General features: G+C 56.6%; 2 protein-coding genes across 2 annotated transcripts in view; both read right to left on the reverse strand.

Annotated features, from left to right (window-relative positions):
- LOC147093004 (phosphofurin acidic cluster sorting protein 1-like) overlaps window positions 1-21,373 on the reverse strand; it is a 28,504-nt gene extending 7,131 nt beyond the window's left edge. Inside the window, exons 1-5 of the mRNA XM_085975767.1 lie at window positions 21,185-21,373; window positions 6,218-6,305; window positions 5,168-5,257; window positions 1,960-2,085; window positions 62-206 (exon numbers count right to left, since the gene is read on the reverse strand). Of these exons, the coding sequence (XP_085831893.1) occupies window positions 62-206; window positions 1,960-2,085; window positions 5,168-5,257; window positions 6,218-6,305; window positions 21,185-21,294 (559 nt within the window). The 5' untranslated portion in view covers window positions 21,295-21,373. The remainder of the gene's footprint in view (window positions 1-61; window positions 207-1,959; window positions 2,086-5,167; window positions 5,258-6,217; window positions 6,306-21,184) is intronic.
- A 6,910-nt stretch (window positions 21,374-28,283) lies between these two features.
- On the reverse strand, window positions 28,284-59,459 carry sf3b2 (splicing factor 3b, subunit 2). Its single transcript, XM_085976337.1, has 10 exons — window positions 59,213-59,459; window positions 58,528-58,677; window positions 48,046-48,135; window positions 37,992-38,099; window positions 37,596-37,703; window positions 36,286-36,431; window positions 33,804-33,905; window positions 33,272-33,371; window positions 29,586-29,771; window positions 28,284-28,440 (listed from the first exon to the last, which is right to left on the reverse strand). Exons 1-10 carry the CDS (start codon window positions 59,411-59,413, stop codon window positions 28,369-28,371), a joined length of 1,263 nt encoding a protein of 420 aa, XP_085832463.1. The 5' UTR covers window positions 59,414-59,459; the 3' UTR covers window positions 28,284-28,368.
- Between the last annotated feature and the right edge of the window lie 2,944 nt (window positions 59,460-62,403).

Genomic DNA, 62,403 nt, shown 5'->3' on the forward strand with positions numbered 1-62,403 from the left:
CGTGGGACCTCAGGAGGAGGAGGAGGAGGAGAGGGGGGGGTGAGGGAACAGATATTCTTACCGGACATCTTCACTTTGGGGCCTTCGTGGTCGATGGGCTGACTGGACAAGGAGTCAATCCTCACTTCAGCAACAAGCACCGAGGCTTCCTTGACGTTGCTGTGGAGACCAAGTACCTGTCCTCCCTCGCTAGGATGCTGCATCACCTGGAAACAGTGGAACGGTCAGTCGGGAGAGACCTTGGACCTGAAGCAGCAACAACGCATTTATACAGCATTTATGCAGCGCCTTTAACGAAGTAAAACGCTTCACAGGAGCGTAAATCAGACCCCGAGCCAAATACGGAGATATTAGGACAGGCGACCAAAAGCTGGGTCAAAGAGGTCGGTTTTAAGGAGCGTCTTAAAGGAGGAGAGAGAGGCGGAGAGGTTTAGGGAGGGAATTCCAGAGCTCGGGGCCCAGGCGGCTGAAGGCACGGCCGCCAATGGTGGAGCGATGGAAATTGGGGGATGCTCAAGAGGCCAGAATTGGAGGAGCGCAGAGATCACGGAGGGTTGTAGGGGCTGGAGGAGGTTACAGAGATAGGGAGGGGTGTAGGGCTGGAGGAGGTTACAGAGATAGGGAGGGTTGTAGGGGCTGGAGGAGGTTACAGAGATAGGGAGGGTTGTGGGGCTGGAGGAGGTTACAGAGATAGGGAGGGTTGTAGGGCTGGAGGAGGTTACAGAGATAGGGAGGGTTGTAGGGCTGGAGGAGGTTACAGAGATAGGGAGGGTTGTAGGGCTGGAGGAGGTTACAGAGATAGGGAGATTTGTAGGGCTGGAGGAGGTTACAGAGATAGGGAGGGGTGTAGAGCTGGAGGAGGTTACAGAGATAGGGAGGGGGGGCGAGGAGGCCATGGAGGGATTTGAACACCAGGATGAGAATTTTAAAATCGAGGCGTTGCCGGACCGGGAGCCAATGTACGTCAGCGAGCACAGGGGGTGATGGGTGAACGGGACTGGGTGTGAGTTAGGACACGGGGCAGTGAGCACAGGGGATGATGGGTGAACGGGACTGGGTGTGAGTTAGGACACGGGGCAGTGAGCACAGGGGGTGATGGGTGAACGGGACTGGGTGCGAGTTAGGACACGGGGCAGTGAGCACAGGGGGTGATGGGTGAACGGGACTGGGTGCGAGTTAGGACACGGGGCAGTGAGCACAGGGGGTGATGGGTGAACGGGACTGGGTGCGAGTTAGGACACGGGGCAGTGAGCACAGGGGGTGATGGGTGAACGGGACTGGGTGTGAGTTAGGACACGGGGCAGTGAGCACAGGGGGTGATGGGTGAACGGGACTGGGTGTGAGTTAGGACACGGGGCAGTGAGCACAGGGGGTGATGTGTGAACGGGACTGGGTGCGAGTTAGGACACGGGGCAGTGAGCACAGGGGGTGATGGGTGAACGGGACTGGGTGTGAGTTAGGACACGGGGCAGTGAGCACAGGGGGTGATGGGTGAACGGGACTGGGTGTGAGTTAGGACACGGGGCAGTGAGCACAGGGGGTGATGTGTGAACGGGACTGGGTGTGAGTTAGGACACGGGGCAGCAGGGTTTCGGATGAGCTGGAGTTTACGGAGGGCGGGAGGCCGGGCCAGAAAAGCGATGGAAGTGTCGAGTCTGGAATGGCATGGATGAGGGAATCACTTCCAATTCACCAATCAGCATCTTGCCAGGCTGATTTCCTCTAAGGATTGTGGTTATCGAACACAACCCAATGGCCTTGTGATAAATGCCCAGCCCGTTGTGGGACTGATCCCCACGGTCAGAGCAGGAAAGGCCCAGGCTCCATCCCCGGCCTATGCTGAGTTAGCCTGATCTCGCCCGGTGTGGGACTGAGTCAGCGCCGACGGAGCCCGCACCATTTACACCGAGCCGGGGCAGCAGAGAGCGATGTCGGGAGGTCCTGGTCCTTGGTACTTGCCTCGGCCATGTTGATGAGCCCCACTGCCAGGGTTTTGTAGCCAAGGATGGTGCGATTCTTGTACCTCTTCCTCCTCTGCAACATTATCTGCAGTTTGTTGGCGTCTCTCTTCAGGAAATGAGGATACTGGAGGCGAAGCAGAGAGAAAGCAGCCATCAGCATGGATACAATACCCCCTCTCACCCACCTCCCTCCAGCCCACCTTCTCCCCAACCCCACCCACCCACTCCCCATATCCCCAACCCCACCCACCCACTCCCCATATCGCCAACCTCACCCACCCACTCCCCATATCGCCAACCCCACCCACCCACTCCCCATATCGCCAACCCCACCCACCCACTCCCCATATCGCCAACCCCACCCACCCACTCCCCATATCCCCAACCCCACCCACCCACTCCCCATATCCCCAACCCCACCCACCCACTCCCCATATCCCCAACCCCACCCACCCACTCCCCCTATCCCCAACCCCACCCACCCACTCCCCATATCGCCAACCCCACCCACCCACTCCCCCTATCCCCAACCCCACCCACTCCCCATATCGCCAACCCCACCCACCCACCCACTCCCCATATCGCCAACCCCACCCACCCACCCACTCCCCATATCGCCAACCCCACCCACCCACTCCCCATATCGCCAACCCCACCCACCCACCCACTCCCCATATCGCCAACCCCACCCACCCACTCCCCATATCGCCAACCCCACCCACCCACTCCCCATATCGCCAACCCCACCCACCCACTCCCCATATCGCCAACCCCACCCACCCACTCCCCATATCGCCAACCCCACCCACCCACCCACTCCCCATATCCCCAACCCCACCCACCCACTCCCCATATCCCCAACCCCACCCACCCACTCCCCATATCGCCAACCCCACCCACCCACCCACTCCCCATATCGCCAACCCCACCCACCCACTCCCCATATCGCCAACCCCACCCACCCACCCACTCCCCATATCGCCAACCCCACCCACCCACTCCCCCTATCCCCAACCCCACCCACCCACTCCCCCTATCCCCAACCCCACCCACTCCCCATATCCCCAACCCCACCCACCCACTCCCCCTATCCCCAACCCCACCCACCCACTCCCCATATCCCCAACCCCACCCACTCCCCATATCCCCAACCCCACCCACCCACTCCCCATATCCCCAACCCCACCCACCCACTCCCCCATCCCCAACCCCACCCACTCCCCCTATCCCCAACCCCACCCACCCACTCCCCATATCCCCAACCCCACCCACCCACTCCCCATATCGCCAACCCCACCCACCCACTCCCCATATCCCCAACCCCACCCACCCACTCCCCATATCCCCAACCACCCACTCCCCCTATCCCCAACCCCACCCACTCCCCATATCCCCAACCCCACCCACCCACTCCCCCATCCCCACCCACTCCCCATATCACCAACCCCACCCACGCACTCCCCATACCCCAACCCCACCTTCTCCACATATCGCCAACCCCACCCACGCACTCCCCATATCCCCAACCCCACCCACCCACTCCCCATATCCCCAACCCCACCCACGCACTCCCCATACCCCAACCCCACCTTCTCCACATATCGCCAACCCCACCCACGCACTCCCCATATCCCCAACCCCACCCACCCACTCCCCATATCCCCAACCCCACCCACGCACTCCCCATACCCCAACCCCACCTTCTCCACATATCGCCAACCCCACCCACCCACTCCCCATATCCCCAACCCCACCCACCCACTCCCCATATCCCCAACCCCACCCACGCACTCCCCATACCCCAACCCCACCTTCTCCACATATCGCCAACCCCACCCACGCACTCCCCATATCCCCAACCCCACCCACCCACTCCCCATATCCCCAACCCCCTCCCCATACCCCCAACCCCACCCACCCACTCCCCATACCCCAACCCCACCCACTCCCCATATCGCCAAGCCCACCCACCCACTCCCCATATCCCCAACCCCACCCACCTTCTCCCCATATCGCCAACCCCACCCACCCACTCCCCATTCGCCAACCCCACCCACTCCCCATACCCCAACCCCACCTTCTCCCCCTATCCCCAACCCCACCCACCTTCTCCCCATATCGCCAACCCCACCCACCCACTCCCCATACCCCAACCCCACCCACTCCCCATACCCCAACCCCACCTTCTCCCCATATCCCCCAACCCCACCCACCCACCTTCTCCCCGTATCCCTCAACCCCACCCACCCACCTTCTCCCCGTATCCCTCAACCCCACCGACCCACCTTCTCCCCGTATCCCCCAATCCCACCTTCTCCCCGTATCCTTCAACCCCACCGACCCACCTTCTCCTATATCCCCCAACGCCACCTAACCACCTTCTCCCATGTCCCCCAACCCCACTGACCCACCTTCTCCCCATTATCCCTCCACCCCACCTGAGAGTTTGAGCGCATCCATGCATGCAAGTCAGAGCACGTGCATGCGTGAGAGTCTTGTTTTGGTCTCTTTATCTAAGGAAGAATATACTGGCCTTGGAGGCGGTGCAACGAAGGTTCACTAGACTGATCCCCGGGATGAGAGGGCTGTCCTATGAGGAGAGATTGTGTAGAATGGGCCGATACTCTCTGGAGTTTGGAAGAATGAGAGGTGATCTCATTGAAACATACAAGATTCTGAGGGGGATTGACAGGGTAGATGCAGGAGGGTGATTTCCCCTGGCTGGAGAGTCTGGAACCAGGGGTCACAGTCTCAGGATAAGGGGTCGGCCATTTAGGACTGGGATGAGGAGGAATTTCTTCACTCAGAGGGTGGTGAATCTTTGGAATTCTCTGCCCCAGAGGGCTGTGGAGGCTCAGTCGTTGAGTATATTCAAGACAGAGATCGATAGATTGTTTGGAAACTAAGGGAATCGAGGGATATGGGGATCCAGCGGGAAAGTGCAGTTGAGGTCAAAGATCAGCCATGATCTTATTGAATGGCGGACTCCTGCTCCTATTTCTTTCATTCTTATGCATGTGCGTACGTGTTTGCGTGTGCAGTGCGGACAGGATGGGGCTCAGCTGTGATGCCCCCACAGTTGAATAGCCGGAAACTTGGTGCCTGGGCTCACAGATGAAGGCAGCGGCCCATGGGCGAGGGACCCGAGACTGCCCAGTGCGGTGGAACCAGTCCCTTGGGAGAGGAGAGAAATGTCAGAGAGGTACCTGCAAGGAAAAGGTCAGCTGCAGATCAGTCTCCATCAGGCTGCTGGTCGGGAGAGGAATCTCGTTGGATCGCAGCACGCGTTTCGACCCCTGCATTTCGAGGGAAAGATGTTAGAAAATTCACCCCTTACACCGCACGCCCCGTCCGGCCCCCCGCACGTCCCGTCCCCACGCCCCGCCCCCCACTCCCCGCACGTCCCATCCCCACGCACGCCTCGGACCCCGCACGCCCCGCCCCCCGCACGCCCCGCCTCCCGCACATCCCATCCCGTCCCCCGCACGCCCCGTCCCCCGCACGCCCCGCCCCCCAAACGCCCCGCACGTCCCGTCCCGTCCCCCGCACGCCCCGCCTCCCGCAAGCCCCGCCCCCCAAACGCCCCGCCCCCCAAACGCCCCGCCCCGTCCCCCGCACCCCGCACGCCCCGCCCCCTCACGCCCCGCCCCCGTCCCCCCTCATGACTCGCCCCCGCACGCCCGTCCCCCCGCACGTCTCATCCCCACGCACGACCCGCCCTGTACGCCCCGCCAGCCGCACGCCCCGCCCCCGCACGCCTGTCCCCCTGCATGCCCGATCCCCACGCACGCCCCGTCCCGTCCCCTGCACGCCCCGCCCCCTCACGCCCCGCACCCCTGCACGTCCCATCCCCCCGCACGCCCCGTTCCGTCTCCTGCACGCCCCGTACCCCGCACGCCCCGTCACCCGCTCACCCCACCCCCCCCACATGCCGTCCCCACGCACGCCCCGCCCCGTACCCCGCACGCCCCTCCCCCGCACGCCCGTCCCCCCGCACGTCCCGTCCCCCGCCCCCGTACGTCCCATCCCCACGCACGCCCCTTTCCGTACCCCACACGCCCCGCCAGCTCCCAGGAGAGACTCCAGCCCAATCCCCACAGCCAACTGGAGACAGGGTCTGAGACACCGGGAGGCCTCACCACGAGTCCCCAGCCCAAACCCCATCACTGAGAAACGGGGAAACCGGGAGTGGGGGGTGAGGTGGCGGCGTGGGGGAGTGAGCCCCTCCCACGGTCGATTGACCCCCCAATTCTCACCTGCAGTTTGACCGCAATCACCACGGAGCTGAGGTCCTTGTCCAACTCCTTCAACACCAGAAGCTTCTTCAACGTTAGACTGAATAACCTGCCGGGGGGAGAGAGAGCGAGAGGGTGAGGCCAGTGGCCAGAGAGAGACTCCCATTTATACAGCACCTTTCACCACATCAGGACGTCACAAAGCATTTTACTTTTTGAAGTGTTGCAATGTGGGAAACGTAGCAGGCAGTTTGCGCTCAGCAAGCTCCCACAAGCAGCAATGTGATAATAATCAGATCATCTGTTCTGTTCATGTTGGTTGAGGGATAAATATTGGCCCTAGGACACCGGGGAGAACTCCCCTGCTCTTCTTCAAAATAGTGGCCGTGGGATCTTTTACATCCACCTGAGGGGGCAGACGGGGCCTCGGTTTAACGTCTCATCTGAAAGACGGCACCTCCGACAGTGCGGCGCTCCCTCAGTACTGCCCCTCCGACGGTGCGGCGCTCCCTCAGTACTGCTCCTCCGACGGTGCGGCGCTCCCTCAGTACTGCTCCTCCGACGGTGCGGCGCTCCCTCAGTACTGCCCCTCCGACAGTGCGGCGCTCCCACAGTACTGCCCCTCTGACAGTGCGGCGCTCCCTCAGTACTGCCCCTCCGACAGTGCAGCGCTCCCTCAGTACTGCCCCTCCGACAATGCGGCGCTCCCTCAGTAATGCCCCTCCGACAGTGCGGCACTCCCTCACCCTCAGTACTGCCCCTCTGACAGTGCGGCGCTCCCTCAGCACTGCCCCTCCGACAATGCAGCGTTCCCTCAGCACTGCCCCTCCGACAGTGCGGCGCTCCCTCAGTACTGCGCTCCCTCAGTACTGCCCCTCCGACGGTGCGACGCTCCCTCTGTACTGCCCCTCCGACAGTGCGGCGCTACCTCAGTACTGCCTCTCCGACAGTGCGGCGCTCCCTCAGTACTGCCCCTCCGACAGTGCGGCGCTCCCTCAGTACTGCCTCTCCGACAGTGCGGCGCTCCCTCAGTACTGCCCCTCCAACTGTGCAGCGTTCCCTCAGTACTGCCCCTCCGACAGTGAGGGAGCACTGCACTACTGCCCCTCCGACAGTGCGGCGCTCCCTCAGTACTGCCCCTCCGACAGTGCGGCGCTCCCTCAGTACTGCCCCTCCGACAGTGCAGCACTCCCTCAGATCTACCCCTCCGACAATGCAGCGTTCCCTCAGCACTGCCCCTCCGACAGTGCGGCACTCCCTCAGTACTGCCCCTGCGACAGTGCGACACTCCCTCTGTACTGCCCCTCCGACAGTGCGGCGCTCCCTCAGTACTGCCTCTCCGACAGTGCGGCGCTCCCTCAGTACTGCCCCTCCAACTGTGCAGCGTTCCCTCAGTACTGCCCCTCCGACAGTGAGGGAGCACTGCACTACTGCCCCTCCGACAGTGCGGCGCTCCCTCAGTACTGCCCCTCCGACAGTGCGGCGCTCCCTCAGTACTGCCCCTCCGACAATGCAGTGTTCCCTCAGCACTGCCCCTCCGACACTCCCTCAGTACTGCCCCTCCGACAGTGCGACACTCCCTCTGTACTGCCCCTCCGACAGTGCGACGCTCCCTCAGTACTGCCCCTCCGACAGTGAGGGAGCGCTGCACTACTGCCCCTCCAACAGTGCGGTGCGCCCTCAGTACCGCCCCTCCGACAGTGCGGCGCTCCCTCAGTACTGCCCCTCCGACAGTGCGGCGCTCCCTCAGTACTGCCCCTCCGACAGTGTGGCGCTCCCTCAGTACTGCCCCTCCGACAGTGCGGCGCTCCCTCAGTACTGCCCCTCCGACAGTGCGGCGCTCCCTCTGTACTGCCCCTCCGACAGTGCGGCGCTCCCTCAGTACTGCCCCTCCGACAGTGCGGCGCTCCCTCAGTACTGCCCCTCCGACAGTGTGGCGCTCCCTCAGTACTGCCCCTCCGACAGTGCGGCACTCCCTCACCCTCAGTACTGCCCCTCTGACAGAGCGGCGCTCCCTCAGCATTGCGCCTCCGACAATGCAGCGTTCCCTCAGTACTGCCCCTCCGACGTTGCTGCGCTCCCTCAGTACTGCCCCTCCGACAGTGCGGCGCTCCCTCAGTACTGGCCCTCCGACAGTGAGGCGCTCCCTCAGTACTGCCCCTCCGACAGTGCGGCGCTCCCTCAGTACTGCCCCTCCGACAGTGCGGCGCTCCCTCAGTACTGCCCCTCCGACAGTGCGGCGCTCCCTCAGCACTGCCCCTCCGACAGTGCAGCGTTCCCTCAGTACTGCCACTCCGACAGTGCGGCGCTCCCTCAGTACTGCCCCTCCGACAGTGCGGTGCTCCCTCAGTACTGCCCCTCCGACAGTGCGGCGCTCCCTCAATACTGCCCCTCTGACAGTGCGGCGCTCCCTCAGTACTGCCCCTCCGACAGTGCGGCGCTCCCTCAGTACTGCCCCTCCGACAGTGCGGCGCTCCCTCAGTACTGCCCCTCCGACAGTGAGGGAGCGCTGCACTACTGCCCCTCCAACAGTGCGGTGCGCCCTCAGTACCGCCCCTCCGACAGTGCAGCGCTCCCTCAGTACTGCCCCTCCGACAGTGCGACGCTCCCTCTGTACTGCCCCTCCGACAGTGCGGCGCTCCCTCAGTACTGCCCCTCCGACAGTGCGGCGCTCCCTCAGTACTGCCCCTCCGACAGTGCAGCGTTCCCTCAGTACTGCCACTCCGACAGTGCGGCGCTCCCTCAGTACTGCCCCTCCGACAGTGCGGTGCTCCCTCAGTACTGCCCCTCCGACAGTGCGGCGCTCCCTCAGTACTGCCCCTCCGACAGTGCGGCGCTCCCTCAGTACTGCCCCTCCAACAGTGCGGCGCTCCCTCAATACTGCCCCTCGGACAGTGCGGCGCTCCCTCAGTACTGCCCCTCCGACAGTGCGGCGCTCCCTCAGTACTGCCCCTCCGACAGTGCGGCGCTCCCTCAGTACTGCCCCTCCGACAGTGCGGCGCTCCCTCAGTACTGCCCCTCCGACAGTGCGGCGCTCCCTCAGTACTGCCCCTCCGACAGTGCGGTGCTCCCTCAGTACTGCCCCTCCGACAGTGCGGCGCTCCCTCAGTACTGCCCCTCCGACAGTGAGGGAGCGCTGCACTACTGCCCCTCCAACAGTGCGGTGCGCCCTCAGTACCGCCCCTCCGACAGTGCAGCGCTCCCTCAGTACTGCCCCCCCCTCAGTACTGCCCCTCCGACAGTGCGGCGCTCCCTCTGTACTGCCCCTCCGACAGTGCGGCGCTCCCTCAGTACTGCCCCTCCGACAGTGCGGCGCTCCCTCAGTACTGCCCCTCCGACAGTGTGGCGCTCCCTCAGTACTGCCCCTCCGACAGTGCGGCGCTCCCTCAGTACTGCCCCTCCGACAGTGCGGCGCTCCCTCAGTACTGCCCCTCCGACAGTGCGGCGCTCCCTCAGTACTGCCCCTCCGACAGTGAGGGAGCGCTGTACTACTGCCCCTCCAACAGTGCGGTGCACCCTCAGTACTGCCCCTCCGACAGTGCAGCGCTCCCTCAGTACTGCTCCTCCGACAGTGCGGCGCTCCCTCAGTACTGCCCTTCCGACAGTGCGGCACTCCCTCACCCTCAGTACTGCCCCTCCGACAGTGCGGCGCTCCCTCAGTACTGCCCCTCCGACAGTGCGGCGCTCCCTCAGTACTGCCCCTCCAACTGTGCAGCGTTCCCTCAGTACTGCCCCTCCGACAGTGAGGGAGCGCTGCACTACTGCCCCTCTGACAGTGCGGCGCTCCCTCAGTACTGGCACTGGGAGCGTCAGCCTGGATTATGGAGCTCGAGTCCCGGGAGTGGAGCCATGGCTGATACCACCAGTGGATGGGGAGTAAACTTGGTCAAAACAAGTGAAGAATCTGGTGTGAAGACATCTTGTAGGCGACACCAACCCCTTGCTGCTCCCCATAACCTCCAGGGGGAGTTGGGGGTGGGGGGGGGTGGGGAGAGATAGAGAGCGAGCGACAGAGAGCGAGCGACAGAGAGAGAGCGAGCGAGAGAGAGCGAGCGAGAGAGAGCGAGCGAGAGAGAGCGAGCGAGAGAGAGCGAGCGACAGAGAGCGAGCGACAGAGAGCGAGCGACAGAGCGACACAGAGAGAGAGAGAGAGAGCGACAGAGAGAGAGAGAGAGAGAGCGAGCGAGCGACAGAGAGAGAGCGAGCGACAGAGAGAGAGCGAGCGAGCGACAGAGAGAGAGCGAGCGAGCGACAGAGAGAGAGCGAGCGACAGAGAGAGAGCGAGCGAGCGACAGAGAGAGAGCGAGCGACAGAGAGAGAGCGAGCGACAGAGAGAGAGAGAGCGAGCGACAGAGTGAGAGTGAGCGACAGAGAGAGCGAGCGACAGAGAGAGAGAGAGAGCGAGCGACAGAGAGAGAGAGAGAGCGAGCGACAGAGAGCGAGCGAGCGACAGAGAGCGCGAGCGAGGGGGCGGCGAGCGAAGGGGGCGGCGAGCGAGGGGGCGGCGAGCGAGGGACGGAGAGACAGAGAGCGAGCGAGCGACAGAGAGCGAGCGAGCGACAGAGAGCGAGCGAGCGAGAGACAGAGAGCGAGCGAGCGAGAGACAGAGAGCGAGCGAGCGAGAGACAGAGAGCGAGCGAGCGAGAGACAGAGAGCGAGCGAGCGAGAGACAGAGAGCGAGCGAGCGAGAGACAGAGAGCGAGCGAGCGAGAGACAGAGCGAGCGAGAGTGTGCGTGAGAGAGAGAGCGAGGGAGAGAGAGGCAGAGAGTGTGAGACAGAGGGAGAGAGACTCATGCTTTCTGTTGGCGGAAGGATGGTGATGTGTATAGATGCAGCTGCAATGTCTGCCTTTTTACAGTTTGATAGTTACCAGTGTGAGGGAAAGTATTATCTCTCCCCTGCTGTGCGATGTGATTATCGGTAGTGGGAGGGGAGGAAGGAGCTGGGGAGGGCCAGTGACTTCAGGAGGAAGTGGTTCAACAGCTGAGAGTTATTGCACCACATCCAGCATCGACCAGCAAAGAGCAGCCTGGGCCTTCTCTCTCTCTCCCCCTCCCCCCCTCTCCCTCCCCCTCCCTCCCTCCCTCTCTCTCCGTCCCTCCCCCTCCCCCTCCGTCTCCCTCTCCCTCCGTCTCCCTCGCTCCCTCTCTCCGTCTCTCTCTCCCTCCGTCTCCCTCGCTCCCTCTCTCCGTCTCTCACTCCGTCTCTCCCTCCCTCCCTCTCGCTCCGTCTCCCTCTCCGTCTCCCTCTCTCCCTCTCTCCTCCGTCTCCTCTCTCCTCCGTCTCCCTCTCTCCTCCGTCTCCCTCTCTCCCCGTCTCCCTCTCTCCCCCTCTCCCCGTCTCCCTCTCTCCCCCTCTCCCCGTCTCCCTCTCTCTGTCTCCCTCTCTCTGTCTCCCTCTCCCTCCTTCGCTCCGTCTCCCTCGCTCCCTCTCTCTCTGTCTCTCTCTCTCTGTCTCTCTCTCTCTGTCTCTCCCTCTCTGTCTCTCCCTCTCTGTCTCTCCCTCTCTCCGTCTCCTTCGCTCCGTCTCCCTCTCTCCCTCCCTCTCCGTCTCCGTCTCTCCCTCTCCCTCTGTCTCTCTCTCTCATCCCTCCCTCTCCTCCGTCTCCCTCTCTGTCTCCCTCTCCCTCTGTCTCCCTCTCCCTCTCTCTGTCTCCCTCTCCCTCTCTGTCTGTCTCCCTCTCCCTCTCTGTCTCCCTCTCCCTCTCTCTGTCTCCCTCTCTCTGTCTCCCTCTCTCTGTCTCCCTCTCTCTGTCTCTGTCTCCCTCTCCCTCTCTGTCTCCCTCTCTCTGTCTCTGTCTCCCTCTCTCTGTCTCTGTCTCCCTCTCCCTCTCTCTGTCTCTGTCTCCGTCTCCCTCTCTCTGTCTCCCTCTCCCTCTCTCTGTCTCCCTCTCCCTCTCTCTGTCTCTGTCTCTCTCTCCCTCTCTCTGTCTCCCTCTGTCTCCCTCTCCTTCTATCTGTCTCCCTCTCCCTCTATCTGTCTCCCTCTCCCTCTCTGTCTCCCTCTCTCTGTCTCCCTCTCCCTCTCTCTGTCTCCCTCTCCCTCTCTGTCTCCCTCTCCCTCTCTGTCTCCCTCTCCCTCTATCTGTCTCCCTCTCCCTCTCTCTGTCTCTGTCTCTCTCTCCCTCTCTCTGTCTCCCTCTCCTTCTATCTGTCTCCCTCTCCCTCTATCTGTCTCCCTCCCTTCTATCTGTCTCCCTCTCCCTCTATCTGTCTCCCTCTCCCTCTATCTGTCTCCCTCTCCCTCTCTCTGTCTCCTCTCCCTCTATCTGTCTCCCTCTCCTCTATCTGTCTCCCTCTCCCTCTCTGTCTCCCCTCTCCCTCTCTGTCTCCCTCTCCTCTCTCTGTCTCCTCTCCTCTCTCTGTCTCCCTCTCCCTCTCTCTGTCTCCCTCTCCCTCTCTCTGTCTCCCTCTCCCTCTCTCTGTCTCCCTCTCCCTCTCATCTGTCTCCCTCTCCCTCTATCTGTCTCCCTCTCCTCTATCTGTCTCCCTCTCCCTCTCTGTCCCCTCCCCTCTCTGTCTCCCTCTCCCCTCTCTCTGTCTCCCTCTCCCTCTCTGTCTCCCTCTCTCTGTCCTCCCTCTCTCTGTCTCCCTCTCCCTCTCCCCGTCTCCCTCTCCCCGTCTCCCTCTCCCCGTCTCCCTGTCTCCCTCTCCCTCTCCGTCTCCCTCTCTCTGTCTCCCTCTCCCTCTCTCTGTCTCCCTCTCCCTCTCTCTGTCTCCCTCTCCCTGTCTCCCTCTCCTCTCTCTGTCTCCCTCTCTCTCTCTGGTCTCCCTCCGTCTCTCTCCCTCCGTCTCCCTCTCCTCCGTCTCCCGCTCCCTCCGTCTCCCTCTCCCCTCCCTCTCCCTCCGTCTCCCTCACCCTCCCTCTCCCTCTCCCTCTCCCTCTCCCCCGTCTCCCTCCCTCCCCTCTCCCTCTCCCTCTCCCTCTCCTCCTCCCTCTCCCTCTCCCTCCCTCTCCCTCTCCCTCCTTCGCTCCGTCTCCCTCGCTCCTCTCTCTCTGTCTCTCTCTCTCTGTCTCTCTCTCTCTGTCTCTCCCTCTCTGTCTCTCCTCTCTGTCTCTCCCTCTCTCCGTCTCCCTCTCTCCCTCCCTCCGTCTCCGTCTCTCCCTCTCCCTCTGTCTCTCTCTCTCATCCCTCCCTCTCCTCCGTCTCCCTCTCTTCTCCCTCTCCCCTCTGTCTCCTCTCCCTCTCTCTGTCTCCCTCTCCCTCTCTGTCTGTCTCCCTCTCCCTCTCTGTCTCCCTCTCCCTCTCTCTGTCTCCCTCTCTCTGTCTCCTCTCTCTGTCTCTGTCTCCCTCTCCTCTCTGTCTCCCTCTCTCTGTCTCTGTCTCCCTCTCTCTGTCTCTGTCTCCCTCTCCCTCTCTCTGTCTCTGTCTCCGTCTCCCTCTCTCTGTCTCCCTCTCCCTCTCTCTGTCTCCCTCTCCCTCTCTCTGTCTCTGTCTCTCTCTCCCTCTCTCTGTCTCCCTCTGTCTCCCTCTCCTTCTATCTGTCTCCCTCTCCCTCTATCCGTCTCCCTCTCCCTCTCTGTCTCCCTCTCTGTCTCCCTCTCCCTCTCTCTGTCTCCCTCTCCCTCTCTGTCTCCCTCTCCCTCTATCTGTCTCCCTCTCCCTCTCTCTGTCTCTGTCTCTCTCTCCCTCTCTCTGTCTCCCTCTGTCTCCCTCTGTCTCCCTCTCCTTCTATCTGTCTCCCTCTCCCTCTATCTGTCTCCCTCTCCCTCTCTGTCTCCCTCTCCCTCTCTCTGTCTCCCTCTCCCTCTATCTGTCTCCCTCTCCCTCTATCTGTCTCCCTCTCCCTCTCTGTCTCCCTCTCCCTCTCTCTGTCTCCCTCTCCCTCTCTCTGTCTCCCTCTCCCTCTCTCTGTCTCCCTCTCCCTCTCTCTGTCTCCCTCTCCCTCTATCTGTCTCCCTCTCCCTCTATCTGTCTCCCTCTCCCTCTATCTGTCTCCCTCTCCCTCTCTGTCTCCCTCTCCCTCTCTCTGTCTCCCTCTCCCTCTCTCTGTCTCCCTCTCCCTCTCTGTCTCCCTCTCTCTGTCTCCCTCTCTCTGTCTCCCTCTCCCTCTCCCCGTCTCCCTCTCCCCGTCTCCCTCTCCCCGTCTCCCTGTCTCCCTCTCCCTCTCCGTCTCCCTCTCTGTCTCCCTCTCCCTCTCTCTGTCTCCCTCTCCCTCTCTCTGTCTCCCTCTCCCTGTCTCCCTCTCCCTCTCCCTGTCTCCCTCTCCCTCTCTCTGTCTCCCTCTCTCTCTCTGTGTCTCCCTCCGTCTCTCTCCCTCCGTCTCCCTCTCCCTCCGTCTCCCGCTCCCTCCGTCTCCCTCTCCCCCTCCCTCTCCCTCCGTCTCCCTCCCCCTCCCTCTCCCTCTCCCTCCCTCTCCCTCTCCCTCTCCGTCTCCCTCTCCCTCCCCCTCTCCCTCCTCCCTCTCCCTCCTCCCTCCTCCCTCTCCCCCCTCCCTCCTCCCTCTCCCTCTCCCTCCCTCTCCCTCTCCGTCTCCCTCTCCCTCCCCCTCTCCCGTCTCCCTCTCCCTCCCTCCGTCTCCCTCCGTCTCTCTCTCTCTCTCTGTCTCCATCTCCCTCTCTCTCTTTTTCTCTCTCTCAATCTCTCTCCAGCAGAGCAGTGTGTCCCACACAGAGCTGGGTTTCTATTCTAACATAACAACAGCCTGTTTACAAGCAGTCTGTCACTTCCCCGCTGCCAGTTCTTCCGCTCCCCTCCCAGGGCCGTGCTGTTGAGCTGAAGAATGAAGCAGTTTTCACTCGAACTCTGGGTCGAGCCGGGAAATCCAGCGCTGGTGAGCCCTCGATACCCGGAGTGGTGGACCCCCTGGTTTACCGCCGGGGGGGGAGGGGGGGGCCTTGGCTGGCGGCACTATCTGCTGGCCTGGTTACGGAGGACTTCGCCCCCAACTCTCTCCCCCTTACACATGAGCCCCGACAGTCAGTCTCGGCCGACAGGTTGACCATGTGGGTACCAGAGACTAGACCCAATTCTGCCCCCACACCCCCCCCAGTGTCCACAACAGGGGGCGACAGGATCCCACTGGCGAGCGGGAGATTTCCCCGCTCCCCCACCTCGAACCCAACACCCCAGCCAGCCTCTGGCCGAGCAGTAACATTCCCGCCTCGGAGTCAGAGGATGCCGGGTTAGAACCCCGCTCCAGACAGTCTGGCTCAGAATTCCGGGTCGGCATCCGGAGGGACCCTGGTGTGTGGTGGGAGTGGCTGAACCCCCCCCTTGCTGTATGGGTGGATGGAGCCCATAAGCCCCACACCCACCACTCTGTGTAGGATTAACCCCCCCCATAAAGAAGACTCCCATTTCTCCCGCCTTTCACCATCTCAGGACGTCCCAAAGCGCTTCACAGCCAATGAAGTACTTTTTATTTCAAGTGTGGTCACTGTTGTAATGTAGGAAACGCGGCAGCCAATTTGCGCACAGCAAGCTCCCACAAACAGCAATGTGATAATGACCAGATCATCTGTTTTAGTGATATTGGCCCCAGGACACCGGGGAGAACTCCCCTGCTATTCTTCCAATAGTGGCCGTGGGATCTTTTACATCCATCTGGAGAGCAGATGGGGCCTCGGTTTAACATCTCATCTGAAAGACGGCGCCTCCGACAGTGCGGCGCTCCCTCAGTACTGCACCTCCGACAGTGCGGCGCTCCCTCAGTACTGCCCCTCCGACAGTGCGGCACTCCCTCAGTACTGTCCCTCCGACAGTGCGGTGCTCCCTCAGTACTGTCCCTCCGACAGTGTGGCTCTCCCTCAGTACTGCCCCCCCTCAGTACTGCCCCTCCGACAGTGCGGCGCTCCCTCAGTATTGCACCTCCGACAGTGCGGCGCTCCCTCAGTACTGCCCCTCCGACAGTGCGGCGCTCCCTCAGTATTGCACCTCCGACAGTGCGGCGCTCCCTCAGTACTGCCCCTTCGACAGTGCGGCACTCCCTCGGTACTGCCCCTCCGACAGTGCGGCGCTCCCTCAGTACTGCCCCTCCGACAGTGCGGCGCTCCCTCAGGACTGCCCCTCCGACAGTGCGGCGCTCCCTCAGTACTGCCCCTCCGACAGTGCGGCGCTCCCTCAGTACTGCCCCTCCAGGAGTGTTGGTCTGGATTATGGGGCTCAAGTCTCTGGAGTCGGCCTCGAACTCACGACCTTCTGACTCAGAGAGGAGAGGGAGAGAGAGAGAGAGAGAGTGCTACCCACTGAGCCACAGAGAAGGGCTGGGGTGAAGGGGGGTCACGACCATGGAAGGACCATTCACCAGGCGGCCTGACAGACTGCCCGCAAATCCTCCCACTGCCTCACACTCTTCGGGCAAAGATACGGAAACCCCAACCAGATGCTCCTTTGGTGCTGGATGTGTGTCAGAGACACGGTCTCCGATTCGACAGACTCAGACACACACCCAGGTCGAGTTTGGGGGCGTCTGACGGGGAACTAGAAACCCCGGGGATGAGCCGCGCACACACACCCGGGGGCCAGCTTCAGAGGGTGTTTGGCAGCAAGTGGAGAAAGTTGTTGACAGAACCTCTCGCTGTGTAACTGCAGCAGAACGGTTTTATAAACTTTCTACAAAAAAGGGGACAGCTGGACTGGACGCGGGCCAGGAGCAAGCAGGGAATGCTGGGATACAGGCCGCCGACCCAATTGTCAACAGGAAGATTAGCTGATAGCTGGGGCCTGGGGAGTGTACCGTCAGTCAGGGAGGGGGCGGAGGGAGGGCAGGTCAGATCGCAAGTCGACCAGCCCCTTGTGTGCGTGACCGGTTCCGACACAGACACAAGACACCCACAGGAAGCGAAGCAAAACCTCAGGTCTCAGTGAGTCGGGCTGCGCAGGGGGGGGGAGGAAGTTAACAGAGCGCGCGAAAGCATCCAGACATCAAGATCTGTCACAACAACAACAAGCCCCTCCCCCTCCCTGCGTCCCTTCTCCACCGTTAGTTACAACATTTGACTTTCATTCAGTAAATAAAGCTAAACACCCTCGGGGCATGATGAGACTTCCAAAGGGTAGATTGATATCTCTCGCCCGCCCCCCAAGGTCGAATTGCTCGCAATTCCCCAGCGAGCACCACCACCCCCCACCCACCCGCCCGCGTACAGCCCTTTCCCCCATCGCCCTAGACACCCTCCGGTGGTCGGGCTGTTCAGCATGGGGAGGGGCAGGCCTCAAGAGAGAGCGTCGGTGGCGGATATTTGGCCACATGGCGCATCATTCCACCCCCCCACCCACCCAAAAGTGTAAAATGCCATAAAACCATCCACACGCATTCCGCGGAGTTTCGCGGAGGGATTCTCCCCCACCCCTCTCCTCCTCAGTGCGTAAATGCACCGCCTAGTGTGGTACCGAGCCCCGCACACGGATCAGGAAAGGCCCAGGCTCCATCCCCGGCCTGTGCCATCGCAGCTGATCCTCACCCAGCGTGGTACTGAGCCCCACAAAGTATGAAGGGCCCAGGTTAGTGTATCTCAGCCGTGGCGACCGGGGGCAAGGGGGGGGGGGGGGCGGGAGGTGCTGGCCTCAGGACCCCTGGCTGGGAGTGGGGTGTGGGGGGGAAATAGAGCTCGGATTCCTGCTCTTGATCAGTGTCCAGTGAGGCCGGGCGGAAAATGTGCGGGGTCATCGGGAGGAAGATAGGATGGAGCTCAACAGTGATGCCCCTTGCAGTCCAATATCCTGCCAACACTCATCAACCAACTCACTAATCACCCCCCTCCCTATCTCTGTAACCTCCTCCAGCCCCTACAACCCTCCCTATCTCTGTAACCTCCTCCAGCCCCTACAACCCTCCCTATCACTGTAACCTCCTCCAGCCCCTACAACCCTCCCTATCTCTGTAACAACCTCCAGCCCCTCCAACCCTCCCTATCTCTGTAACCTCCTCCAGCCCCCTACAACCCTCCCTATCTCTGTAACCTCCTCCAGCCCCTCCAACCCTCCCTATCTCTGTAACCTCCTCCAGCCCCTACAACCCTCCCTATCTCTGTAACCTCCTCCAGCCCCTACACACCTCCCTATCTCTGTAACCTCCTCCAGCCCCTCCAACCCTCCCTATCTCTGTAACCTCCTCCAGCCCCCACAACCCTCCCTATCTCTGTAACCTCCTCCAGCCCCCACAACCCTCCCTATCTCTGTAACCTCCTCCAGCCCTACAACCCTCCCGATCTCTGTAACCTCCTCCAGCCCCCACAACCCTATCTCTGTAACCTCCTCCAGCCCTACAACCCTCCCTATCTCTGTAACCTCCTCCAGCCCCCACAACCCTCCCTATCTCTGTAACCTCCTCCAGCACCTACAACCCTCCCTATCTCTGTAACCTCCTCCAGCCCTACAACCCTCCCTATCTCTGTAACCTCCTCCAGCCCCAACAACCCTCCCTATCTCTGTAACCTCCTCCAGCCCTACAACCCTCCCTATCTCTGTAACCTCCTCCAGCCCCCACAACCCTCCCTATCTCTGTAACCTCCTCCAGCCCCTACAACCCTCCCTATCTCTGTAACCTCCTCCAGCCCTACAACCCTCCCTATCTCTGTAACCTCCTCCAGCCCTACAACCCTCCGAGATCTCTGCGCTCCTCCAATTCTGGCCTCTTGAGCATCCCCCAATTTCCATCGCTCCACCATTGGCGGCCGTGCCTTCAGCCGCCTGGGCCCCGAGCTCTGGAATTCCCTCCCTAAACCTCTCTGCCTCTCTCTCCTCGTTTAAAACGCTCTTTGACCCAGCTTTTGGTCGCCTGTCCTAATAGCTCCTTATGTGGCTCGGTGTCAAATTCAGTTTGATAATCGCTCCTGTGAAGCGCCTTGGGACGTTTTACTACGTTAAAGGCGCTATATAAATGCAAGTGAGCGACTGAGTGCGGCGCTCCCTCAGTACTGCCCCTCCGACAGTGCGGCGCTCCCTCAGTACTGCCCCTCCGACAGTGCGGCGCTCCCTAAGTACCGCCCCTCCGACAGTGCGGCGCTCCCTCAGTACCGCCCCTCCGACAGTGCGGCGCTCCCTCAGTACTGCCCCTCCGACAGTGCGGCGCTCCCTCAGTACTGCATCTCCGACAGTGCGGCGCTCCCTCAGTACTGCACCTCCGACAGTGCGGCGCTCCCTCAGTACCGCCCCTCCGACAGTGCGGCGCTCCCTCAGTACCGCCCCTCCGACAGTGCGGCGCTCCCTCAGTACCGCCCCTCCGACACTCCCTCAGTACTGCCCCTCCGACGGTGCGGCGCTCCCTCAGTACTGCCCCTCCGACAGTGCGGCGCCCCCTCAGTACCGCCCCTCCGACAGTGCGGTGCTCCCTCAGTACTGCCCCTCCGACAGTGCGGCGCCCCCTCAGTACCGCCCCTCCGACAGTGCGGTGCTCCCTCAGTACTGCACCTCCGACAGCGCGGCGCTCCCTCAGTTCTGCACCTCCGGCAGCGCGGCGCTCCCTCAGTTCTGCACCTCCGACAGCGCGGCGCTCCCTCAGCACCGCCCCTCCGACAGTGCGGCGCTCCCTCAGTACCGCCCCTCCGACAGTGCGGTGCTCCCTCAGTACGGCCCCTCCGACAGTGCGCCGCTCCCTCAGTACCGCCCCTCCGACAGTGCGGCGCTCCCTCAGTACCGCCCCTCCGACAGTGCGGCGCTCCCTCAGTACCGCCCCTCCGACAGTGCGGCGCCCCCTCAGTACCGCCCCTCTGACAGTGCGGCGCTCCCTCAGTACTGCTCCTCCGACAGTGCGGCGCTCCCTCAGTACCGCCCCTCCGACAATGCGGCGCTCCCTCAGTACTGGCACCGGGGGCGTGTCGGCCTGGTTTATGGGGCTCGAGTCTCTGGAGTGGGGCTCGAACCTGCGACCAGCTGACTCAGAGGCGAGAGAGCGACCCACTGAGCTAAAGTGACACCGATGGGAAGCAGCAGTTGTGGTCAGACGGTGCCGGGCTCTCAGGGGTCTGTTAATACTGCGCAGAGTGTCCTCAACGCTCAGTGTGGCTTCAAGCTTCAGCTGGGCAGGACAAATATAGAACGAGTGAAATCAAGGTGAGGAAACGAGTCTTTGATCGATGCGGTGACACGGTTCTGCAGTCAGGTGCTGCTCGCTGGGGGTGTTGCTTATATAAACCGATGGAGCATCTGTTGAGAGTCAACACTCTGTCCGAGCACTCTCCTCAATCCGGTACTGAGCCCCACACACAGAGCAGGAAGATCCCAAGCTCCATCGAGCCTCAGTGTCCCCCCGGGGTGAGGGATGGGGAAATCAGGCCGGGATCCCGCTCCCGCTCGCCGCCCGGTCACCCCCCGCCGGAAAGAGGCCGAGTGTGAATGGGACGTCCGGCGAGGGCGGGAGGGGGCTGGGCTGTGACACACTCAGAGGCCAACAATACGGCACTTCTGATCACAGAGGGCATCAGACACGAGTTAGAGGCGCAGGCTACCGTCGTCCCCAACCCCACACGCAGACATGCAAACACGCGCACGCACATGCAAGCGCGCGCACACAAGACACGCGCGTCAAGCCACTGCAGGCGTTCAATAATCAACGTTTGGGCAAAAGGCAAGACGACAATCTCCCTGTTTACAGCACATCCCAGTATCGGACCCCATCCCCGAGCAAGGCCTGGGGGAGAAAGCAGGGTTGGGGGGCGGGGGGGGGGGGGTCAGAGAGCTGCATCGCGAGGGGGGCAACATGGGGGGAGGGACAATTTTGAAGAGTCTAGCCCCTGATGGAGGAGCAGAGGGGGGGAGAGAGACAGACAGAAAGAGACAGAGAGTGAGAGAAAGAGGGAGGGAGAGAGAGAGAGAGAAAAAGAGGAAGAGAAAGGAGAGAGAGGGGAAGAGAAAGGAGAGAGAGAGAAAGAGAGAAAGAGGAAGAGAAAGGAGAGAGAGACACAGAGAGGAGAAGAGGAAGGAGAAAGGGGAGAGAGAGGACGTAGAAGGGGAAGGAGACGGAGAGAGAGGGAGGGCTGATTGAGGCTGGTTTGCCGGCCCGGGTCTGTCCCAGTCCCAGTCCGGGTCCGGTGGGTCCGCTCACCTGGGCACACAGCTGGGCGAGGAGCGGTCACTGTCCCAGCTGGCGAACAGGTTCATGTGCACGGGTCTGGGGGCAGCGCCCGGCGCCGAGCGGTGCGGCTTGTCGGCCATGGCGGCGGCTCCAGGCGCTGGTTCCGGCTCCAGGCAGGCAGAGGAAGCGGAAACCTGGCGGAGGAGCCGTGCAAATTACACATCCAGCGTGCACATTACACAGGAGCGTGCACATTACACACACCCAGCGTGCACATTACACAGGAGCGTGCAAATTACACACCCAGCGTGCACAGCAAGCTCCCACAAACAGCAATGAGATAATTCCCAAATAATTTGTTTTAGTGATGTTGATTGAGGGATAAATAATGGCCCCAAGACACTGGGGAGAACTCCCCCTGCTCTTCCAATAGTGCCCGTGGGATCTTTTACATCCACCTGAGAGAGCAGACGGGGCCCCGGTTTAACGTCTCATCTGAAAGACGGCCCCTCCGACAGTGCGGTGCTCCCTCAGTACAGCCCCTCCGACAGTGCACCGCTCCCTCAGTACCGCCCCAACAGTGCGGCGCTCCCTCAGTACTGCCCCTCCGACAGTGCGACACTCCCTCAGTACTGCCCCTCCGACAGTGCGACACTCCCTCAGTACTGCCCCTCCGACAGTGCGACACTCCCTCAGTACTGCCCCTCCAACAGTGCGACACTCCCTCAGTACTGACACACTGACAGTGCGGCGCTCCCTCAGTACCGCCCCTCCGACAGTGCGGCGCTCCCTCAGTACCGCCCCTCCGACAGTGCGGCACTCCCTCAGTACCGCCCCTCCGACAGTGCGGCGCTCCCTCAGTACTGCCCCTCCGACAGTGCGGCGCTCCCTCAGTACTGACACGCTGACAGTGCGGCGCTCCCTCAGTACCGCCCCTCCGACAGTGCGGCGCTCCCTCAGTACCGCCCCTCCGACAGTGCGGCGCTCCCTCAGTACTGCCCCTCCGACAGTGCGGCACTCCCTCAGTACTGACCCTCCGACAGTGCGGCGCTCCCTCAGTACTGATCCTCTGACAGCCCGGCGCTCCCTCAGTACTGCCCCTCCGACAGTGCGGCGCTCCCTCAGCACTGCCCTTCCGACAGTGCGGCGCTCCCTCAGTACTGCCCCTCCGACAGTGCGGCGCTCCCTCAGTACTGCCCCTCCGACAGTGCGGCGCTCCCTCAGCACTGCCCCTCCGACAGTGCGGCACTCCCTCAGTACTGCCCCTCCGACAGTGCGGCACTCCCTCAGTACTGCCCCTCCGACAGTGCGGCACTCCCTCAGTACTGCCCCTCCGACAGTGCGGCGCTCCCTCAGCACTGCCCCTCCGACAGGAGCAGGCCATTCAGCCCCTCGAGCCCATTGTGTCGATACACAAGGCAGCCGAGGCGATTGGAAATCTGTGGCGTTCCAGCTGTGAGATTTGTTTAATGGGCCCAATCCCTTGTGTTCCAAGCTTTCAGTTAAATTAATATCCTGCAACATCTTCACTCTGCGCTCGATTTTAATCTTTCCCAGAGGCCCACTCACGAATCTGCTCCTATTCCCCCAAGCCTGCTCTTAATTACCCTGAAAGCTGCTGGGATCCTTTCTGCGGGAATCAGACACGGAGAAACTTGGCAGAGAATTCCGTGACAGGATGCTCTGGCTACTGTTATTTAATGCGAGTCTGAACAGTGAGCGTAGCAGGATATTCGACCATGGAATGTGACACAGTTGATCCCTAATAACAACTCTGCAGCCTTGTTGATCCCTATCCTCGTATCACCCGACATTCACTTTACCAGCAGAGACCACGCGATCGGGATCAGGAGCAGGAATCTGGGATGACTTTCCAGTTCCTCAAACCCCAGGGGCATGGGTGCATTTGTGGCCCCCTCACCCTGAACATCCCCTCGCTCAGAACACCCCAGCTCCCCGAGCCCAGCACAGACTATGAGTGGAACCCCAGAACTTAGTGAGCCAAGCCGGGAGAGTGTCTATGCATTAGGTGAGAGCAAGATTCGGTTAAATTGGGATGTCGCGCACAGTCAAATATCCTGCCACCATTCAGGGTCTGGGCTCATTCACAAAGAATCGCCACTTGGCTGAAGTATTGGAGGCTGGATGGCATTTGTGGAACTCATACCCCAGTGAGAGTCAGTGTGTGTGGAACCCATACCCCAGTGAGAGTCAGTGTGTGTGGAACCCGTACCCCAGTGAGAGTCAGTGTGTGTGGAACCCGTACCCCAGTGAGAGTCAGTCTGTGTGGAACCCTTACCCCAGTGAGAGTCAGTGTGTGTGGAACCCGTACCCCAGTGAGAGTCAGTGTGTGTGGAACCCGTACCCCAGTGAGAGTCAGTCTGTGTGGAACCCGTACCCCAGTGTGAGTCAGTGTGTGTGGAACCCGTACCCCAGTGAGAGTCAGTCTGTGTGGAACCCTTACCCCAGTGAGAGTCAGTGTGTGTGGAACCCGTACCCCAGTGAGAGTCAGTGTGTGTGGAACCCGTACCCCAGTGAGAGTCAGTGTGTGTGGAACCCGTACCCCAGTGAGAGTCAGTGTGTGTGTGGAACCCGTACCCCAGTGAGAGTCAGTGTCTGTGGAACCTGTACCCCAGTGAGAGTCAGTGTGTGTGGAACCCATACCCCAGTGAGAGTCAGTGTGTGTGGAACCCGTACCCCAGTGAGAGTCAGTGTGTGTGGGACCCGTACCCCAGTGACAGTCAGTGTCTGTGGAACCCGTACCCCAGTGAGAGTCAGTGTGTGTGGAACCCGTACCCCAGTGAGAGTCAGTGTGTGTGGGACCCGTACCCCAGTGAGAGTCATTGTGTGTGGAACCCGTACCCCAGTGAGAGTCAGTGTGTGTGGAACCCATACCCCAGTGAGTCAGTGTGTGTGGAACCCGTACCCCAGTGAGAGTCAGTGTGTGTGGGACCCGTACCCCAGTGACAGTCAGTGTCTGTGGAACCCGTACCCCAGTGAGAGTCAGTGTGTGTGGAACCCGTACCCCAGTGAGAATCAGTGTGTGTGGAACCCGTACCCCAGTGAGAGTCAGCGTGTGTGGAACCCGTACCCCAGTGAGAGTCAGTGTGTGTGGAACCCGTACCCCAGTGAGAGTCAGTGTGTGTGGAACCCGTACCCCAGTGAGAGTCAGTGTGTGTGGAACCCGTACCCCAGTGAGAGTCAATGTGTGTGGAACCCGTACCCCAGTGAGAGTCAGTGTGTGTGGAACCCGTACCCCAGTGAGAGTCTGTGGAACCCGTACACCAGTGAGTGTCAGTGTGTGTGGAACCTGTACCCCAGTGAGAGTCAGTGTGTGTGGAACCCGTACCCCAGTGAGAGTCAGTGTGTGTGGAACCCGTACCCCAGTGAGAGTCAGTGTGTGTGGAACCCGTACCCCAGTGAGAGTCAGTGTCTGTGGAACCTGTACCCCAGTGAGAGTCAGTGTCTGTGGAACCTGTACACTGTTGAGAGTCAGTGTGTCTTGAACCCATACCCCAGTGAGAGTCAGTGTGTGTGGAAACATAGAAGATAGGAGCAGGAGTAGGGCATTCGGCCCCTCGAGCCTGCTCCGCCATTTAATGAGATCATGGCTGATCATCCAAATTCAGTACCCTGTCCCCTGCTTTCATCCCATTTCCCTTGATCCCTTTAGCCTTAAGAAATATATCTAACTCCTTCTTGAATATATTTAATGAATTGGCCTCCACTGCCTTCTGTGGTAGAGAATTCCACAGGTTCACCACTCTCTGGGTGAAGAAACTCCTCCTCATCTCAGTCCTAAATGGCTTACCCCTTATCCTTAGACTGTGACCCCTGGTTCTGGACTCCCCCGCCATTGGGAACATCCTTCCTGCATCTAGTCTGTCTAGTCCTGTTCAGTGAGAGTCAGTGTGTGTGGAACCCATACCCCAGTGAGAATCAGTGTCTGTGGAAGCCATACCCCAGTGAGAGTCAGTGTGTGTGGAACCCGTACCCCAGTGAGAATCAGTGTCTGTGGAACCCGTACCCCAGTGAGAGTCAGTGCCTGTGGAACCCGTACCCCAGTGAGAGTCAGTGTGTGTGGAACCCATACCCCAGTGAGAATCAGTGTCTGTGGAAGCCATACCCCAGTGAGAGTCAGTGTGTGTGGAACCCGTACCCCAGTGAGAGTCAGTGTGTGTGGAACCCGTACCCCAGTGAGAGTCAGTGTGTGTGGAACCCGTACCCCAGGGAGAGTCAGTGTCCTCAGAGAGGAGGGTGTATGGATTGAAATCCTGCCTGTGGTTAAATCCAATCTGAACTGAGAGGAAGCAGCAAATTCTGCTTGTGTCAATTTCAATGTCCCAGGGACATGACGCACTCAGCCTAGCTCGAGGTGTTCGAATTCTCATCAGGATGACCCTGTCCTGCCATTCATGAATTAGACAGCACAAAATGGCTGGACTGTGTCGAGAGGGGGATGTGAACAGGCAGAGACAGAGAGCGAGAGACAGAGAGCGAGAGTGAGATAGAGACAGACAGAATGAGACACAGCGAGAACCAGGAGTGGTTAAGAGCCAAAGACTTGGGTAATATCACACACCACAGGGTGAAGTCTGAGCTGTTTGTGAAATGATCTCGAGCTGACATCATGGGACTGCAATATCTCCTTTCAGGAATAATTGGGGGGTTTAGTGGTAAAATTATATTTAATGTTTGGTTCATTTCCCCTGCCCGCCTCTTGGCTCAGATTACTTGTGAATCTGTGGATTCTTCAGTCGCTGGCTGTTCTCTCACTTGTTCCCGATCTGTTCCTCATAGTGTTCACGCACGCAGGAGTCAACAGACAGCGAACAGGAGCCTGAGAACAGCTAACTCAGCACAGGTCAGGGATGCAGCCTGGGCCTTTCCTGAGACCGATAGATTTTTGTGGGGTTAAGGGTTACGGATCCAAGGCAGGTAGATGGAGTTAAGATACAGATCAGCCCGCGATCTGATTGAATGGTGGAACAGGCTGGAGGGACTGACTGGCTCCCTCCTGTCCCTATGTTCCAGGAGGAGCCTGCGTGCTCCTTGGAAACGATACAAGTTCGCAGCCCTGGTGAGCGTGAAGTCAGGGCTGCTTATTTATAAAGTGTTAACTAAAGTTAATCTCCGGCTCAGCTTCCATTAATAAAAGAACTCCCATTTTTACAGCACCTTTCACAGCCTCAGGATGTCCCAAAGCGCTTTACAGCCAATGAAGTACTTTTTTGAAGTGTGGTCACTGTTGTAATGTAGAAAACGCAGCAGCCAATTTGCGCACAGCAAGCTCCCACAAACAGCAATGCGATGATCACCAGATAATCTGTTTTAGTGATGTTGGTTGAGGGATAAATATTGGCCCCAAGACAGCGGGGAGAACTCCCCCTGCTCTTCTTCCAACAGTTAGCGTGGGATCTTTTACATCCACCTGAGAGCGCAGACGGAGCCTTGGTTTGATGTCTCATCCGAAAGACGGCACCTCCGACAGTGCGGCGCTCCCTCAGTACTGCCCCTCCGACAGTGCGGCGCTCCCTCAGTACTGCCCCTCCGACAGTGCGGCGCTCCCTCAGTACTGCCCCTCCGACAGTGCGGCGCTCCCTCAGTACTGCCCCTCCGACAGTGCGGCGCTCCCTCAGTACTGCCCCTCCGACAGTGCGGCGCTCCCTCAGTACTGCCCCTCCGACAGTGCGGCGCTCCCTCAGTACTGCCCCTCCGACAGTGTGGCGCTCCCTCAGTACTGCCCCTCCGACAGTGTGGCGCTCCCTCAGTACTGCCCCTCCGACAGTGCGGCGCTCCCTCAGTACTGCCCCTCCGACAGTGCGGCGCTCCCTCAGTACTGCCCCTCCGACAGTGCGGCGCTCCCTCAGTACTTACGCTCCCGACAGTGCGGTGCTCCCTCAGTACTGCCCCTCCGACAGTGCGGCGCTCCCTCAGTACTGCCCCTCCGACAGTGCGGCGCTCCCTCAGTACTGCCCCTCCGACAATGCGGCGCTCCCTCAGTACTGCCCCTCCGACAGTGCGGCGCTCCCTCAGTACTGCCCCTCCGACAGTGCGGAGTTCCCTCAGTACTGCCCCTCCGACAGTGCGGCGCTCCCTCAGTACTGTCCCTCCGACAATGCGGTGCTCCCTCAGTACTGCCCCTCCGACAGTGCGGCGCTCCCTCAGTACTGCCCCTCTGACAATGCGGTGCTCCCTCAGTACTGCCCCTCCGACAGTGCGGCGCTCCCTCAGTACTGCCCCTCTGACAGTGCGGCGCTCCCTCAGTACTTACCCTCCCGACAGTGCGGTGCTCCCTCAGTACTTACCCTCCCGACAGTGCGGCGCTCCCTCAGTACTTACCCTCCCAACAGTGCGGCGCTCCCTCAGTACTTACCCTCCCGACAGTGCGGCGCTCCCTCAGTACTTACCCTCCCGACAGTGCGGTGCTCCCTCAGTACTGCACTGGGAGTGTCAATCTGGATTATGCGGCTCAGGTCTCTGGAGTGGGACTCAAACCCACGACCTCCTGACTGAGAGGCGCGAGAGCGCTACCCACTGAGCAACGGCTGACATCTCTTTTCCTGCCTGTGAGTGTGTGACTGAGTGTGTGAGAGAGAGTTAGTGAGTGAGTGAGTGAGTGAGTGTGTGTCCACGCTCCCCCACCCCGCCATTCTGCCCCTTTCCCAATGTGGTTCATGTGTTACAGCTTCCTGTGCTGACAGACGATCCAAATATAAAACGTTAACTTATCCCGTCTCGCCGGATCCGCTGCTGCTGGGCCTGCTGAGCATGCAATCGGTTTTTGTCAGAGTTCCAGCAGCGACAGTTAGCTGCTGGGTAACTGCGAACGGTCTCACACAGTGCCCCTCAATCAGTAGGGGTTGGGGGAATAATCAGGCAGGGTTCCTGCTCGCCCTCACTGTCCGGCGATGCCTGCCAATGGGGTGCGGAGAAGATGGGGAGAGAGCGCAAGCGAGCGAGAGACAGAATTTGCATATGCAAGAAAATAATTCGATCCTGGCTAAAAATGGCGAAGTAATTCCGCACCAATCGGTCCCGGTCTGTCCATGGGGGGCTGGGAGGGGAGAAGAGGGGGAGCTCACTGTGGACCAGGGGCAGGGGACAGAAAACAGCAAACACACTGGGCTTGTTAAAAAAGTCACAACTTTAATACAATGAGAAACGGAAGTGTAGTTGAAGGGGCAGAGGGGGTGGGGGCAGGTTGGCCGAGGCTAGAACTTGAACTCCTTGTACTTCTTGGTACCGCGGCTGCTGTCCGCCGGCTGCGCTTTCCTCTTCTTCTGCTGCAAAACCAAACAAGAAACAGGTTACAACAATGTGCATTTATACGGCGCCTTTAACATCCCAAGGCGCTTCACAGGAGCGATTAGCAAACAACATTCGACACCGAGCCACATGAGATATTAGGACAGGTGACCGAAAGCTGGGTCAAAGAGGCAGGTTTTAAGGAGAGAGGCGGAGAGGTTTAGGGAGGGAATTCCAGAGCTCGGGGCCCAGGCGGCTGAAGGCACGGCCGCCAATGGCGGAGCAATGGAAATCGGGGATTGAGCAAGAGACCACTACGGTCGCGGCCCACAGCGAGCTGGCTGATTCGAGAGGCTCGCAGGCAGTCCAGCTCCCGGTCCAGGTGCTCAGCGGCCCCCCACTCACGGCCGCCGACAGCATCGCCTGGGATTGAACTGCAATCAGCTGAGCCACGGTAAAGCTGCTGATGTTAATTATCGCAGAGGCGCGAGTTAACAAACCCCTTCCACTGTTGTACAGAGGAACACGAGGAGGTCATTCAGCCCCTCGGGCCTGTTCCGCCCTTCATTTGCAGTGTGCTGTACTTGCCTTGGGAGTATTTGATGGGACAGTGTAGAAGGGAGATTTACTCTGTATCTAACCCGTGCTGTACCTGCCCTGGGAGTGTTTGATGGGACAGTGTAGAGGGAGCTTTACTCTGTATCTAACCCGTGCTGTACCTGCCCTGGGAGTGTTTGATGGGACAGTGTAGAGGGAGCTTTACTCTGTATCTAACCCGTGCTGTACCTGCCCTGGGAGTGTTTGATGGGGACAGTGTAGAGGGAGCTTTACTCTGTATCTAACCCGTGTTGTACCTGCCCTGGGAGTGTTTGATGGGACAGTGTAGAGGGAGCTTTACTCTGTATCTAACCCGTGCTGTACCTGCCATGGGAGTGTTTGATGGGACAGTGTAGAGGGAGCTTTACTCTGTATCTAACCCGTGTTGTACCTGCCCTGGGAGTGTTTGATGGGACAGTGTAGAGGGAGCTTTACTCTGTATCTAACCCGTGCTGTACCTGCCCTGGGAGTGTTTGATGGGCACAGTGTAAAGGGAGCTTTACTCTGTATCTAACCCGTGCTGTACCTGCCCTGGGAGTGTTTGGGACGGTGTAGAGGGGGGGGGGGGGGGGGGAGATGTCCTTACCTTCTGTTTGGCCGCGTGCTCTGCCACCATGTCGCTGAAGTCCTCCTTCTCGACCTGCGCCTGCTGCTCACGGACCCTCTCCTCGTATTTCTGGGTCATGGCCATCGGATCGAGCTCCAGCTCCTCTGGTGCCAGCGCCACCTCGATGCCCTGGGTCTCGGGGGTGGGGCCTTTCCGACCCATCACCTGCCACACACACCGAACGGCAGAGTTAGGCACACTCGCAGAACCGCCGGCACGAGGCTAGCGGAGGAATATTGCCGCGCAACACACACACAAAGCCAGCTAGGGATTCTCGCAAACATCGCCAGCTGCCTCCCTACACCCGGCACGCCTCCCCCCCCACCACGATGGGATGGTGGGAGGGGGGCGTCCCACCACAACCAGCTCAGATCCCCAGTGTCTGGGGAGAGGCTCGTGTGGAGCACAGCTGGCGAGGACCAGATGGGCCGAATGGCCTGTTTCTGCACTGTATGTTCTCTGCAATTCGGGGGAGTGTTTGCTGGGACAGCGTGAAGGGAAGCTCGAGGCTGTGGTGTCCCCTCGACTGATTCAGTACCCGCCTTCCAGCATCCCCCGAATCCAACGCTCTTCCCACCATCAGTTGTTGTCCCGAATGGGAATAGGAACAAGTCAGTCAGGCAGGGATCGCACTGTCTGTCTGCATTGCGACTGTGTCAGCCGTGGCTCAGTGGGCAGCACACTCGCCTGAGAGTCAGAAGGTTGTGGGTTCAAGTCCCACTCCAGAGACTTGAGCACAAAAATCTAGGCTGACACTCCAGTGCAGTACTGAGGGAGCGCTGCACTGTCGGAGGGGCAGTACTGAGGGAGCGCCGCACTGTCGGAGGGGCAGTACTGAGGGAGCGCCGCACTGTCGGAGGGGGCAGTACTGAGGGAGCGCCGCACTGTCGGAGGGGCAGTACTGAGGGAGAGCCGCACTGTCGGAGGGGCAGTACTGAGGGAGCGCCGCACTGTCGGAGGGGCAGTACTGAGGGAGCGCCGCACTGTCGGAGGGGCAGTACTGAGGGAGCGCCGCACTGTCGGAGGGGCAGTACTGAGGGAGCGCCGCACTGTCGGAGGGGCAGTACTGAGGGAGCGCCCCACTGTCGGAGGGGCAGTACTGAGGGAGTGAGGCACTGTCGGAGGGGCGGTACTGAGGGAGTGATGCACTGTCGGAGGGGCGGTACTGAGGGAGCGCCGCACTGTCGGAGGGGCGGCACTGAGGGAGCGCCGCACTGTCGGAGGGGCAGTACTGAGGGAGCGCCGCACTGTCGGAGGGGCGGTACTGAGGGAGCGCCGCACTGTCGGAGGGGCGGTACTGAGGGAGCGCCGCACTGTCGGAGGGGCAGTACTGAGGGAGCGCCGCACTGTCGGAGGGGCGGTACTGAGGGAGCGCCGCACTGTCGGAGGGGCAGTACTGAGGGAGTGATGCACTGTCGGAGGGGCTGTACTGAGGGAGCGCCGCACTGTCGGAGAGGCAGTACTGAGGGAGCGCCGCACTGTCGGAGAGGCAGTACTGAGGGAGCGCCGCACTGTCGGAGAGGCAGTACTGAGGGAGCGCCGCACTGTCGGAGAGGCAGTACTGAGGGAGCGCCGCACTGTCGGAGAGGCAGTACTGAGGGAGCGCCGCACTGTCGGAGAGGCAGTACTGAGGGAGCGCCGCACTGTCGGAGGTGCCATCTTTCGGATGAGACGTTAAACCGAGGCCCCTCTGCCCTCTCAGGTGGATGTAAAAGATCCCATGGCCACTATTGGAAGAGGAGCAGGGGGAGTTCTCCCTGGTGTCCTGGGGCCAATATTTATCCCTCAACCAACATCAAAAACAGATCATCTGGTCATTATCATATTGCTGTTTGTGGGAGCTTGCCGTACACAAATTGGCTGCCGCATTTCCTACATTACAACAGTGACCACAAAAAAAAGTACTTCATTGGCTGTGAAAGGTGCGGGGGAAATGGGAGTCTTTCTTTCTTTGGCTGACTTGCCCCCCACACTAGTCCAGGGTTGCTGGGGGATTCTTGTGCCCTGCTCCAACACAGAGGGCCGTTCGGTTCAGGATGTTTACCCCGGCTGTCTGGGAACCCACGCTGTAATCCAGAGAGCCACATTTTTATACTGCTTCAAGGAGTCATTTATCCACCAGTGTGGGGACAATGGAACAATATAGATTTTTATAAAAACATCACTACATGCAATGCAGCAAAGGACACCGGAGAGATTTGCCCAGTCCACGACCTCCAACCCAATAAAAATAGCACACAGCAAAGTCGCGACAAAGGTGGGGAGCTGTGGGCCACAAAGACACAGTGACTCCGCACAGTGCTGACCTTGCTCGCAGACTGTAGTGAGCACAATCCTTAGATAAACAACAGCCACAATCACACTATAGGAAGGATGTGATTGCATTGGAGAGGGTGCAGAGGAGATTCACCAGGCCGTTACCTGGGCTGGAGCGCTTCAGCTATGAAGAAAGACTGGACAGGCTGGGGTTGTTTTCCTTCGAGCAGAGAAGGCTGAGGGGGGACCTGATTGAGGTGTACAAAATTATGAGGGGCATAGATAGGGTGGATAGAAAGGAACTTGTCCCCTTAGTAGAGGGGTCAATAACCAGGGGGCATAGTTTCAAGATAAGGGGCAGGAGGTTTAGAGGGGATTTGAGGATAAACTTTTTCACCCAGAGGGTGGTTGGAATCTGGAACTCACTGCCTGAAAGGGTGCTAGAGGCAGGAACCCTCACAACATTCAAGAAGCATTTAGATGAGCACTTGAAACGCCATAGCATACAAGGCTACGGACCAAGTGCTGGAAAATGGGATTAGAATAGACAGGGCTTGATGGCCGGCGCGGACACGATGGGCCGAAGGGCCTCTTTCTGTGCTGTATGACTGACTCTGACACCCGACGTGGCCCAGGATGCTGCCAGCCTGCTCGCCAACTCTCCAGTTAACCCACTGACAAAACCGTTCTTATAAAGAACCTGCATTTCCCCAGCACCTTTCACATCCTCAGGACGTCCCAAGCGCTTCACAGCCAATGAACCCCCACCTTTTTGTTTTGAAGTGTGGTCACTGTTGTAATGTAGGAAACGCGGCAGCCAATTTGCGCACAGCAAGCTCCCACAAACAGCACTGTGATAATGACCAGATCATCTGTTGGTTGAGGGATAAATATTGGCCCCAGGACACCGGGGAGAACTCCCCCTGCTCTTCTTCCAATAGTGGCCGTGGGATCTTTTACATCCACCTGAGAGGGCAGGCAGGGCCTTGGTTTAGCGTCTCATCCGAAAGATGGCACCTCCGACAGTGCAGCGCGGGCAGGAAAGTGGAGTTGAGGCAGAAGATCAGCCATGATCATATTGAATGGCGGAGCAGACTCGAATGGCCGACTCCTGCTCCTATTTATGTTCTTATAAGTCAATGCCCGCCCCGCCCCAACCCGGGGCACTGCAGTCCTCCCTGCTGTGGGCGTGGCTCAGCACCGCACCGTGCGAGATCAGCTCACTCAACACAGGCTGGGGATGGAGCCTGTCCCTTTCCTCACTGCACCCCGACACAGTCACGTGGGAGCCGGGTTAGTGCCGAGAGCCCAGACTGCGCCACTCCGCGCCCAACGGGAGGGGGGCCAGCGCCCCTCTGCTCCGGTTACCGTTAGTTACCGCGTCCGCGGCGGGACGGGCCAGGACTCACCGCCGACATGTCGTAAATGTGCGTCGACCCCATCATGGCTCCTCCGATTGTCGCCGTCCGCTTCTCCGGCACTGGAATGTAGAGCTGGGGCGTCTCGCCACTGCAGGGAGAGAAGAGGAAACAAAATCAAAATGGCCCGCAAGAGGCCGATTCCCACTTCCTGGGCCCACCCCCCCCCCCCCCACCGCCCAGGGCCCTCCCCCCCCCACCAATATCCAGCGAGCTGACACCTGGCCGTTTGCAGGCTCCCCACAATGTAACTACGGGGTGAAAATGCCCTCCCCCCAAGCAGTGTGGGATTCAGTGATTGACAGCAGGGCCTCAATGCTGGAGCCCGCTGACTCACAAGATGCAGTTACGGTGGATGTCTTCGAGCCACCAGCTCCCGCCTCAGGATCGCCGTCCTTATGGGTTTCATTTACCCGAGTTGTAAAAAGTGGGTAATTTCAATAAACACCACCCCCCACCCCTCCACCCGATTCGCCCTATCCCGAACACACGAGCCCCTCGCTGAACAGGACCGAGCCCTTACCCGTCCATGGCTTCCTCGATCTTCTTCTTCCTCAGCTCGATGAGTTCGGGGGTCTCCATCCCCGCTGGGACAGAGGAGAAGCCCCCTGGTGTAATCAGCCCACTGCAGAGAGAGAGAGTGAGAGAGAGATCGAGAGATCATTTACAGTTACAGCAACAGGTTAGCAGCCGTGGCTCATTGGGCAGCATTCTCGTCTCAGAGTCAGAAGGTCGTGGGTTCGAGTCCCACTGCAGAGACTTGAGCTCCATAATCCAGGCCAACACTCCCAGTGCAGGACTGAGGAAGCGCCGCACTGTCGGAGGGGCAGTACTGAGGGAGCGCCACACTGTCGGAGGGGCAGTACTGAGGGAGCGCCGCACTGTCGGAGGGGCAGTGCTGAGGGAGCGCTGCACTGTCGGAGGGGCAGTACCGAGGGAGCGCCGCACTGTCGGAGGGGCAGTACCGAGGGAGCGCCGCACTGTCGGAGGGGCAGTACTGAGGGAGCGCTGCACTGTCGGAGGGGCAGGACTGAGGGAGCGCCGCACTGTCGGAGGGGCAGTACTGAGGAAGCGCCGCACTGTCGGAGGGGCAGTACTGAGGGAGCGCCGCACTGTCGGAGGGGCAGTACTGAGGGAGCGCCGCACTGTCGGAGGGGCAGTACTGAGGGAGCGCCGCACTGTCGGAGGGGCAGTACCGAGGGAGCGCCGCACTGTCGGAGGGGCAGTACCGAGGGAGCGCCGCACTGTCGGAGGGGCAGTACTGAGGGAGCACCGCACTGTCGGAGGGGCAGTACTGAGGGAGCGCCGCACTGTCGGAGGGGCAGTACTGAGGGAGCGCCGCACTGTCGGAGGGGCAGTACTGAGGGAGCGCCGCACTGTCGGAGGGGCAGTACTGAGGGAGCGCCGCACTGTCGGAGGGGCAGTACCGAGGGAGCGCCGCACTGTCGGAGGGGCAGTGCCGAGGGAGCGCTGCACTGTCGGAGGGGCAGGACTGAGGGAGCGCCGCACTGTCGGAGGGGCAGTACTGAGGAAGCGCCGCACTGTCGGAGGGGCAGTACTGAGGGAGCGCCACACTGTCGGAGGGGCAGTACTGAGGGAGCGCCGCACTGTCGGAGGGGCAGTACTGAGGGAGCGCCGCACTGTCGGAGGGGCCGTCTTTTGGATGAGACGTTAAACCGAGAACAACAACTTGTATTTACCCAGCGCTTTAAACGCAGTAAAACGTCCCAAAGCGCCTCACAGGAGCGTAAATCAAACAAAATCTGACCCCGAGCCACATCAGGAGATATTAGGACAGGCGACCAAAAGCTTGGTCAAAGAGGTCGGTTTTAAGGAGCGTCTTAAAGGAGGAGAGAGAGGCGGAGAGGTTTAGGGAGGGAATCCCAGAGCTCAGGGCCCAGGGCCTGAAGGCACGGTTGCCAATGGTGGAGTGATTAAAATTCGGGATGGGCAAGAGGCCAGAATTGGAGGAGCGCGGAGATCTCGGAGGGTTGTAGGGCCGGAGGAGGTTTCAGGGATAGGGAAAGGGGCGAGGAGGCCAAGGAGGGATTTGAACATGAGGATTAAAAGTTTGAAACTGAGGCGTTGCTTAACCAGGAGCCAATGTAGGTCACGAGCGCAGGCAGTGATGGGTGCGAGGGAGGACACGGGGCAGCAGAGTTTTAGATGACTAAGTTTATGTAGGGTAGAACATGGGAGGTCGGCCAGGAGTGGGTTGGAATAGTCACGTCTAGAGGTAACAAAGTGAGGGTTTCAGCAGGAGACGGGCTGAGGCAAGGGCGGAGACGGGCTGAGGCAAGGGCGGAGACGGGCTGAGGCAAGGGCGGAGACGGGCGACGTTACAGAGGTGGAACGAATGTGTGGTCAGAAGCTCATCTCGGTGTCAAATACGACACCAAGGCTGCGAACAGTCTGGTTCAGCTTCAGACAGTTGCCAGGGAGAGAGATGGGGTCGGTGGTCAGGGAACGGAGTTTGTGACGAGGATCGAAGACAATGGCTTCGGTCTTCCCAATATTTAGTTGGGAGGAAATTTCTGCTCATCCAGAACTGGATGTCAGGTAAGCAGCCTGACAACTTGAGACCGTGGAGGGGTCGACAGGGGTGGCGGCGAGGTAGAGCTGGGAGTCGGCAGCGTATGCGGAAACTCAGGCTGTGTTTTCGGATGATGTTGCCAAGGGGCAGCATGTAGATGAGAAATAGGAGGGGGGCCAAGGATAGATCCTCGGGGGACACCAGAGATAACGATGCAGGAAGAGAAGCCGCTGCAGGTGATTCTCTGGCTACGACTGAATAGATAAGAATGGAACCAGGCGAGGGCAGTCCCACCCAGTTGGATGACGGAGGGGAGGCGTTGGAGGAGGATGGAGTGGTCAACCGTGTCAAAGGCTGCAGACAGGTTGAGATAGTTTACAATGGTCACAGTCACACAGCGAAACCCCCACACCATTAAGCACTGACCACCCACCCACCGACACCTCGTTTCCGCTCGGTCCCAAGTCACTACCTGTCGGCTGGTGTGATGAACCCAGTGTCGTCTGGTTTATCTTCATCGCTCTCATCATCCTCCTCCTCTTCCTCTGAAGATTCCTCATCAGAAGGCTCCAGCTCACCCCAGGGTGTCCGGTCCAGCTCCTCTTCCTGAGTCTTCGCCTGCGAGGGAAGATCAGAAACCTCTTTCAACCTGTAACCATTACACAGGAACAGGAGGAGACCATTCAGCCCCTCGAGCCTGTTACACAGGAACAGGAGGAGGCCATTCAGCCCCCTCGAGCCTATTACACAGGAGGAGACCATTCAGCCCCTCGAGCCTGTTACACAGGAACAGGAGGAGGCCATTCAGCCCCTCGAGCCTGTTACACAGGAACAGGCCATTCAGCCCCTCGAGCCTGTTACACAGCAACAGGAGGAGGCCATTCAGCCCCTCGAGCCTGTTACACAGGAACAGGAGGAGGCCATTCAGCCCCTCAAGCCTGTTACACAGGAACAGGAGGCATTCTGCCCCTCGAGCCTGTTACACAGGAACAGGAGGAGGCCATTCAGCTCCTCGAGCCTGTTACACAGGAACAGGAGGAGGCCATTCAGCTCCTCGAGCCTGTTCCACCATTCAATGAGATCGCAGCTGATCTGTATCTTAACTCCATCGACCCGCCTTGGTTCCGTAACCCTTAATACCCTCACCCAACAAAAATCTCTCCAGCTCAGTTTTGAAATTTCCAATTGACCCCCAGCCTCGGCAGCTTTTTGGGGGCGAGAGTTCCAGATTTCCGCCACCCTTTGTGTGAAGAAGTGCTTCCTGACATCACCCCTGAACGGCCTGGCTCTAATTTGAAGGTTCTGCCCCCTTGTTCTGGACTCCCCCCACCAGAGGAAATAGTTTCTCTCTCTCGACCCGATCGAATCCTTTAATCATCTTAAACACCTCACTCAGATCACCCCTCATTTTCCTACAAAGGGAGCACAAGCCTAGTTCATGCAACGTAATTTAACCCTCGCAGTCCAATCAGATGAAATGCATCAGATTTTCCTTAAAATTAAATTAGAGATCACAAAACAGGTTAAATTTACTATTCTCTGCTAAAAGTAAATCCTAAAATGCACAATTGTAGCATTGCGGCTGCTGATAAACCGTAGCAAGCTCTCATCTCCGTGAGATGGCGCTGTGCACGAAATGGCTGCCACACACCGCCCCCCCCCCCACACACACACACCACAGCCACCCGGACAGTCCCCGCACTCCAATGTGGTTGACGGGGTGTGAAGCGGTTCGAGGTGCGCAATACGATGCTGCGTTCGTGCAGGTCTGGCTTCACTTACCTGAAACTCCAGGGAATTGGTTCCAAACACGTCGCCGTACAGCGGTTTGCCAGTCTCGTCGACGGGAGGCTTCCCCCAGCCTCCAGCGTGGTATCCGAACGAGCAGCTCTGCGGAGGGGCACACGGAGCTTTAAAAAGGTGGAAACCTTTCCAGGGCAAAGTACAACACAGGTCGGCTCCCGGCCCAACATCTCATCTCCCCCTCTGGCTCTTCTGCCAATTGTCTTCAATCTACCGACCCTCCTTCCACAGTTTCTCCTTATTTACTCTGTCGAAACCAACCCCCCGCCCCAGAGAGGCAGGTCATTGGCCCGTCACGCCCTTGCAAACTGTGACCGTGCGGATCCCGCCCCCCATTTCTCTCGCGGCAAAACAAGCTTCGTACGACGGACTTACCTCCGGGATTGGCGAGTTCAGGCCGGGAATTTTGAGATTGGGATAAGACGGTGGAGGGCCGTACCTCTGCATGGCGATCAGCCATGGGGGAGGGACCTTGTGTGCGTTCTGTGGAAGATACAAAACTGGAATTAGAACATGAACCGTTACAAAGGGCAACATTACCAACACATAGGGAAGCTCTCACACAGAACAATTTGTATTTCTATAGCGCCTTTCATGTCCCAAGGCCTTCACAGGAGCGTAAATCGGACAAAATTTGTCCCCGAGCCACATCAGGAGACATTGGGTCAGGCGACCAAAAGCTTGGTCAAAGAGGTCAGTTTTAAGGAGCGTCTTAAAGGAGGAGAGAGAGGCAGAGAGGTTTAGGGAGGGAATTCCAGAGCTCGGGGCCCAGGCGGCTGAAGGCACGGCCGCCAATGGTGGAGTGATGGAAATCGGGGGATGTGCAAGAGGCCAGAATTGGAGGAGCGCCGAGATTGCGGAGGGTTGTAGGGCTGGAGGAGGTTACGGAGATAGGGAGGGTTGTAGGGGCTGGAGGAGGTTACAGAGATAGGGAGGGTTGTAGGGGCTGGAGGAGGTTACAGAGATAGGGAGGGTTGTGGGGCTGGAGGAGGTTACAGTGATAGGGAGGGGTGTAGGGGCTGGAGGAGGTTACAGAGATAGGGAGGGTTGTAGGGGCTGGAGGAGGTTACAGTGATAGGGAGGGTTGTAGGGCTGGAGGAGGTTACAGAGATAGGGAGGGTTGTAGGGGCTGGAGGAAGTTACACAGATAGGGAGGGTTGTGGGGCTGGAGGAGGTTACAGAGATAGGGAGGGTTGTAGGGGCTGGAGGAGATTACAGAGATAGGGAGGGTTGTAGGGGCTGGAGGGGGTTACAGAGATAGGGAGGGTTGTAGGGGCTGGAGGAGGTTACAGAGATGGGGAGGGTTGCAGGGGCTGGAGGAGGTTACAGAGATAGGGAGGGTCGTAGGGGCTGGATGAGGTTACAGAGATAGGGAGGGTTGGAGGGGCTGGAGGAGGTTACAGAGATAGGGAGGGTTGTGGGGCTGGAGGAGGTTACAGAGATAGGGAGGGTTGTAGGGGCTGGAGGAGGTTACAGTGATAGGGAGGGTTGGAGGGCTGGAGGAGGTTACAGAGATAGGGAGGGTTGTCGGGGCTGGAGGAGGTTACAGAGATAGGGAGGGTTGTAGGGCTGGAGGAGGTTACAGAGATAGGGAGGGTTGTAGGGCTGGAGGAGGTTACAGAGATAGGGAGGGTTGTAGGGGCTGGAGGAGGTTACACAGATAGGGAGGGTTGTGGGGCTGGAGGAGGTTACAGAGATAGGGAGGGTTGTAGGGGCTGGAGGAGATTACAGAGATAGGGAGGGTTGTAGGGGCTGGAGGGGGTTACAGAGATAGGGAGGGTTGTAGGGGCTGGAGGAGGTTACAGAGATGGGGAGGGTTGCAGGGGCTGGAGGAGGTTACAGAGATAGGGAGGGTCGTAGGGGCTGGATGAGGTTACAGAGATAGGGAGGGTTGCGGGGGCTGGAGGAGGTTACAGAGATAGGGAGGGTTGTAGGGGCTGGAGGAGGTTACAGAGATAGGGAGGGTTGTAGGGGCTGGAGGAGGTTACAGAGATAGGGAGGGTTGTGGGGCTGGAGGAGGTTACAGTGATAGGGAGGGGTGTAGGGGCTGGAGGAGGTTACAGAGATAGGGAGGGTTGTAGGGGCTGGAGGAGGTTACAGTGATAGGGAGGGTTGTAGGGCTGGAGGAGGTTACAGAGATAGGGAGGGTTGTAGGGCTGGAGGAGGTTACAGAGATAGGGAGGGTTGTAGGGCTGGAGGAGGTTACAGAGATAGGGAGGGTTGTAGGGGCTGGAGGAGGTTACACAGATAGGGAGGGTTGCAGGGCTGAAGGAGGTTACAGAGATAGTGGGGGGGGGGGGGGGGGGGTGCGAGGAGGCCATGGAGGGATTTAAACACCAGGATCTGAATCGTGAAAGATTTGGACAAGAAGCTGGGAACTGCATATTGCAAAGTTGAGGCAAGGATTTCCACCGGCGCCAATCAAACTACTGTTCAGCGCAGTGTAACCGTGGTGGGGGAGGGAGGGTGTGCAACGCTCACACTGTGTCCATTTTAACTGAAAAACAGCCATAAGATAATTACAGACTGGGGAGTTCGTCCATTCAGAAAGACCATCTAGCAGCCACCCTCCCACTGCAGCATTCAATACCTGTACTAGTGGGTACAGGTCTGTCACTGTGTCACACTGGGGTACAGTACTGGTGGGTACAGGTCTGTCACTGTATAACACTGGGGTACAGTACTGGTGGGTACAGGTCTGTCACTGTATAACACTGGGGTACAGTACTGGTGGGCACAGGTCTGTCGCTGTATAACACTGGGGTACAGTACTGGTGGGTACAGGTCTGTCACTGTATAACACTGGGGTACAGTACTGGTGGGTACAGGCCTGTCACTAACACTGGGGTACAGTACTGGTGGGTACAGGTCTGTCACTGTGTAACACTGGGGTACAGTACTGGTGGGTACAGGTCTGTCGCTGTATAACACTGGGGTACAGTACTGGTGGGTACAGGTCTGTCACTGTATAACACTGGGGTACAGTACTGGTGGGTACACGTCTGTCACTGTGTAACACTGGGGTACAGTACTGGTGGGTACAGGTCTGTCGCTGTATAACACTGGGGTACAGTACTGGTGGGTACAGGTCTGTCACTGTGTAACACTGGGGTACAGTACTGGTGGGTACAGGTCTGTCGCTGTATAACACTGGGGTACAGTACTGGTGGGTACAGGTCTGTCACTGTATAACACTGGGGTACAGTACTGGTGGGTACACGTCTGTCGCTGTATAACACTGGGGTACAGTACTGGCGGGTACAGGTCTGTCACTAACACTGGGGTACAGTACTGGTGGGTACATGTCTGTCACTGTATAAAACTGGGGTACAGTACTGGTGGGTACAGGTCTGTCACTGTATAACACTGGGGTACAGCACTGGTGGGTACAGGCCTGTCGCTGTATAACACTGGGGTACAGTACTGGTGGGTACAGGTCTGTCACTGTGTAACACTGGGGTACAGTACTGGGGGGTACAGGTCTGTCACTGTGTAACACTGGGGTACAGTACTGGTGGGTACAGGTCTGTCACTGTATAACACTGGGGTACAGTACTGGGGGTACAGGGCTGTCACTGTGTAACACTGGGGTACAGTACTGCTGGGTACAGGACTGTCACTGTATAACACTGGGGTACAGTACTGGGGGTACAGGGCTGTCACTGTGTAACACTGGGGTACAGTACTGGTGGGTACAGGTCTGTCACTATGATACTGGGGTACAGTACTGGTGGGTACAGGTCTGTCAGTGTATAACACTGGGGTACAGTACTGGTGGGTACAGGTCTGTCACTGTATAACACTGGGGTACAGTACTGGTGGGTACAGGTCTGTCACTGTATAACACTGGGGTACAGTACTGGTGGGTACAGGTCTGTCACTGTATAACACTGGGGTACAGTACTGGTGGGTACAGGTCTGTCACTGTAACACTGGGGTACAGTTCTGGTGGGTACAGGTCTGTCACTGTATAACACTGGGGTACAGTACTGGTGGGTACAGGTCTGTCAGTGTATAACACTGGGGTACAGTACTGGTGTGTACAGGTCTGTCACTGTATAACACTGGGGTACAGTACTGGTGGGTACAGGTCTGTCACTGTATAACACTGGGGTACGGTACTGGTGGGTACAGGTCTGTCACTAACACTGGGGGACAGTACTGGTGGGTACAGGTCTGTCACTGTATAACACGGGTACAGTACTGGTGGGTACAGGTCTGTCACTGTATAACACTGGGGTACAGTACTGGTGGGTACAGGTCTGTCACTGTATAACCCTGGGGTACAGTACTGGTGGGTACAGGTCTGTCACTGTATAACACTGGGGTACAGTACTGGTGGGTGCAGGTCTCTCGCTGTATAACACTGGGTTACAGTACAGGTGGGTGCAGGTCTGTCACTGTATAACACTGGGGTACAGTACTGGTGGGTACAGGCCTGTCACTAACACTGGTGTACAGTACTGGTGGGTACAGGTCTGTCATTGTATAACACTGGGTACAGTACTGGTGGGTACAGGTCTGTCACTGTGGAGCACTGGGGTACAGTACTGGTGGGTACAGGTCTGTCGCTGTATAACACTGGGGTACAGTACTGGTGGGTACAGGTCTGTCACTGTGTAACACTGGGGTACAGTACTGGTGGGTACAGGTCTGTCGCTGTATAACACTGGGGTACAGTACTGGTGGGTACACGTCTGTCACTGTGTAACACTGGGGTACAGTACTGGTGGGTACAGGTCTGTCGCTGTATAACACTGGGGTACAGTACTGGCGGGTACAGGTCTGTCACTGTATAACACTGGGGTACAGCACTGGTGGGTACAGGCCTGTCGCTGTATAACACTGGGGTACAGTACTGGTGGGTACAGGTCTGTCACTGTGTAACACTGGGGTACAGTACTGGTGGGTACAGGTCTGTCACTGTATAACACTGGGGTACAGTACTGGGGGTACAGGTCTGTCACTGTGTAACACTGGGGTACAGTACTGGTGGGTACAGGTCTGTCGCTGTAACACTGGGGTACAGTACTGGTGGGTACAGGTCTGTCACTGTATGATACTGGGGTACAGTACTGGTGGGTACAGGTCTGTCACTGTATAACACTGGGGTACAGTACTGGTGGGTACAGGCCTGTCACTAACACTGGGGTACAGTACTGGTGGGTACAGGTCTGTCACTGTGTAACACTGGGGTACAGTACTGGTGGGTACAGGTCTGTCACTGTATAACACTGGGTACAGTACTGGTGGGTACAGGTCTGTCACTGTATAACACTGGGGTACAGTACTGGTGGGTGCAGGTCTGTCCCTGTATAACACTGGGGGTACAGTACTGGTGGGTACAGGTCTGTCACTGTGTAACACTGGGGTACAGTACTGGTGGGTACAGGTCTGTCACTAACACTGGGGGTACAGTACTGGTGGGTACAGGTCTGTCACTGTCTAACACTGGGGTACAGTACTGGTGGGTACAGGTCTGTCGCTGTAACACTGGGGTACAGTACTGGTGGGTACAGGTCTGTCACTGTGTAACACTGGGGTACAGTACTGGTGGGTACAGGTCTGTCACTGTAGAACACTGGGGTACAGTACTGGTGGGTACAGGTCTGTCAGTGTATAACACTGGGGTACAGTACTGGTGGGTACAGGTCTGTCACTGTGTAACACTGGGGTACAGTACTGGTGGGTACAGGTCTGTCACTGTGTAACACTGGGGTACAGTACTGGTGGGTACAGGTCTGTCACTGTATAACACTGGGGTACAGTACTGGTGGGTGCAGGTCTGTCGCTGTATAACACGGGTACAGTACTGGTGGGTACAGGTCTGTCGCTGTATAACACTGGGGTACAGTACTGGTGGGTACAGGTCTGTCACTGTATAACACTGGGGTACAGTACTGGTGTGTACAGGTCTGTCAGTGTATAACACTGGGGTACAGTACTGGTGGGTACAGGTCTGTCGCTGTATAACACTGGGGTACAGTACTGGTGGGTACAGGTCTGTCGCTGTATAACACTGGGGTACCGTCCTGGTGGGTACAGGTCTGTCACTGTATAACACTGGGGTACAGTACTGGTGGGTACAGGTCTGTCGCTGTATAACACTGGGGTACAGTACTGGTGGGTACAGGTCTGTCACTGTATAACACTGGGGTACAGTACTGGTGGGTACAGGTCTGTCACTGTATAACACTGGGGTACAGGTCTGTCGCTGTATAACACGGGTACAGTACTGGTGGGTACAGGTCTGTCGCTGTATAACACTGGGGTACAGTACTGGTGGGTACAGGTCTGTTACTGTATAACACTGGGGTACAGTACTGGTGGGTACAGGTCTGTCAGTGTATAACACTGGGGTACAGTACTGGTGGGTACAGGTCTGTCGCTGTATAACACTGGGGTCCAGTACTGGTGGGTACAGGTCTGTCACTGTATAACACTGGGTACAGTACTGGTGGGAACAGGTCTGTCACTGTATAACACTGGGGTACAGTACTGGTGGGTACAGGTCTGTCACTATAACACTGGGGTACAGTACTGGCGGGTACAGGTCTGTCACTGTATAACACTGGGGTACAGTACTGGCGGGTACAGGTCTGTCACTAACACTGGGGTACAGTACTGGTAGGTACAGGTCTGTCACTGTATAACACTGGGGTACAGTACTGGTGGGTGCAGGTCTGTCGCTGTATAACACTGGGTACAGTACTGGTGGGTACAGGTCTGTCACTGTATAACACTGGGTACAGTACTGGTGGGTACAGGTCAGTCACTGTATAACACTGGGTACAGTACTGGTGGGTACAGGTCAGTCACTGTATAACACTGGGGTACAGTACTGGTGGGTACAGGTCTGTCACTGTATAACACTGGGGTACAGTACTGGAGGGTACAGGTCTGTCAGTGTATAACACTGGGGTACAGTACTGGTGGGTACAGGTCTGTCGCTGTACAACACTGGGGTACCGTCCTGGTGGGTACAGGTCTGTCACTGTGTAACACTGGGGTACAGTACTGGTGGGTACAGGTCTGTCGCTGTATAACACTGGGGTACAGTACTGGTGGGTACAGGTCTGTCACTGTATAACACTGGGGTACAGTACTGGTGGGTACAGGTCTGTCAGTGTATAACACTGGGGTACAGTACTGGTGGGTACAGGTCTGTCACTGTATAACACTGGGGTACAGTACTGGAGGGTACAGGTCTGTCGCTGTATAACACTGGGGTACAGTACTGGTGGGTACAGGTCTGTCGCTGTATAACACTGGGTACAGTACTGGCGGGTACAGGTCTGTCAGTGTATAACACTGGGGTACAGTACTGGTGGGTACAGGTCTGTCGCTGTATAACACTGGGGTGCAGTACTGGTGGGTACAGGTCTGTCAGTGTATAACACTGGTGTACAGTACTGGTTGGTACAGGTCTGTCGCTGTATAACACTGGGGTCCAGTACTGGTGGGTACAGGTCTGTCACTGTATAACACTGGGTACAGTACTGGCGGGTACAGGTCTGTCGCTGTATAACACGGGTACAGTACTGGTGGGTACAGGTCTGTCACTGTATAACACTGGGGTACAGTACTGGTGGGTACAGGTCTGTCGCTGTATAACACTGGGGTACAGTACTGGTGGGTACAGGTCTGTCACTGTATAACACTGGGGTACAGTACTGGTGGGTACAGGTCTGTCACTGTATAACACTGGGGTACAGTACTGGTGGGTACAGGTCTGTCGCTGTATAACACTGGGGTACAGTACTGGTGGGTACAGGTCTGTCACTGTATAACACTGGGGTACAGTACTGGTTGGTACAGGTCTGTCGCTGTATAACACTGGGGTCCAGTACTGGTGGGTACAGGTCTGTCACTGTATAACACTGGGTACAGTACTGGTGGGAACAGGTCTGTCACTGTATAACACTGGGGTACAGTACTGGTGGGTACAGGTCTGTCACTATAACACTGGGGTACAGTACTGGCGGGTACAGGTCTGTCACTGTATAACACTGGGGTACAGTACTGGCGGGTACAGGTCTGTCACTAACACTGGGGTACAGTACTGGTAGGTACAGGTCTGTCACTGTATAACACTGGGGTACAGTACTGGTGGGTGCAGGTCTGTCGCTGTATAACACTGGGTACAGTACTGGTGGGTACAGGTCTGTCACTGTATAACACTGGGTACAGTACTGGTGGGTACAGGTCTGTCACTGTATAACACTGGGGTACAGTACTGGTGGGTACAGGTCTGTCAGTGTATAACACTGGGGTACAGTACTGGTGGGTACAGGTCTGTCACTGTATAACACTGGGGTACAGTACTGGAGGGTACAGGTCTGTCGCTGTATAACACTGGGGTACAGTACTGGTGGGTACAGGTCTGTCGCTGTATAACACTGGGTACAGTACTGGCGGGTACAGGTCTGTCAGTGTATAACACTGGGGTACAGTACTGGTGGGTACAGGTCTGTCGCTGTATAACACTGGGGTGCAGTACTGGTGGGTACAGGTCTGTCAGTGTATAACACTGGTGTACAGTACTGGTTGGTACAGGTCTGTCGCTGTATAACACTGGGGTCCAGTACTGGTGGGTACAGGTCTGTCACTGTATAACACTGGGTACAGTACTGGCGGGTACAGGTCTGTCGCTGTATAACACGGGTACAGTACTGGTGGGTACAGGTCTGTCACTGTATAACACTGGGGTACAGTACTGGTGGGTACAGGTCTGTCGCTGTATAACACTGGGGTACAGTACTGGTGGGTACAGGTCTGTCACTGTATAACACTGGGGTACAGTACTGGTGGGTACAGGTCTGTCACTGTATAACACTGGGGTACAGTACTGGTGGGTACAGGTCTGTCGCTGTATAACACTGGGGTACAGTACTGGTGGGTACAGGTCTGTCACTGTATAACACTGGGGTACAGTACTGGTTGGTACAGGTCTGTCGCTGTATAACACTGGGGTCCAGTACTGGTGGGTACAGGTCTGTCACTGTATAACACTGGGTACAGTACTGGTGGGAACAGGTCTGTCACTGTATAACACTGGGGTACAGTACTGGTGGGTACAGGTCTGTCACTATAACACTGGGGTACAGTACTGGCGGGTACAGGTCTGTCACTGTATAACACTGGGGTACAGTACTGGCGGGTACAGGTCTGTCACTAACACTGGGGTACAGTACTGGTAGGTACAGGTCTGTCACTGTATAACACTGGGGTACAGTACTGGTGGGTGCAGGTCTGTCGCTGTATAACACTGGGTACAGTACTGGTGGGTACAAGTCTGTCACTGTATAACACTGGGTACAGTACTGGTGGGTACAGGTCAGTCACTGTATAACACTGGGTACAGTACTGGTGGGTACAGGTCAGTCACTGTATAACACTGGGGTACAGTACTGGTGGGTACAGGTCTGTCACTGTATAACACTGGGGTACAGTACTGGTGGGTACAGGTCTGTCACTGTTTCACACTGGGGTACAGTACTGGTGGGTACAGGTCTGTCACTGTATAACACTGGGGTACAGTACTGGTGGGTACAGGTCTGTCGCTGTATAACACTGGGGTACAGTACTGGTGGGTACAGGTCTGTCACTGTATAACACTGGGGTACAGTACTGGTGGGTACAGGTCTGTCACTGTATAACACTGGGGTACAGTACTGGTGGGTACAGGTCTGTCACTGTATAACACTGGGGTACAGTACTGGTGGGTACAGGTCTGTCGCTGTATAACACTGGGGTACAGTACTGGTGGGTACAGGTCTGTCACTGTATAACACTGGGGTACAGTACTGGTGGGTACAGGTCTGTCACTGTATAACACTGGGGTACAGTACTGGTGGGTACAGGTCTGTCGCTGTATAACACTGGGGTACAGTACTGGTGGGTACAGGTCTGTCCCTGTATAACACTGGGGTACAGTACTGGTGGGTACAGGTCTGTCACTGTATAACACTGGGGTACAGTACTGGTGGGTACAGGTCTGTCACTATAACACTGGGGTACAGTACTGGCGGGTACAGGTCTGTCACTGTATAACAGTGGGGTACAGTACTGGTGGGTACGGGTCTGTCACTGTATAACACTGGGGTACAGTACTGGTGGGTACGGGTCTGTCACTGTATAACACTGGGGTACAGTACTGGTGGGTACAGGTCTGTCACTATAACACTGGGGTACAGTACTGGTGGGTACAGGTCTGTCACTGTATAACAGTGGGGTACAGTACTGGTGGGTACGGGTCTGTCACTGTATAACACTGGGGTACAGTACTGGCGGGTACAGGTCTGTCACTGTATAACACTGGGGTACAGTACTGGCGGGTACGGGTCTGTCACTGTATAACACTGCAGGCAGCTTTAATGTGGTATTTGATGCAACGAGATGCAGTTCCGAGGGAAGGGAATTTACTTACAGCTCCCACAGGCATTCCGAGGGCCAGTCTCAACTCATCAGACAGGTCCCCTGGTTTCTTCTCCTTTAGCCGGGTCTCGAACTCTTTGCCCTATTGGTTCAAGCAAACAAAACAGGTTCAATTAACCACATGGGCTCCTTCCGTCAGTCACCTCAAACACACACACTGTCCTACTCAACAACACCGTGCTTTTATACAGCGCCTTTAACACAGTAAAACGCCCCAAGGCCCTTCACAGGAGCGTAAATCAGACTCCGAGCCACATAAGGAGATATTCGGACAGGCGACCAAAATCTGGGTCAATGACAGATTTTAAAGAGCGTCTTAATGGAGAAGAGAGGCGCGGAGAGGTTTAGGGAGGGAATTCCAGAGCTCAGGGCCCAGGCAGTTGAAGGCACGGCCGCCAATGGTGGAGCGATGGAAATTGGGGGATGCGCAAGAGGCCAGAATTGGAGGAACGCAGAGATCTCGGGGGGTTGTGGGGCTGGAGGGGGTTACAGAGATAGGGAGGGTTGTTGGGCTGGAGGAGGTTACAGAGATAGGGAGGGTTGTAGGGGCTGGAGGAGGTTACAGAGATAGGGAGGGTTGTAGGGCTGGAGGAGGTTACAGAGATAGGGAGGGTTGTAGGGGCTGGAGGAGGTTACAGAGATAGGGAGGGTTGTAGGGGGCTGGAGGAGGTTACAGAGATAGGGAGGGTTGTAGGGGCTGGAGGAGGTTACAGAGATGGGGTGTGTAGGGGCTGGAGGAGGTTACAGAGATAGGGAGGGTTGTCGGGGCTGGAGGAGGTTACAGAGATAGGGAGGGTTGTAGGGGCTGGAGGAGGTTACAGAGATAGGGAGGGTTGTAGGGGCTGGAGGAGGTTACAGAGATAGGGAGGGTTGTGGGGCTGGAGGAGGTTACAGAGATAGGGAGGGTTGTCGGGGGCTGGAGGAGGTTACAGAGATAGGGAGGGTTGTAGGGGCTGGAGGAGGTTACAGAGATGGGGTGTGTAGGGGCTGGAGGAGGTTACAGAGATAGGGAGGGTTGTAGGGGCTGGAGGAGGTTACAGAGATAGGGAGGGTTGTAGGGGCTGGAGGAGGTTACAGAGATAGGGAGGGTTGTAGGGGCTGGAGGAGGTTACAGAGATAGGGAGGGTTGTGGGGCTGGAGGAGGTTACAGAGATAGGGAGGGTTGTGGGGCTGGAGGAGGTTACAGAGATAGGGAGGGTGTAAGGCTGGAGGAGGTTACAGAGATAGGGAGGGTGTAAGGCTGGAGGAGGTTACAGAGATAGGGAGGGTTGTAGGGCTGGAGGAGGTTACAGAGATAGGGAGGGTTGTAGGGCTGGAGGAGGTTACAGAGATAGGGAGGGTTGTGGGGCTGGAGGAGGTTACAGAGATAGGGAGGGTGTAAGGCTGGAGGAGGTTACAGAGATAGGGAGGGTTGTAGGGCTGGAGGAGGTTACAGAGATAGGGAGGGTTGTAGGGCTGGAGGAGGTTACAGAGATAGGGAGGGTTGTACGAGCTGGAGGAGGTTACAGAGATAGGGAGGGGTGTAGGGGCTGGAGGAGGTTACACAGATAGGGAGGGTTGTACGAGCTGGAGGAGGTTACAGAGATAGGGAGGGGTGTAGGGGCTGGAGGAGGTTACACAGATAGGAAGGGTTGTAGGAGGGATTTGAAAACAAGGATGAGAATTTAGAAATCGAGGCGTTGCCGGACCGGGAGCCAGTGTAGGTCAGTGAGCACAGGGGGTGATGGGTGAACGGGACTTGGCCTACACAACATGAGGTCCCGGGTTACATTGCTGGTTTTTGCTGAGTGCGCTGAACTCCGCTGGGGCAGTCTGCAGACGTGCTGTAACCCGGGATCTCCCCTCCCCAAACTACCTCCAATGCGCTCTCACCGAGATCAGCTGTCTGTTCCACAGAATCTCTCGGCATAGGAGGCCATTCGGCCCATCGTGCCTGTGCCGGCTCTTTGAAAGAGCTCTCCAATTACAGGAAACTTTGGTTTTTCCGGAGGTTAACTGTCCGGAATGCTCGAGCCACCGGCAAAAATCAGGAGCCGTTTCGTTAGGTTTTTTTTCTTTTCGTTGCTTTTTTTTCCACCAGTCAGGCTCTGCAAGGTCTCGCTGAAGCTGTTGCTAAGCTACAGAGACGTTTGCAAGGTACGGCTGACTGTTTAGAAGCTGTTGCTAAGCAACAGGGTTTGTTGCCAGATACGGAGCTCAAAATCTCTATGTTTCAACATTAGCGCTGGTTTGTCCGGCAGTTTTGATGGGACGGCAACAGCTCGGTCCCGTCGGGGCCGGATAGTACAAAGCTTCCTGTAGTCCCACTCCCCCCTGCTCTCTCCCCACAGCCCTGCACATTTCTCCTTTTCAAGTATTTCTCCAATTCCCTTTTGAAAGTTACTATTGAATCTGCTCCCACCGCCCTTTCAGGCAGCACATTCCAGATCACAACAACTCGCTGCGGAAAAACATTCTCATCTCCCCTCTGGTTCTTTTACCGATTATCTTCAATCTGTGTCCTCTGGTTACCGACCCTCCTGCCACGGGAAACACTCTCTCCTTGTATACTCCATCAAAACTTTTGAACACCTTTTGTGCCAATCTGGAATTGCAATTCAAAGAGAACATAGGCCATCCAGCCCCTCGAGCCTGTTCCCCCATTCAGTGAGATCATGGCTGATCTGCGACCTAACTCCATCTACCCACCTTTGCCCCATATCCCTTAATACCTTTGGTTAACAGAAAGCTATCAATCTCCCATTTAAAATTAACAATTGATCTCGCATCTATTGCCATTTGCAGAAGGGAGTCAATGCAGGCCAGCTTGCAAAGTGTGCAATGTGTGTGTCTCAGTGAGTGGCACTGCTCTGGTGAGGAAGGGGTGTCATTTTAGAACCAGGGCCTCTGCAATAAACTGATTAGCAGGGAGCAATTAGAAGGTTATAATGCAATTAGAGAAATCCAGAGGTCATAAATCTACACAGTACATCAATTTTACAACAATCATTTGCACTTGCCGAGATTAGATTACAGTCTTCGGACAACAACATAATCCTTTTAAAGTCTTCTGAGGATGTAACGAGCAGGGTAGATAAAGGGGAACCAGTGGATGGTGTATATTTGGATTTCCAAATAGCATTCGATAAGGTGCCGTGTTAAAAGTTATTACACAAGATAAGGGCTCATGGGATTGGGGGTAATATAGTAGCATGGATAGAGGATTGGCTAACGGACAGAAAACCGAGAGTAGGGATAAACGGATCTTTTTCAGGTTGGCAGGATGTAACTAGTGGGGTGCCGCAAGGATCAGTGTTGGGGCCTCAGCTATTCACAATCTATATTAATGATCTAGATGGAGGGACCGAGTGTAATGTATCCAAGCTCGGTGGGACAGTAAGCTGTGGGGAGAACAGAGTCTGCAAAGGGATATCGACAGACTAAGTGAGTGGGCAGCAAGGTGGCAGATGGAGTATAATGTGAGGTTATTCACTTTGGTAGGAAGAATAGAAAAACAGAATATTTTTTAAAAGGTGAGAAACTTTCAAATGTTGGTGTTCAGACAGATTTGGGTGTCCTCGTACAGGAAACACAGAAAGCTGGCATGCAGGTCCAGCAAGCACTAAGGAAGGCAAATGGCATGTTGGCCTTTATTGCAAGGGGGGGTTGGAGTATAAGAGTAAGGAAGTCTTGCTCCAATTGTACCGGGCCTTGGTGAGACCACACCTGGAGTACTGGGCACAGTTTTGGTCTCCTTATCTGAGGAAGGATATACTTGCCTTGGAGGCGGTGCAACAAAGGTTCACTAGATTGATTCCTGGGATGAGGGGGTTGTCCTATGAGGAGAGATTGTGTAGAATGGGCCGATACTCGCTGGAGTTTAGAAGAATGAGAGGTGATCTCATTGAAACACACAAGATTCTGAGGGGGATTGATGGGCTGAGAGGTTGTTTCCCCTGGCTGGAGTGTCCAGAACCAGGGGTCACAGAATAAGGGGTCGACCATTTCGGACTGAGATGGGGAGGAATTTCTTCACTCAGAGGGTGGTGAATCTTTGGAATTCTCTGCCCCAGAGGGCTGTGGAGGCTCAGTCGTTGAGAATATTCAAGGCAGAGATCGAGAGATTTTTGGACTCTGGGGGAATCGAGGGATATGGGGATCGGGCGGGAAAGTGGAGTTGAGGTCGATGATCAGCCGTGATCTCACTGAATGGCGGAGCAGGCTCGAGGGGCCGAATGGCCGACTCCTGCTCTCATTTCTTATGTTCTTTCATTATGGACAGTGCCATCTCGGAGGAAGCACTCCCATATCTACAGGGATTCCTGCACAGGATAAACTCAGAAAATGAAAGACTTGCATTTATATAGCGCCTTTCACCACCTCAGGACATCCCAAAGCTCTTCACAGCCAATGAAGTATATTTTGAAGTGTGGTCACTGTTGTAATGTGGGAAACATGGCAGCTAATTTGCACACAGCAAGATCCCACAGACAGCAATGTTTTAATCTGCTTTAGGTGATGGCTGAGGGATGGGCCCAGGACAGAACTCCCCTGGTTCTCTTCGAAATAGTGCGTGGATCCTTCACATCCACCTGAGCACGCAGACGGGGCCTCAGTTTAACGTCTCATTCAAAGGACGGCACCTCCGACAGTGCGGCGCTCCCTCAGTACTGCCCCTCCGACAGTGCGGCGCTCCCTCAGTACTGCCCCTCCGACAGTGCGGCGCTCCCTCAGTACTGCCCCTCCGACAGTGCGGCGGTCCCTCAGTACTGCCCCTCCGACAGCGCGGTGCTCCCTCAGTACTGCCCCTCCGACAGTGCGGCGCTCCCTCAGTACTGCCCCTCCGACAGTGCGGTGCTCCCTCAGTACTGCCCCTCCGACAGTGCGGCGCTCCCTCAGTACTGCCCCTCCGACAGCGCAGCGCTCCCTCAGTACTGCCCCTCCGACAGCGCAGCGCTCCCTCAGTACTGCCCCTCCGACAGCGCGGTGCTCCCTCAGTACTGCCCCTCCGACAGTGCGGCGCTCCCTCAGTACTGCCCCTCCGACAGTGCGGCGCTCCCTCAGTGCTGCCCCTCCGACAGTGCGGCGCTCCCTCAGCACTGGCACTGGGAGTGTTGGCCTAGATTATGGAGCTCGAGTCTCTGGAGTGGGGCTCGAACCCACAACCTTCTGACTCAGGTGCGAGAGAGTGCTACCCACTGAGCCACAGCTGACACTGAACGTAGTGAAACGTTCCAGGCTGGCGGGGAGTGTTGGCAGCTCAGACATGGAGCGGGCGCAGAAGAGGAGTTAGGAGAGGCAACTGAAAGCCCAGCCAGTCCAGTTTTCAGGGGGCCTGTGAAGGTGTGGAGAGATTGGATTTTAAGTTGTTTCTGGGGTGTGGGCCGTTTTTACTGCCCATTCCGAGTATAAGGATCAGCCACGTAGAGGGGAACTGGCATCCAGTGAAGGCAGCAGGCCCGTTTCCCTGAAGGACACGAGTAAACTGGTCGGGATTTTGCTGAATCCAATCTCACAGCCTTGATGTTAGAGTTATTCGGCCGTGGGGTGCCGAATCACACTCTTGCCCGACCGCACTTTCCCAGAAGTCACTGGATAGTGATCAGGAACCCTGGCTAATTCCCGCCCCCCCCCCCGGACAGGTCACTCAGCTAACAGCATAGGCCGGGGATGGAGCCTGGGTCCTCGGGTTTCAAATGACCCACCAGAACCCCTCCCGCCAACGTTCCCTTTTAGCCGCACAGCAATCTGAAGTTCCCGCACAGGCCGCTCAGCAGCTTCATAATGGAAAAAACAGAGTGTGATAAAAATAATAACTTCCGGGAAGTTATGTCATCACTTCCTGTGAACTGTGAACTATGAACTGTGTACATACCTCACTTCCTGTCATATGTCACTTCCTGTTGGACTGGTATAAATACTGGTCTGTTCAGTATTGTAAGAGGCTTCTACCAGAGGCATGGTAAAGACCTCCCTTGTATATAGTGTGTTTATAAGTTACTTAAAGCTTACTTTAAAGTTACTTGATGGTAAGTCTCCTTTTTCTTACATCAATTTAAGTAACTTAGTATTTACACTGACAAATACTAGACCTTCAGACAAACTCGGAAGTTAAGGATCCAGGGAACCACCCATCATGGAGAAAATCCTTAGACCTATTCGTCTGGACTTGGACCCGAATACACCAGCAGCTGGCAGGGTATGGAAGCATTGGTATCGTACTTTTGAGAATTTTCTGGATGAATGTAAAGCGGATGCTCCTGCTAAATTGAAGATACTTGTCAATTATGTGACCCCAAAAGTGTTCGAATATGTTGATGAATGGGATAATTACGAAGAGGTGATTCGGGCACTTAAGAAACTGTATGCGAAGACCCCAAATGAGGTCTATGCTAGACATCTACTGGCCACAGCCCGACAAGGGCCAGGGGAATCAATTGACGAATTCCTGCAAGAACTTCGCAGGCTCAGCGTAGATTGTAACTTTCAGGCAGCCTCAGCTGAGCTGTACCGCCAAGAAATGATTCGTGATGCTTTCATCTGCGGGATTGCCTCTCCATTTATACGCCAGCGTCTACTAGAAAGTAAAACACTTGAGCTACAAAAAGCTTTTGACCTAGCTTGTTCACTGGATTTGGCAAAGAGAAATGCAGACCTCTATCAGCTGCCCAGATCTCGATCTGCTGCTGTAGCTGCAACCAGACAATTCAAGCGGTCTCAGGTAAACCCTATCATGGGGGAATCTAATTCTGATAATTCTGATGAAGAAGAGGAGGACGACCCCACTTTAGCAGCCTCTTGGCAATCTAGGAAGGAATGCTTCTTTTGTGGAGATGCTTTTCACCCTAGGAAAACCTGCCCTGCTCGCAATGCAATCTGCAGTTATTGCAGGAAAAAAGGACACTTTGCTAAAGTTTGCCTATCAAGGGCCTCTACGAGGGCCAATCCAGCTAAGGCCTACCGAACTGCCCCAATTAGGGCCTATCAAGATGCTCCAGCTAGGACCTATCAAGCTTCCTCTCGAGCTCTCTCCCGAAGAAGCACACCGAGAGTTTTAGCCACTCTCTGTGCAACGACACCAATTACAGCTGCTTGCCCACAGAACCTGTCTCATGCAGCCACAAAAATTTCAATTAAAGGGCATACCTTAGATGCCTTAATTGACTCAGGAAGTACTGATAGTTTCATTAAGGAACAGATTGTTGCGAAATTGAAACTACATGTCTTCCCATCGGACCAGGCAATTGCGATGGCCCAGTCATCACTTAATACCAGAATCTCCGGCTTTTGTGTTGTTGATATGACACTTCATGGTCGTATGTATCCCTCCACCCGACTTTCGGTGCTCAAGGACTTATGTAGTGATCTCCTCTTAGGGCTGGACTTCCAAAAACAGCATAAGAAACTCACCATTGAGTTTGGTGGATCCAAACCCGGACTTACTATTTCTAATATACCGTCTAAATTACCATTTTGTGCATTATCAGCAGCTTCACTTGATGAACCCTCATTATTTGCCAGTATTCCGCCTCAATGCCAACCGATAATAACGAAATCGCGGCGCTTTAATCAGGAAGACCAATCTTTTATTGCGACTGAAATCTCTCGACTTCTAGCAGAGGATATCATTGAACCATGTTCGTCGCCCTGGCGGGCTCAAGTCGTCATTGTCAAGAACCCTCTAAAACCTCACAAACAGCGACTATGCATTGATTATTCGCAAACCATCAATCAATATACCGACTTGGACGCCTACCCATTGCCACGCATTGATGATATGGTTAATAAACTGGCCGAATACAAAGTGTTCTCAACTTACGATTTAAAAAGTGCCTATCATCAGTTACCCTTGAAGGTCTCAGATAAGCAGTACACAGCCTTTGAGGCTAATGGACGGCTGTACCAATTTCGTCGCCTCCCATTCGGGGTTACTAATGGAGTGGCTGTCTTTCAACGGGCAATGGATGGCCTGGTTAAGCAGGAAAACCTAAGGGACACTTTTCCCTATCTTGATAACATTACCATTGCAGGTCACGATCAACAGGAACACGACTCCAACCTCCAAAAATTTCGGGATGCCCTCCATCGCCGTAATTTGACCCTGAATGAATCCAAATCTGTTGAGTCGCAACCGACCATCAACATCCTTGGCTACTGCGTAGGCAATGGTATCATTAAGCCAGACCCAGAAAGACTTCGCCCGCTCCAAGAGCTCCCGTCACCTAAGAATCCGGCTTCTTTACGTCGGGCTCTCGGTCTGTTTGCATACTACGCTAAATGGATTCCTCATTTTTCGGACAAAATCCAACCCTTGCTGCATGCTAGATCATTTCCACTGGGAACAGCGGCTGTTGCAGCCTTTAACCTTCTCAAAAAACAGTTGGAGAAAGCGGCTCTTCACTCCATTGATGAGAATCTCCCTTTCGTGGTTGAATGTGATGCCTCGGAGGTGGCGATCTCGGCTACTCTGAATCAGGAAGGTCGTCCTGTAGCATTTATGTCCAGGACCTTACAAGGTGCCGAGCTACATTATCCTCCGGTTGAGAAAGAAGCCACAGCCATCATAGAGGCAGTACGGAAGTGGAACCATTTTCTAGCTCGCCAGCACTTTACATTGATCACGGACCAACGATCAGTCGCCTTCATGCTCGATAATCGAAAACGAACCAAAATTAAGAATAATAAAATACAACTTTGGAGGATGGAACTGGCCTCTTTTGGTTATACCATTCTCTATCGGCCTGGCAAGGAGAATGTGGCCCCGGACACCCTCACACGGGCATTCTGCTCCACTATGTCATCCTCCACTCTCATGGATGTCCACAATGGTTTGTGTCATCCTGGCGTTACGCGCATGCTACATTTCGTACGATCACGGAATCTCCCTTTTTCCACTGGAGATGTAAAGAAAATATGCTCAGAATGCCGGCTTTGTGCGGAATTAAAACCTCAGTTCTTCCGCCCCTCAGATGGTATACTCATACATGCAACCCAACCGATGCAACGACTTAGCATCGATTTTAAGGGCCCAGTGCCCTCTTCAACTCGGAACACATATTTGCTCACCATGATCGACGAATATTCACGTTTTCCGTTTGCCTTCCCCTGCTCCAATATGCTGGCGTCCACAGTAATCTGCTGCCTTGAGCAGGTATTTTCTCTCTGTGGCATGCCGGCTTATATTCACTCAGATCGGGGTCCATCCTTTATGTCAAGGGAACTCAAGGACTACCTCTCAGAACGGGGAATTGCTACAAGCAAAACAACACCATACCATCCCATCGGAAATGGGCAGGTAGAGAGGTATAACGGTATCATCTGGAATTCCGTACGTCTCGCTTTAAGATCTCGGGGCCTACCAGACCAGCAATGGGAAACAGTGCTTCCGGATGCATTGCACTCTATACGGTCCCTGCTTTCTACAGCCACAAATACTACACCTCATGAGCGGTTCTTTGGATTCCAGCGTCGCTCATCTCATGGGACATCACTCCCGTCATGGCTAACTACTCCTGGACCTGTATTACTCCGAAGATACGTTCGGACGTCTAAAAATGACCCTCTTGTAGACGAGGTCGAACTAACCGATGCCAACCCCACCTATGCAAACATACGATATTCCGACGGCCGAGAATCTACCGTATCATTACGGGATCTGGCTCCCTGCCCACCAGGACCTAGTGGGACATCGGGTGATGGCATTTCACCAGGAAACTCTTGGGACCTATCGGGTACCCCTCTCCAGGATCCTGATCGGACACCAACTAGCTTGGTGCCGGTAGAACCCCGTGCTCAAGGTTGCGACCCTCCCAGTACCGCGCATGAAAGTACTGATCCGCCACAGACCAGCTCTGCACCTCCCTCTGAACAGAGGCAGTCCGACTTTGAACCTATTGGGGCTCGTACTCGAAGCCATGATCTCCCCGACCCTTCACAGGGCAATCCAGGCCACACAGACTCTGACCAATGGCCAACCGCATGTAAGCGGACCAGCGACCCTCTACGACGGGAATCCAAACGGGTGCGACTCTTCCTTGTTCGGCGGCTGCGGACCAAAAGGTAGACCACAGCCTCCTAATCCTGCAGGAGGGAAGAATGTGATAAAAATAATAACTTCCGGGAAGTTATGTCATCACTTCCTGTGAACTGTGAACTATGAACTGTGTACATACCTCACTTCCTGTCATATGTCACTTCCTGTTGGACTGGTATAAATACTGGTCTGTTCAGTATTGTAAGAGGCTTCTACCAGAGGCATGGTAAAGACCTCCCTTGTATATAGTGTGTTTATAAGTTACTTAAAGCTTACTTTAAAGTTACTTGATGGTAAGTCTCCTTTTTCTTACATCACAGAGCTTGCACGGTGCACCCAATAAAAATGAGCAGGAACATTGCCCCCCGCGCCCCTGAAATTAATGAATGCCCCAGTAGACAATGACAGCGAGCGATGCGACCCCCTGCGTCTTGCTGAAGGCAGCGCTCTGTGCAGCCCTACCTCGTAATACAGGTCCCCGTGGATGGTCAGTTTGGGCTTCGTCTGCCATTTGAAGAAAGCGTCGTGCAGCTTCTGGTAATCGATATCGATTTTGCCCATCTTCGGCCGCACTTTCTCCCTCATTTTAGTCTTCATGGTCTTCTGCTCTTCCTGTGGACGAACGACACACACACACACGATTAGAGCGTAGCCATTCCTGCCCCTGAGCTCACTCTCGCAGCTGGCCCCATTACCCCGCTCCAATTCCACCCCTTCCCCCTCCCAGCTCACGGGCACTGGGGCCCAACAGCCCCCCGGCGGGCACTGATGCAGCACTGCGGTGATCCCGGTGGCAGAGGCAGCTGAACCAAGGCAGGGAGGTTCTGGGATGCCAGTCGCCCCAACGCTGGAAGCTCTCCCCGTGGGAGCCACGGCGCGTGGCTCGTGATCGCTCCGCCCCGCACCTTTCCAATGATGAGCGCAACACGAATTCGTCCAGCCCCCACTCTTGAATCTCCCTCTCTGCCCTGCTCCACACCCCGCGGACGGTACCGACTCTCACTGGGGCAGGGCTGCCAACCCCCCCTGAATCAATCACCGAGTGGCACGTTCCTCTTGACCTTGTAGAATTAACCCCACATACGTCTCCGGGATGCAATACAGTCCCCACCCCGCCCCCCGGGACTGGCGCCAGTGCGAGCTTTACCTTCTCCTGGAGCGCCTCCCGCATCTCCTGGATCCCGGTGCGGCGGATGAACTCGGGCAGTTCGAAGGGGGGCTTCTCGATGCCGCGCTTGCCCTGGAGGTATTTGCGCTTGAAGCACCAGTGCCGGGGGACCGGCACCGAGTTGCGGGTGGCCTTCAGGTGGACGAGCAGCTTCGGGTCGTGCGCAGTGACGTCGTGCATCTCCACCACGTCCGGTCTGGCCACGAGCTGCGGGACAAGGGTCAGGTCACGGGTCAGTGCGAGCGACAAGAGAACAGTTAGGCCCCACTTGCCCCACCCGGTCGCACCACTGAGTAAACAGGAGCCAGAAGAGAAAGGGGAAAGCCAACCGCCCTTCCAGTTACGATGCCGAGTCCCACCGGTGACCTTAAGCAACCTTTTCTCTTCCAAATGCTTGCTGTGTACTCTGTTAGGAACAGGAGGCCGGCCTGGGTTCCGTAACCCTTATTACCCAGACCCAACAAAAATCTACCAATCTCAGTTTTGAAATTTCCAATTGACCCCCAGCCTCGACAGCTTTTTGGGGGAGAGAGTTCCCGATTTCCACCCCCCTTTGTGTGAAGAAGTGCTTCCTGACATCACCCCTGAACGGCCTGGCTCTAATTTGAAGGTTCTGCCCCCTTGTTCTGGGCTCCCCCCACCAGAGGAAATAGTTTCTCTCTCTCGACCCGATCGAATCCTTTAATCATCTCAAACACCTCGATCAGATCAGCCCTTAATCTTCTAAACTCGAGGGAATACAAGCCCAGTCTGTGCAACCTGTCCTTGTAATTTAACCCTTTTAGCCCGGGTATCGTTCTGGTGAATCTGCGCTGCCCCCCCTCCAAGGCCAGTATATCCTTCCTGAGGGGCGGGGCCCAGAACTGAACACAGTGACTCCAGATGGGGTCTAACCAGAGCTTTATATAAACTGTAACATCACTTCCAGCGTTTGTATTCCAGCCCCGAGATAAAGGCCAACGTTCCATTAGATTTTTGTGATTACTTTTTGGACCGGTCCACTGACTTTCAGTCCACAGCTCCCAGTCTCTCCCCAATTAGAAAATATTCCAATTTGTTTTTCTTGGATCCAGAGTGGGTGACCTCACACTTGCACACATTGAACTCCATCTGCCACAGTTATGTCCACTCACTCAATCTGTGATCTGTGGACATGCACCACAAGGTCCCTTTGTAACTTCCTGCTTCCATCGGCATGACACTCTGTCCCTCCTAATTTAGTTTAATCCTTTACTCTATCGAACCCGTGCTGTCACAGCAGAGACAGAAAGACAGAGAGCAAGAGCGACCGAGAACCGTAGAAATTTACAGCACAGGAGGCCATTCGGCCCATCGTGTCTGTGCCGGTCGACAAAGAGCTCTCCAGCCTAATCCCACTTTCCAGCTCTTGGTCCGTAGCCCTGCAGGTTACGGCACTTCAAGCGCATATCCAAGTACTTTTTAAATGTGATGAGGGTTTCTGCCTCGACCACCCCTTTCAGGCAGTGAGTTCCAGACCCCCACCGCCCTCTGGGTGAAACAAGTTCTCCTCCAATCCCCTCTAATCCTTCGCCCAATTACTTTAAATCCATGGAGTATAATGTGGGGAAATGTGAGGCTATTCACTTTGGTAGGAAGAATAGAAAAACAGGATATTTTTTAAATGGTGAGATACTATTAAATGTTGGTGTTCAGAGGGATTTGGGTGTCCTCGTACAAGAAACAGCGCGCAATTAGGAAGGCAAATGGCATGCTGACCTTTACTGCAAGGGGGTGGAGTATAAGAGTAAGGAAGTCTTGCTACAATTGTACCGGGCCTTGGTGAGACCACACCTGGAGTACGGTGCACAGTCCTGGTCTCCTTATTTAAGGAAGGATATACTTGCCTTTCATCCATGCCTTTGTTACCTCTAGACTTGACTATTCCAACGCTCCCCTGACTGGCCTCCCACATTCCACCCTCCGTAAACTTGAGGTCATCCAAAACTCAGCTGCCCCGTGTCCTAACTCGCACCCAGTCCCGTTCACCCTTCACCCCCCCTGTGCTCGCTGACCTACGCTGGCTCCCGGTTAAGCAGTGCCTCGATTTTAAAATTCTCATCCTGGTTTTCAAATTCCTCCACGGCCTCCTCGCCCCCCTCCCTATCTCTGTAACCTCCTCCAGCCCCACAACCCCCCGAGATATCGGCGCTCCTCTAATTCTGCCCTCTTGAGCATCTCTGATTATAATCGCTCCACCACTGGTGGCCGTGTCTTCTGTTGCCTGGGCCCTAAGCTCTGGAATTCCCTCCCTAAACCTCTTCGCCTCGCTACCTCTCTTTCCTCCTTTAAGATGCTCCTTAAAACCTCCTCTTCGACCAAGCTTTTGGTCACCTGCCCTAATTTATCCTTATGTGGATCGGTGTCAAATTTTGTGTCTTAAAATACTCCTGTGGAGCACCTTGGGACGTTTTACTACATTAAAGGCGCTATAGAAATACAAGTTGTTGTTCCTTGGAGGCGATGCAACGAAGGTTCACTAGACTGATTCCTGGGATGAGAGGGTTTTCCTGTGAGGAGAGATTGTGTAGAATGGGCCGATACTCTCCGGAGTTTAGAAGAATGAGAGGTGATCTCATTGAAACATACAAGATTCTGAGGGGGATTGACAGGGTAGATGCAGGGAGGATGTTTCCCCCTGGCTGGGGAGTCTAGAACTAGGGGGCACAGTCTCAGGATAAGGGGTCGGCCATTTAGGACTGAGATGAGGAGGAATTTCTTCACTCAGAGGGTGGTGAATCTTTGGAATTCTCTGCCCCAGAGGGCTGTGGAGGTTCAGTCGTTGAGAATATTCAAGGCTGAGATCGAGAGATTTTTGGACTCTGGGGGAATCGAGGGATATGGGGATCGGGCGGGAAAGTGGTGTGGAGGTCAAAGATTAGCCATGATCTTAATGAATAACGGAGCAGACTCGAGGGGCCGAATGGCCGACTCCTGCTCCAAGTTTCTATGTTAAGTTCTTATGCCCCCTGGTTATTGACCACTCGCTGAGGGAAATAGGTCCTTCCTATCCACTCTATCTCGGCCCCTCAATTTTATACATCTCAATAAAATCTCCCCTCAGCCTCCTCTATTCCAAAGAAAACAACTCCAGCCTACCCATTCTTACCTCATACCTAAAATTCTCCAGTCCTGGCAACATCCTCGTAAAT

The sequence above is a fragment of the Somniosus microcephalus genome, unplaced genomic scaffold (genome assembly GCF_052327205.1).
Source record: "Somniosus microcephalus isolate GS21.2 unplaced genomic scaffold, FLI_Smic_1.0 unresolved_chr2, whole genome shotgun sequence".
Classification (NCBI taxonomy): Eukaryota; Metazoa; Chordata; class Chondrichthyes; order Squaliformes; family Somniosidae; genus Somniosus; species Somniosus microcephalus.

Excerpts from the sequence above, each read along its gene's own strand:
- sf3b2 (XM_085976337.1), bottom strand. The coding sequence starts at position 59,413 with ATGCACGACGTCACTGCGCACGACCCGAAGCTGCTCGTCCACCTGAAG. Across the intron at positions 48,136-58,527 it reads ACGGGGACCTGTATTACGAG|GGCAAAGAGTTCGAGACCCG; the intron begins GTAGGGCTGCAC and ends TTGAACCAATAG. Across the intron at positions 29,772-33,271 it reads ACATTTACGACATGTCGGCG|GTGATGGGTCGGAAAGGCCC; the intron begins GTGAGTCCTGGC and ends TGTGTGTGGCAG.